The sequence below is a fragment of the Nicotiana tabacum genome, chromosome 17 (assembly GCF_000715075.1).
Source record: "Nicotiana tabacum cultivar K326 chromosome 17, ASM71507v2, whole genome shotgun sequence".
Lineage (NCBI taxonomy): Eukaryota > Viridiplantae > Streptophyta > Magnoliopsida > Solanales > Solanaceae > Nicotiana > Nicotiana tabacum.
The window spans coordinates 103,970,071-104,031,018 of NC_134096.1; the positions used below are offsets into that span (position 1 = coordinate 103,970,071).

General features: G+C 38.7%; 2 protein-coding genes and 1 long non-coding RNA gene across 3 annotated transcripts; all 3 read left to right on the forward strand.

The window, feature by feature from the left end:
- The first annotated feature begins 14,819 nt into the window (after positions 1-14,819).
- LOC142171596 (uncharacterized) lies at positions 14,820-15,701 on the forward strand. Its single transcript, XR_012701388.1, has 3 exons — positions 14,820-15,028; positions 15,255-15,291; positions 15,393-15,701. It is a non-coding gene; the product is annotated as an uncharacterized LOC142171596 (long non-coding RNA).
- Positions 15,702-40,168: 24,467 nt separating this feature from the next.
- On the forward strand, positions 40,169-42,632 carry LOC107768503 (light-induced protein, chloroplastic). The gene is made up of 3 exons (XM_016587630.2): positions 40,169-40,699; positions 41,879-42,074; positions 42,171-42,632. Exons 1-3 carry the CDS (start codon positions 40,242-40,244, stop codon positions 42,483-42,485), a joined length of 969 nt encoding a protein of 322 aa, XP_016443116.1. The 5' UTR covers positions 40,169-40,241; the 3' UTR covers positions 42,486-42,632.
- Positions 42,633-49,627: 6,995 nt separating this feature from the next.
- LOC142172016 (uncharacterized) lies at positions 49,628-50,272 on the forward strand. The gene has a single exon (XM_075235768.1). It carries the CDS (start codon positions 49,628-49,630, stop codon positions 50,270-50,272), a length of 645 nt encoding a protein of 214 aa, XP_075091869.1.
- The last annotated feature ends 10,676 nt before the right edge of the window (positions 50,273-60,948 follow it).

Here is a 60,948-nt window from a genome sequence, read left to right on the forward strand (position 1 = left end):
GGATATTATCTACCGGTGTGGAAAACGTGTTATGTATTGTGGTTTCCTCCTGGAAGGAAGCAAGAGAAAGGATTCTAACTGACCGGGTATGTAATTTGCTGGTGACCCAGAGTTGATAATGAGATTCTTGTGTTTGTCACATGATAGCGTAATAGATGGGGTGTGTTGTGCGGGATTAAGATTTACATGTACAAGGTGGCAGTTCAGTCTTGAAGGGAAGGTCACGAATTTTGGACAGAATGGTCAGTTTCAGATATTTAGGCGAATGTTATAACTGATCGGTAATCCCTGAGAAGGGTGCGCATTTCAGAAGGCGCATTGTGTTTTGACTTACGGATGTTCATCGGTATTGCGGTACTCACCTGGTTGATAGACTGCTAATATTTCAATTATTGCTATGTGGCATGGAAGAATTATGGAAGTATTCCTTGTGGGATGATCGTGCATGAAAGATGTGTTAATCATTCGAGTGCTGGAGTTGGGACCAGTTACAGTGATTGATGTGTTCTATTAATTTGGAGACTGGGAGTTCTCACAAGCATATTGTTTCAGGATTGCGGCCTGTTTGAGGTGAGCATTTTATTTAAACTCAGTGGAGGCACTAGCTGCGTTAATTATTTGTGATAGCTACACGCTACGAGTACGTATATATGTGAGGTTTGAGTCCATGTGTGGGCATCAGGGCAAGTATTCATACTCGAAAGAGTGCTTAGGCTATGATATGCCTAGAGTTAACTGTTAAGCATAAAGTTATAATGTTTCTCGCATTCTTACCTTTGTTGAGAACTATCTGGGCTATACTTGAGGTTACAAAGAGGCGAATTCCCTGAATAAACTGGGTAGTTATTATTTCTGCGTTAACTTGCCAATTTGAGTTGTGATAGTACACTTTGCACATGCCTACTCTATGTCATGTTATTTATACCAGTCCAGGAGCATGTGAATTTTATTTCATTTATCATATACATGTGTACTTATTTGATTACTCATGTATGATATGCTTGGACTGGAGGCCTGTTTGTGGCTTGAGTTATATTGGTGGGGCGTGTCTGTAGAATAGTTATGTTTGATAATATAAGGCTATTGGACCTAGAATGGATACTATCCGGTTTGATTACAGCGTGTTGGAAGAATAATTTAGAATTCGGCTTAAACAATTGGCTATGGTACTTGTTGAACGAGGGAAAGCTCTATGACCTATTGATCTGGTGAGTGGTTGTGAGTTCCTATATGTTTCTTTCATTATCGGTTATCACGACCCAAAATCCAACTAGCCGTGATGGCACCTAACCTCATCCGCTAGGTAAGCCAAATAACAACAATCTGATTCAATTAATATTTAACTGACTCTAATATACTTCCCAAGGACTGGTAGTACAAATCATGAGTTTCTAAGATTAGAATTTATAAAGATGGTGTGAAATAAAAATACGTCATCTATCTAAAGTATACATGAACAGATTAAAAATTCTAAAGCTACCATGAACAAGAGGCAGCAATGACTGAAAGGCACGTACATCATCATATCCAGCTCCCATCGTACGCAGATACATCAGCATCAGAAATCTGCATGCAAGGTGCAGAAGTGTAGTATGAGTACAACCGATCCCATGTACTCAATAAGTAACAAAACTAGCCTTTGGGCAAAAAGTAGTGACGAACTCAACAGGTACAGTCCAGTATAGAAATAACAGTACAGAAATATATGCATGCTTTCAAATTCAACAGTTAAACTCAGTACAAGTAAAATAGATCAATTCTAAATGATATGAGGAATATGACATCTCTATATCTACATGCAATGTAAATGCTGTATGTGATGCACCTGAGTCGAAACCTAGTGTACTCACACTCTCAAAATACTCAATCACTCAGTATCGTATATGGACAATCCAGCCCAGGAAAGATCCATCCCATATATATATATATACATTAACCGACAGTTAGTCACTCAGTACTGTATAAGGCCAATCCAGCCCAGGGGAAGATCCATCCCCAAATATAAATGATTCGGACAAGATCCGTATCCAGGGAAGATCCATTCCTCAATATAAATGATTCGGGCAAGATCCAAGCCCAAGGGAAGATCCATCCCCAAATATAAATGATTCGGACAAGATCCATGTCCAGGGAAGATCTATCCGTCAATATAAAATCAACCGCGCTCACTGTGGGGGGTGCAGACTCCAGAAGAACTCATTCAGCCCAAGCGCTGTAATAGCCAGATCCAGGCATAAATAAATAAAATATGATGCGGCGTGCAGCCTGATCCTATCAATATCACTCAAAATCTCCAGTCTCTCGGGCTCTAAATGACATGATAATCAACCCGACATGATGATATGATATATCAATGAATGACAATAGAGACTGAGATATGATATGCAAATGATAGATGTGACTGAGTACAAAAGTATAAATTTAAACAAGTAATTCAATAGTAATAAGACCTCTGTGGATCCCAAAAATATCGACACGTAGCCTAAACATGATCTTTAATATGAGTCTCAGCTCAATTTCCTCTAACACGTGGAGGATATATGTGTAATGACATGATTATTTGATTATGCAACTCTATAGAATCAATTAAGTCACAATTTCTATGGTGCATACCCACACGCCCATCACCTAGCATGTGCGTCACCTCCAAATAATTCATATAACACGAAATTCTGGGATTCATACCCTTAGAACCAAATTTAGAAGTATTACTTACCTCAAACCATGTAATTCTTTATTCCAATATGCCTTTGCCTCATGAATCGGCCTCCGAATGCCTCGAATCCAATCACAATTAATTCGATAAAGTCAACACAAATTATAGGAATTAATCTCATATGAAAATACTAATTTTTCAACAAAATCTGAAATTCAACTCGAAAATCGTCAGTAGGGCCCACGTCTCGGAACCCGACAAAAGTTACAAAATATGAACGCCCATTCAACTACGAGTCCAACCATTCCAAATTTACCAAATTCCGACAACAACTCGACCCTCAAATCTTCAATTTATCCTTAAGGGTTTTCACAATTTCTCCAACTTAAATCACCAATTAAATACTAAAAATAACAATAGATTCGGGAAATTTGACAAAACTTGAGTTAAGAACTCTTACTTCGATGTTTCCCTTGAAAATCTCCCGAAAATTGCCTCTCCCCGAGCTCCAAATCATCAAATATGGAAAATGAGTCTCATTTTCAAAACTTAAGTTCTGTTGCCCACTCATTTACTCTATGCGATCACGGACAAATTCACGTGATCGCGAAGCACAAATTTCCCGCTGCCAAACTTAATCTTATGCGATCGCAGATAACTACACGCGATCGCGAAGCATTTGCTCCACAGACCTACGCTATTGAGGCTATCTTCACGCGATCGCAAATAACAAACGCGTGACCAAACTCCTGCTCCAATTCCTCTTTGTGAACGCGGCAACGCCTGCGATGCACTGCCAGGCCAAAATTATGCGATCGCATACCACCACTCGCGAACACATAGGGCAAAATCACCAGTGCCCCAAACAAGACTACGCGATCACGGACCCTTACATGCGATCGCGTACAAGGAAACCAGATACAGACATCAGAAAACTTCAGCACATCCCTAAGTCCAAAAATTGATCTGTTAACCATTTGAAACTCACCTGAGGCCCCCGGGACCTCAACCAATTATACTAACAAGTCCTAAAATATCATACAAACTTAGTCGTGGTCTAAAATCAAATCAAACAACGCTAAAACCATGAATCGCACCCCAATTCAAGCTTAATAAAACTAAGAAATTCTAACTTCTATATTCGATGCTGAAACCTATCAAATCAAGTCCAATTGACCTCAAATTTTGCGTACAAGTCATAAATGACATAACAAAGCTACTGAAATTTCAGGAATCACAATCCGAACTCGATATCATAAAAGTCAACTTCCGGTCAAACTTCCAAACCTTTAATTTTTTACTTTCGCCATTTCAAGCCAAATTTAACTACAAACTTCAAAATAAATATCTAGACACACTCCTAAGTCCAAAATCACCATACGGAGCTATTGGAACCATCAAAACTCCATTCCGAAGTCGTTTGCATAAAAGTCAAACTCCGGTCAACCCTTTTCATTTAAGCTTCCAACATGAAATTTATTCTTCCGAACTAATCTCGAAACACCTGAAACATCAAAACTGACAATTCACACACATTATAATACATCATATGAAGCTATTCAAGACTTCAAATAGTTGAAAGGAGTGCAAATGTTCAAAACGACAAGTCGGGTCGTTACATTCTCCCCCACTTAAACATACGTTCGTCCTCAAATGTGCCAAGAGTTGTTCCTAAACCTTCAAATCACTATTCCACCTTACCACGCACATACCCGGGGTGATACCACATCACCCTATTCCATATAGGCCTGACAACACCATAATTGAAGATCATTACTTAAATCTTAGTCCGCAAACCTTAGAATTCAATTTAAAACATTCAGAATTTCTTTTCAAGATCCGAATCTCACATCTACACACTGTATAAGTCTGAGAAAGCTGTATCAAGACATAACCATAACCCCATATATAATCATATAACATACTACACAACTCGCATGCTCGCAACACCATTCCCGATCACAGTAACTACTCCAAACCAACCAAGTACTAGTATTAAACCCCACATTCCACAGAACCTCGTTCCAAAATCTTCGTACACTGCCGATAATGAAAGAAACATACAGGAACTCACAACCACTCACCAGATCAGCAGGTCATGGAGTTTCCTTCGTTCAACAAGTACCATAGCCAATTATTTAAGCCGAATTCTAAATTATTCTTCCAAACACGCCGTAATCAAACATGATAGTATCCATTCTAGGTCCAATAACCTTATATCACCAAATACAACTATTCTAGCTATTCCGGTGTACTCCTTCCTTTTTTAAAAATCGACACAAAACATTATTTAAAACCACCTCGTTAAATTCCGTGAGAAGAGTATCTGTGTGTATATATGCAGAATTTTCTCAAATTGCCCTGATCAGACAATATCATAGCATGAAGAGGAAAGAAATAATTAATCAGATAAACGATCAAGGAAATGCAAATTCCACACGCTGCACGTATAACTCATGTGCTAATAATAGAACCTGCACAAACAACTCACGTGCTAATAATATCAATATATGAATCCGAACGGATAACTCACGTGCCAATAATATAACCTGACTGGTATAGTCCCAGGCCTCCGGTCCAAACACATCACATGGGAGAATTTAAATACGTACACAGGTATATGATGAGAGAGATAAGATTCTCATGTTCCTGGACTGGTATAAATGACATATTAAAGTGTAGGCATGTACAAAATGTGCTATCGTAGCTCAAATCGGAAATCTTTCATCACTAAGACATTTATCAAGTTCACTCAGGGATTTTAACCCTTATGTAGCCTCAAACACGGCTTAAATAGCTCACGCAATGTTACAGATATGAGAAACATCATAGCTTAAAGCTTAACAGTGAATTCTAGGCTTATTATAGCCTAAATGCAATTCGAGCATGAATAAATAGCCCTCTAAAAAGTCCTCAATGACTTAACCATAACACGTATTATTATCTAGTTAACTTGGCCACATCTTCACAGTCTGTAGCCCAGAAACAATTTGCTTCTGAGAACTCCCAGTCCCCCAAATTCATAGAACACATAAACCACCGTAACTGATCACAACTCCAGCACTCGAATGACTATCACATCCTTCATGCACGATCATCCTATTAGGAATACTTCCATAATTCTTCCATACCACATAGCAATAATTTGAATATCAACAGTCTATCAGCCAGGTGAGTACTGCAATACCAATGAACATCTATAAGTCAAAACACAATGCGCCTTCTGAAATGTGCACCCTTCTCAGGAATTACTGAGCGGTTACAACATTCATCTAATTATCTGAAACTCTCCATGCTGTCCAAAAATCGTGACCTTCCCTTCAAGAATGAACTGCCACCTTGTACATGTAAATCTTAATCCCGCAAAACACACCACATCTATCATGCCATCATGTGAAAAGCACGAGAATCTCATTATCAACTCTGAGTCACCAGCAAATTACATACCCGGTTAGTTAGAAACCTTCAATTTACTCCCATCCAGGTGGAAATCATAATACACAACACGTTCCTTACGACGGTAGAAAATATCCGGTTCAAACCATGGTAGAAACCATCAAGAACACTTTGAAATCAATTTGCACATAACCAAGCTATCAGAACTTAATTCCTCTAACTCGACCAAGCCACGCATGTCACCAAACCCAAGAATATTGCCACCAAACCATCTGTAAAGTCTCACCACATCGTAATTACCCAAAAGAACCGAGCATACCATTACTATACTGGTCTAGCCTACTACCAAGTTGTCCTATTTTCTTCTAGTTTCTTCTGAATTACCCTCAAGTTGACACTTCTCCTTATCAGAACACTATGATCCTTACCCAAAGCTCACTACAAGACATCCTAACATAAAATCACACTGCCTTAAGGCCCATAGGCCGTTGTATTCTTCTTAAGCACCCCCATAAGTACCACAACCGAAATGCCCACTCTTAAAATACCTTATGTGAATTTAAAATTGTTCTTTTACCTTTCTTATACTGGAATGTAGAATCCATATTCATACAGAATTACCGCAAGTCCCGGCACCTTCAAATGTAAATATCAGATTTTATCCATACACAAGTTCGAAAAAATTCCCAACTACTATATATAATTCTCGAACCCATTAGAACCTTCTCGGGAGTCACCCACTTTGCTCAAATCTAAATTGCACCACCCAAACGAGCCGAAAGACACATGCCTCATTAGCACAACAACACCCAAAGAAGTAACTCTGCCTTAATACCACCAATCAAATTCATACTCCGTGTGCACTACATACTTCGCAAATAACAACTCAATCATCCCATGATTTTCATATACTCATAAAGCGCAATATAACCCATATTCCGAAATTTCCTTACTTGAGTCATCCTCGATCTCATCCTCCGCAGTCATAACTGATCCACATACATAAGTATGTCTCAGACCAAAACTAAAATTTAACATATAATCATGAAATCAAACCGTCAATAGCAGGCTCCCCCACTTGGCTCAAAGCCATATAACAAAATATTCAGTAATTCACAATACCCATACCTTATTACTGCCATAATACTACAGTGAGATTCAATTAAATTCTTCACAAGCTCGTGAAACACAACCCATATAGTACCTCAAATCATCTGTTTGGCTCGCCTTCATCCTCGTGACGGCCAAGTCAACTTTCCTGACTAATTCAAACTCAAATCACAATACTTATAACCCATTGGTAGAAAGGAAACCCTTCGTACAACGTTATAAGGACTACACCTCTGTAATTTACCTCGCAGGTGATAACTCATCTGCTTAGCCTCAAACGGGCATCTCTCTACACCATTTCGCAGGCACAATTAAACAACATGACAGATCCTTCAACACACCCACAACTCGAGATTATATGTCACATCATACTTATCATATAGCCATTCAACCGCTCATCGAGCCACAAATTTCACTCATAGGGACACTACCGACCATATGAGTCCAAATGTATAAGTTCACACAACTGAAGCTACCGAGCCTAAGTCGCGGTCTAAACCTGGCCTCAAGTCCTCCAGACTGGACCTTCACCAAAACACAGAATAGACATCTCGAACCTCGTTCATGGAATTACAAGCCGGCGATGCACAGTTGATACCGAGCGCTCATATGCGCACACGAATGCGTGGAAGGAATTCAAAGAGTTATGTTTCAAGCTAAATCAATTCAGCACGATAAGGAAAGAAAGATGGGAAATTATCCTAAATGTTATAGCCTCTCGAAGATAAGTATAGACGTCATCATACCGATCCGCAAGACTATACTAGACACTTGCTCATGACTTGTAGAACCTATGAACCTAGAGCTCTGATACCAACTTGTCACGACCCAAAATCCAACTAGCCGTGATGGCACCTAACCTTACCCGCTAGGTAAGCCAAATAACAACAATCTGATTTAATATTTAACAGACTCTAATGTACTTCCCAAAGACTAGTAGTACAAATCATGAGCTTCTAAGATTAGAATTTACAAAGTTGGTATGAAATAAAAATACGTCATCTGTCTGAAGTATACATGAACAGATTAAAAATTTTAAAGCTACTATGAACAAGGGGTAGCAATGACTGGAACGCAGATACATCTTCCGATCCACCTCCCGCCGTACGCAACTATATCAATATCAGAAATCAGCACGCAAGGTGCAGAAGTGAAGTATGAGTACAACCGACCCCATGTACTCAATAAGTAACAAGACTAACCTTTGGGCTAAAAGTAGTGCTGAGCTCAACAGGTACAGTCCAGTATAGAAATAACAGTACAGAAATGTAGGCATGCATTTAAATTCAATAGTTAAACTCAGTACAAGTAAAATAGATCAATTCTGAATGATATGAGGAATGTGACATCTCTATATCTACATGCCAATGTACATGTTGTATGTGATGCACCTCAGTGGAAACCTTGTGTACTCACAATCTCAAAATACTCAATCACTCAGTATTATATATGGCCAATCCAGCCCAGGGAAGATCCATCATATATATATATATATATATATATATATATATATATATACACACACACACACACACACACACACATCAACTGACAGTCAGTCACTCAGTACTATATAAGGCCAATCCAGCCCAGGGGAAGATCCATCCCCAAATATAAATGATTCAGACAAGATCCATGTCCATGGAAGATCCATCACTCAATATAAATAATTTTGGCAAGATCCATGCCCAGGGGAAGATCCATCCCGAAATAAAAATAAATCGGACAAGATCCATGTCCATGGAAGATCCATCCCTCAATATAAAATCAATTGCGCTCACTGTGGGGGGTGCAGACTCCGGAGGGGCTCCTTCCAACCCAAGCGCTATAATAGCCTGATCCGGTCATAAATAAATAAAATATGTTGCGGCGTGCAACCCGATCCCATAAATATCACTCAAAATCTCCAGTCTCTCGGGCTCTCAATGACATAAAAATTAACCCAACATGATGATATGATGTATCAATGAATGACAACAGAGACTAAGATATGATATGCAAATGATAGATGTGACTGAGTACAAAATTGTAAATTTAAACAAGTAATTCAATAGCAATAAGACCTCTGTGGATCCTAAAAATATCAGCACGTAGCCTAAACATGATCTTTAACATGAGTTTCAGCTCGATTTCCTCTAACACGTGGAGGATATGTGGGTAATGACATGATTATTAGATTATGCAACTCCACAGAATCAATTAAGTCACAATTTCTATGGTGCACGCCCACCACCTAGCATGTGCATCACCTCCAAACAATTTATATAACACGAAATTCAGGGATTCATACCCTCAAAACAAAGTTTAGAAGTGTTACTTACCTCAAACCGTTTAATTCTTTATTCCAATATGCCTTTGCCTCGAGAATCAGCCTCCAAACACCTCGAATCTAGTTATAATTAATTTGATACAATCAACACAAATTATAGGAATTAATCTCATATGAAAATACTAATTTTTCAACAAAATCAAAAATTCAACTCGAAAATTGTTAGTGGGGCCCACGTCTCGGAACCCAACAAAAGTTACAAAATATGAACGCCCATTCAACCACGAGTCCAACCATACCAAATTTACCAAATTCCGACATCAACTCGACACTCAAATGTTCGATTTACCCTTAAGTCTTTTCACAATTTCTCCAACTTAAATTACCAATTAAATGCTAAAAATAACAATAGATTCGGGAAATTTGATCAAAATTAAGTTAAAAACTCTTACCTCAATGTTTTCCTTGAAAATCTCCCGAAAATCGCCTCTTCCCGAGCTCCAAATCGTCAAAAATGGAAATTAGACGAAGTCTCATTTTTAGAACTTAAGTTATGCTCCCTAGTCATTTATTATACGCAATCGCGGACAAATTCACGTGATCGCGAAGCACAAATTTCCCACTGCCAAACATAACCTTACGTGATCGCAGATAACTGCATGCAATCGCGAAGCATTGGCTCTACATACCTACGCGATCACTGCTCCTTTCACGCGATCGCGAAGAACAAACGCGTGACCCAACTCCTGCTCTAATTCCTCTTCGTGAACGCAACAGCGCCCACGTGTTCGCGATGTACTGCCTAGCCAAACCTACGCGATCGCGTACCACCACTCGCGAATGCATAAGGAAAAATCACCACTGCCCCAAACAAGCCTACGCTATCGCGGACCCTTACATGCGATCGCGTACAAGGAAACCAGATACAGACATCAGAAAACTTCAGCACATCCCTAAGTCCAAATATTGATCTGTCAACCATCCGAAACTCACCCGAACCCCCCGACACCTCAACCAATTATACCAACAAGTCCTAAAATATCATACAAACTTAGTCGAGGTCTCAAATCACATCAAACAACGCTAAAACCATGAATCTCACCCCAATTCAAGCTTAATTAAACTAAGAAATTTCAACTTCTATATTCGATGCCGAAACCTATCAAATCAAGTTCGATTGACCTCAAATTTTGCGTACAAGTCATAAATGACATAACGAAGCTACTGAAATTTCCGAAATCACAATCCAGACTCGATATAATAAAAGTCAACTTATGGTCAAACTTCTAAACCTTCAATTTCTTACTTTCGCTATTTCAAGCCAAATTCAACTAAAATAAATATCCAAACACAATCCTAAGTCTAAAATTATAATACGGAGCTATTGGAACCATCAAAACTCCATTCCGGAGTCGTTTGCACAGAATTCAAACTCCGATCAACTTTTTTCATTTGAGCTTCCAACATGGAATTTATTCTTCCGAACTAATCCCGAAACACCTAAAAAAATCAAAATCGACGATTCACTCACGTCATAATATATCATATAAAGCTATTCAAGACTTCAGATAGTTGAAAGGAGCATAAATAATCAAAACGCCAAGTCGGGCCGTTACATCGGCAGTGTACGAATGTTTTGGAATGAGGTTCTGTTGAATTTGGGGGTTTATACTAGTACTTGGTTGGTTTTGAGTAGCTACTGTGATCGAGAATAGTGCTTCGAGTATGCGAGTTGTGTATTATGTTATGTGGTTATATCTGGGGTTATGGTTATGGCTTGATACAACTTGTTCAGACTTATACAGTGTGTAGATGTGAGATTCGGGTCTTGTAAGAAATTCTGGATGTTAGAAATTGGGTTCTAAGTTTTACGGACTAAGGTTAAAGTAATGATCTTCAATTATGTTGTGTTTCCAGGCCTATATGAAATAGGGTGGCGTGGGATCACCCCTGGGAATGCGCGTGGTAAGGTGGAATAGTGATTTGAAGGCTTAGAAACCACTCTTGGCACGTTCGAGGACGAACTTATGTTTAAGTGGGGGAGAATGTAACGACCCGACTTGTCATTTTGAACATTTACGCTCCTTTCAACTATTTGAAGTCTTGAATAGCTTCATATGATGTATTATGACGTGTGTGAATCGTCGGTTTTGATTTTCAGGTGTTTTGGGATTAGTTCGGAAGAATGAATTTCATGTTGGAAGCTTACATGAAAAGGGTTTACCAGAGTTTGACTTTCGTGCAAATGACTTCGGAATGGAGTTTTGATGGTTCCAATAGCTCTGTATGGTGATTTTGGACTTAGAAGTGTGTCTGGATATTTATTTTGAAGTCTGTAGTTGAATTTGGCTTGAAATGACAAAAATAAGAAATTGAAGGTTTGGAAGTTTGACCGGGAGTTGACTTTATTGATATCGTGGTCGGAATCCAGTTCTGGAAATTTGAGCAGCTCCATTATGTCATTTATGGCTCATGTGCAAAAAATTGAAGTCATGCCGGATTTGATTTGACATGTTTTGGCACAAGATATAGAATTTGAAAATTTAAAAATTTATAAGTTCGATTTGCGGTGCAATTGGTAATTTAGACGTTGCTTGACGTAGTTTGGGACCTCGAGTAAGTCCGTGTTATGTTACGAGACTTATTGGTATATTCGTACGATGTCCTGAGTGGTTCGGGTGAGTTTCGGACGGTGTTCGGATTGATTGAAGCCTTGTTGAGGCTGCTAGAATTTTGGGTTGCTGGTGCAACCGCTTCTGCGGAAGCTTGGTCACAGAAGCGACTCCGTAGAAGCGAGCAACCCATCGCAGAACCGGACTTGGCACTACTGGGCAGGAGCTGCAGATGCGGAGGAACTTGCGCAGAAGCGCGACCGCAGATGCGGTCTTGGGCATCGCAGAAGCAATTACTGCTGGCCAAGGCTGTCTCGCAGATGAGAGCTTATTCCGTAGAAGCGATGGTCGCAAATGCGACCTACTGTCCGCAAATGCGGAAACGTTGGGCAGAATGCCTTATATTCTAGGGTTCAACATTTTTGCCCATTTTTCAGATTTTGGAGCTCGATTTGGGCGACCTTGGAGAGGAATTTCATCACACAACATGGGGTAAGTATTCTTGACTCCCTTGAAATTATATTTCATGAATTAATCTTCGTTTTCGGCGTTAGATTATTAATTTTTCAAGAGAAAACGGAGGAATGTTCTATAATTTCATAAAATAAATTTTTGAGTTTTGAACATCGATTCATAGTCAGATTTGAGTAAAATTAGTATGGTTGAACTCGTAACTGAATAAGTTATTGGATTTTGTGAGTTTCGTCTTATTCCGAGACGTGGGCCCTACTGTCGATTTTTCGAGCAGAGTTGAAAATTTTTATAAATTGTTAAATTGTAAGTATTGGAGTATATTTTGATTAATTTGCACGTTGTTTGACTAGTTTAGGACCATTTAACTTGGAATTGAGGAGATAGGAAAGCGTTCAGAGGTTGATACGGGCGAAATAGAATTTCTGGAGCATTGTTTATCTTGCTCGGCATTTGATTCGGCTTGTTTGAGGTAAGTAACTCTTCCAAACTCGGAGCTGAGTGTATGAACCCTGATTATACGTGTTATGTGAATTGTTTGGGAGGTAACGCACATGTTAGGTGACAGGCGTGTAGGCGTGTACCGTAGAAATTGAGATTCAGTCGATTCTGTAGAGCTGTATAGTCAATTAACTCGTATTTTTCCATGTATTTTTCACGTGTTAGAGAAACTGAGCTGTGACTCTTGTTAGAAATCATTCTTAGGCAAATGCTGGTAATAAGTGGGACCCATTGAGGTCATTTCTTCTATCGAATTATATGTTTAAACTGAAATTTCATACTCAATCATATTCATTCATTGCATATCACATCTTAGTCTCTGTTATTATTTATTGCATCATATTATCACTGTTTGGGCTTATTATCATGATACTTGTGAGCCCGAGAGACTGCAGAGATTGATGATTGAGTGAGGCCGAGGGCCTGATTGTGAGAATATTGATGGGATCGGGTTGCACGCCACAACAGTTATGGATCGAGTTGCACGCCGCAACAAGTCTTATAGGCTTTATTATTATGGGATCGGGTTGCACGTCGCAGCAAGCCAGATTGGCTTATTATAGTACTTGGGCTGAAGGAGCCCCTCCGGAGTCTGCACCCCTACAGTGAGCGCGGTTGATTTTATATTGAGGGATGGATCTTCCCTGGATATGGATCATGTCCGAATCATTTATATTTGGGGATGGATCTTCCCTTGTGCATGGATCTTGCCTGAATTATTCATATTGAGGGATGGATCTTTCCTAAACATGGATCTTGTCTGAATCATTTATATTTGGGGATGGATCTTTTCCTAGGCTGGATTGGCCTTGTACAATACTGAGTGACTGAATGTCAGTTATTATGTATATATATATATGACTGAATGTCAGTTATTATGTATATATATTGGGATGGATCTTCCCTGGGCTGGATTGGCCATATACAGTACTGAGTGACTGGAGTGGAAATGCGAGATGGTGAGATTGAGTACTCTGAGAGTGTGAGTACATGAGTTACATGAGTTCATCATTGTGCTGCATTGCATTAGACATGCATATTTGATATGTAAGCATAGAGAATTATTTTTCCTCATGCCATCTGATAATGAGACTTCTTATTTGTCGTTAAAGTTTTTGAGAAAAATCACAGATTTCAGACTTACTCTTATTTTCGATGACTTTCTATAAAAGATTTGAGTTTTACTGTTATACATGAAAAGAAAATGTTTATTTTCCAGAACTGTGTACGAGCTGAGTATGTTATTATTGAGTTATTACTAGTGCTGCTTTAAATTATATTGTTATGAGATGTTATTGGTTATTGGTGTGGACTCTCACCTTGGTACAAACTCGTCACTACTTTCAACCTAAGGTTAGATTTGTTACTTATTGAGAGTACATGGGGTCGGTTGTACTCATACTACACTTCTGCATCTTACGTGCAGATTTTGGATGTTGATATTGTTGTACATGGCGGGAGCTAGCATTGTAGCTGTACCTGCGATCCAGCCACAACTGCCTCTTGTTCTAGGTAGCTTTAGAATTTTTAAATCTATTCATGTATATTTCAAACAGATGACGTATTTTTATTTCACACCACCTTTGTAAATTCTAATCTTTGAAGCTCATGATTTGTACTACCAGTCTTTGGGGGTGTATTAGAGTCAGTTAAATATTAATTGAATCGGATTGTTGTTATTTGGCTTACCTAGCGGGTGAGGTTAGGTGTCATCACGGCTAGTTGGATTTTGGGTCGTGACAAAAAAAAAAGAGAATTTAGGTGAGAAGTGCAGTATTATATAATTAAGAGATAAAAAAGAAGACATTTTAATGATCAAATAGAAAAATTTCTATTATATAGAAGCGTGAAGAATGGTCAATCAAGGGCAAAATTATCTTTCTATCTCAGTCATAATTTATTTACTTTCTTCTGCTCGATTTGCCAAAAAAATGCCCCAGTCGGTGACAGTAACCATGGCTTCCAGTTCCTGTCCTGCTCTTCACTCCTTAACATTTTCTTCCTTCTTCAGCCGTAAGAATCTTTATTTGCTTATTTACCTATCTGTTTCTTTTGCTCTTTTGTCTTGTCTTTCTTAATTATTTCTTTCATAAATTTTCTTTTCCCTCTTAGACCATACTGATGAACTTTGGAACTACATTCCAATTTCTCCTTTCTTCTTCCAGTTTTCGCTTGGTATGTGCTACATTTTCGAGTTCTGCTGATTTTTTTTCACACTCGCTTGCTTTGCTTGTTGCAGCTGTTTGTTGTTTGTTGCACCTCTTTGTTGGTAATGGGTATTTGGTGACTCTCTCTTATGTACTATTATTCTTTTGGAATATTTTTTCCACTGTGTACATCTGTTTTTGACATATATATTTGGTTTTTTCCTGCATAGGTTTAAACACGATTTGGGCATATTGAATTAACATCTGGAACGAAAATGACATAAAAACAGACAAGAGCATTGTTGCAGCCAAGGTGTTTGACAATATGCCGTGAAAAACTATAATCTGGTCTTACCAGAGAGTTAAATTCGACATTTTTTGCATTAAAGCCTAAAATGTTTGAAATTGGGATTTCAATAATTGAGTTGGAGATTTTGTTAACTGATGGTTCTAATGGCTAATTGGAAATTTTCTTGATATTTATATGGCCAATTAGTACCCCTCATTTTTTGAATTTATTTATAGAATATGTAACTTTGCTGCAGGGCCTCAATCTATTATATTATAACTGTAGATAGCAGAAAAAGGCAATCACCTTATGCTAGAGTTTTCCTTGGAAGATGAGCAAGGCTAATTGTAATGTCGCTGTGTCTGCTCAGATACAAAGAAGACGTTTATGAGCTCAAAGGAAAAGCTTTATTTAACATTCTTCACGAAATTGTGTGTGTTTGCTCAGGTTCGCTATTACTGCTTTGCTTATTGTGTTGCTTTAAGCAAACCCAAGGAATTGTTGGGTTACTTTGGTGAGTAATGAGATTGCTCTTTTTAAGGAATTTTTAGCTTTTGGGAATTTATTATTGATGAACTACAATTAAAGAAAAATCGGACAAGTGGGATAAGACCAAATGTGTAAGAAATGAAATGGATTTTGAGTTGCACCACACGTAATTCAAAATTGGGTGTAACATGTCTGGGTTGATATTTTGGGAAGTATAACTCTTTAAAATTATAGCAATGTGTAACTTAGTCGCAAGTATTTTATTTAAAAATTTTGGAGTTTAATTTGATAAGTTTATTGTCTTCACATTTTTTTAGGAAGAAGTTTATTTACTTATTTATCTTTTACTTGATTGAAAAATCTTTGAGATAGAATACTGAAAAAAAAAAGAGATGTCAAAAAGAAAAAGAAGAGAATTTAGGTGAGAAGTGCAGTATTAGATAATTAAGAGATGAAAAAGAAGGCATTTTAATGATCAAATAGAAAAGAAGAAGAAAATTTAGGTGAGAACTGAGAAGTACAATATTAGAAAATTAAGAGATGAAGACGGACAATATTTATTCTGTGTTCAAAATGAGTTTAAAATTGACTACATTGAAATGAAAACAAAAATGCTGAGATGATATGTTTAATGTTTCCTTTTTCTTTCTTTCTTTTGGGGGACAGTTATTGACCCAGATAATATGCAGATCAAGTATATTTATGTTCTTCTGTTTGAACAAAATAACTCAAATTTATTTCTTGCTGCTTGAGGTTTATATTTTTTTCTTAACGTTCGTGTTATTTGGTGTTCTTTGAAGCTTTGTACATGGAATTGAGCATGGATTTGATTTCATGTCATGTGGCTCTCTGATATGATGTGCTATACATTTTCAATAGAACACTGAGATGATTATTAGTTTGCTTCTAACAGCTTTCAAGTTTCTATTGCCTTCCTATTATGATGCATGCCTAGCTATTTTACCATTAAATATTTATAGTATTACAAAGCTCCCTAAGATTTCATTGCATTTAGTTTTTGGTACAGGACGTTAGCTATTTTAATTTGTCGGTTTTATCTAACATTCCAAAAATATATGTTGTATTTCTGATAAAGTGATATTGAAAGAGCATCAAGATAGGGAAAGTACGATTCTCTTTTAGGACACTATACAAATGTTAGAGACAATCTACAAACTCAGCACAGTTAATTGCTGTGTAGAGAGTTATAACCAAATATGAACTTCTATGTCCGATTAAGACTTTCAAACAAACATTATGGAATTTGGGAGGTGTCTATTTTGCATTTGTCATACCCGTAGTTTATTCATATTCCTCAATCAAAGTAACATGTATTCTATATGAGTAACTTGGATAAGAAATAATCTTCGTCCTGACATTTATATTTATTTTCTCTTAAATCTGATAAATTTTTTCATCTGTTACTCTTTCACTCTTTCCTTCATTTTCTTTTAGTTCAATGAAGGTGGATTTTTATTGAGTTCCTCGTACAAATAGGCAAATTTATGTGTTTAACTAACCTGATGAAACTGATTGTGGTCTTGACATTACTTATCCCCAAAAAAAAATTGGTCTTGACTTTTTTTTTAGGCAATATCAATCAGGCTTCATCAATTATGTGGCCATTGAAAGCTCTATTGTTAATATGAGATCGAAGTACTTGGCATGCATTGGCTGATTATGTGATAGAAATTTTTTCTTATTCTGCGGTACCTGGTTCTATTTGCTGAAACTTACGTCTTATTGTCTAGATCAAGCATTTGACTTACCAGAAGGTGTCAAATTCATTGCAATTATTTTATTTCTTTTTGTGAAATCTCGTAAAGTGAAGTGCTAGAAAAATGAATCTTTGAGTTTGTGCATTGATGGATGATGAAAAATTTTGGTTTTAAAACTGAAAGCCATTAATTAAAGGCAAAATACATACTTTACTGATCGACCTTATTCAAATCTCTCTTACACACTTGTTAAACACGGGAATAATATTACACACCAAACTTTTAAATGTGTGTCAATTACACACTTCTTTTGTCATGTGTCAAACGCGTGTATTACACGTAAAAGAGGTGCGTAAAAACTAAAAAAATCATCTGAAATTAATTTTTTTTTCCTTCTATTTTTCCCTTTTTTTTAACTATTTCCTGTCACACCCCTTTTCTACCCCAAAAAGCTAATGTGTGTTGATTGTGGGTTAAAGAGTTTTTCCAATTAAAGTGACAAACTTGAGTAGGGATTATTTTATTGTTCAGAGTCGCCACTTGGAATTGATTTTTTTTTTTTTGGTGTTCCAAGTCACCTTTTATTTGAATCCCTAGTCAAAGGAAGGTTTGACTTTATTATTATTGGTCTGCAAAAATAAAATTCAGGTAAGGAATTCTGTTGATCGGGGAGAAGGTGTAAGACATTCCACGAGTTTCGTGGTTCTAGCACGGTCGCTTTATTGACTTGAATTAATTTTGGACAAACTGTGATTTATATGATTTTTATGTTTTACCTATCCGCTTTTAATACTTGCTTTATTATTGAAAGACAAAATTACATTGTAAATAACATTATAATTTTATTATGACTTTGCATTTAAGGTCAAGTTACACAAGCGTGCACTCGAATTTGAAATTACGTATCATGATTATGCCACGGAAATCGTATCCATAGTCACGATAATGTATTATTGGCCACACCTAAAGCACACTACGTTATTCAAAGTTGTTTAATTATTTGCTAAGTTTAGGATTATTGTGAGGTTCAAAGTTTACGGGGTAGAATTACGGAAAAGGTAAGATTGATTATTAAAGATTACTAGAGGTATCAATTATGCCGGGTATAGGTATGATAATGTGACAAGAAAATAAATTCTACCTATTCATTCTACTTTATCTATACTTAAAAAAATTAATGGAATAAAGTGAAAGCTTGCTAAACTCCAACGTGATCTCTACCAAATCAAACAATGGCTCATTTGACTTTTTCAATTTATGATTAATACTCACACCAAATATAAAGCCATAGGAACCCCACTTGACAAAAGTAACTATTAAACAAGATATGCACTTAGTAAAAGATTGATTCAAAACACAATAGCATTTGTCGTTGATGAAGCAGAGAGCAATAAATCACTCAGACTTTCACGTTGATTCAACAGTTAAACACATCACATAATTACACTGATAATCCAAAACATAAAATTTTAATGAAAATACTGGAAACGGACCTTGAACATTCAACGGTTTTCAAATATATTGATAAGAAAAAAATCTCCTACTCGGACATAATCTCGTCCAAAGTGAAGAGATCCAGAAATAAAAACGAGACCTTCGTCGTCAACTCGTAACTAACCGTACGCCGGAACCTCGAACCAAGACCTCGTCGGGGACTTTTTCTGGACTGTTTTCACTCAGATTTTAGCGACCAAGAGTGGCTTTTTCCTGTTGGTTTTGTGATGTTTGCGAGCCGGTTTTTTGGAGGGAGAATCACTGCGTTTTTGCAGCAGTTTTGAAGCTGAAAATTGGCGTTAATGGAGGTAGGTTTTGCAGATGTTTTACTGTATTTTTGGGCAGCTTTTGCTATAATTCCGGGCTGCTTTTTGCTGGAATTCAGGGTGAGATTCGTTGCTATTTTTTGCTATATTTTGGGGGTAGTTTCAGTTGGTTTTTGTAGCTAAAAGGGTGCTGGATTTTGAGGGTAGTTTAAGGCTGATTTTGAGGTGAAAATGGGACTGTCTTATGGGTGGGAAAAGACGATGCTACAGCAGGGTATTAGAGCTAAAACACGTGAAAATAGAAGGAGCTTTTTCTTTCCTCTTATTTTTTCTATCTTTTCCAGATCTATCTTCCCCCTCTGCTTTTCATGTATTCTTTTCTTCCTCACATGTGTACATATAATAAGAAATATTGAGAGGAGTGTTGAAAATGAATGATGGAAAAAGGGGTGGATGTGACAAGTGGATAGTGTAGTAAGTGGTTGATGTGACAAGGAAATAGTATAGGAAAAGTAGAAAGCAATTTTATTAGAATTCTTCTACCCTTTATGTAATAGACTTTGTTAAAAATATTACATATTCTCTAATAAAACCTACTAATAAAATAATATTAAAGTTAAAATATCAAGATTAAACCTAGAAAATACTAAATACAAAAAAGTGATAAAAACTCAAATATGGTCAAAAATTAGGTGCTCACAGCATGCCCCTCTTTGCTTGGAAACATGAAAAGTTTTCAAGCAAAGAAACAGGTGAGCTATGTGACTGATTTTTACCATATCATTATTCAAAAGGGAAGAAATAAGAGAAAAGAGTAAAAGAGTACAACCGAGTCCTGGTTTTGGACAACCTACATATCCCGGGTTATAAGGGAATCATGTCGCGTGTAGTTCAAGAAAAGTGATGAAATGATGAGTTTGAGAGTCGAGTGAGGTTCCGTCGAGACTCCGGTCTATGGTCCTGTTATTACATCAAAATCAAAAGAAACTAAACAAGCCTATAAGCTATGAGTTACAAGATTCCTATTTATAAGTCTTCTAAAACTTGATCTTGAGTCTTGACTGGTTAATTCACGCAGACTCTGATCTGAACCTTGATGCTTGCTCGCTACAGGTGCCAGTTCAGTCTTCTACGTCCTCTTCTGATGAAAACGGGAAATGCAATGCTCGTGATTTCAGTCATGTCTTGAGCAGTTCACATCTTTTCATCCGCTTCTGCATTTTGGATTCACTTCTTTTTGTTTTCTTTCCTTTATTTTGGATTGAGACTTCTTTTTTTGGTCATCTCGAACCCTGTGCCTCGAGGTAAAACATAATCAGACACCAAAACAAACAAACGAACGAAATTTTTCTACCCCAGTTTGCATTGGAAAAATTTCGTGAGTTATTATAATAAAATTCTAAACTACTTCTTTATTGAAAGCAATAAAAGGTCGGGAATGGTGTACCACAAAAACAAAATAGTAGGGAATGGAGACCCTATGTCTAAAATGAAAGAAACTAGGGAGTTGAGACCCTATGTTGGAAAAGATACTAGGGAGTGGAGACCCTATATCTAAAATAAACATCAACTAGGGAGTGGAGACCCTATGCTGGAAAAACAACTAGGGAGTGGAGACCTCATATCTAAAATAAAATCAACTAGGGAATGGAGACCCTATGTTGGAAAAGAGACTAGGGATTGGTGTACCTTGATACTGGTCAGGAAATATAACCAGGGATAGGTAGCCTGTATTACGAAAAAAGAATGTAATCAGGGGTTGGTACCTTGTATAACTGAAAAGAATGTAATCATGGGATGGCGTCCTGATGTCACCCTGTATTATGAAAAAGAAATGTAACCAGGGGTTGGTGCCCTATATTACTGAAATTAAAATGAATCCCCTTGGCTAAAAGGTTCTACCTAGGTTAACTGGGAAAAGCGATCATGGGCAAAGAGTATTTCTACCCGTAATATGAGCTGGATCCCCTAGGTGAAACGGTTATACCCGAGTTAAACTACGTAAAACACCCTGAGTGAAGAGTACTTCTACCCGAAACTATGAGCTGGATCCCCCTAGGCGAAAAGGTTCTACCTGAGTTAAGCTACGTAAAAGAACCTGAGCGAAGAGTACTTCTACCCGGAACTATGAGCTGGATCCCCCTAGGCGAAATGATTCTACCTGAGTTAGGCTACAAAAAATACCCTGAGCGAAGAGTACTTGTACTCGGAAATATGAGCTGGATCCCCCTAGGCGAAACGGTTCTACTTGAGTTAAGCTACGTAAAACATGCTGAGCGAAGAGTACTTTTACCCGGAACTATGAGCTGGATCCCTCCAGGCGAAAAGGTTCTACCTGGGTTAAGCTACGAAAAATAACTTGAGCAAAGAGTACTTCTACCCGGAACTATGAGCTGAATTCCCCTAGGTGAAAACGTTCTACCTGAGTTAAGCTACGAAAAACAACCTTAGTGAAGAGTACTTCTACCCGGAACTATGAGCTGGATCCCCCTAGGCGGAATGATTCTACATGAGTTAAGCTACAAAAAATACCCTGAGCGAAGAGTACTTGTACTCGAAAATATGAGCTGGATCCCCCTAGGCGAAACGAATCTACCTGAGTTAAGCTACGTAAAACACCCTGAGCGAAGAGTACTTCTACCCGGAACTATGAGCTGGATCCCCCTAGGCGAAACGGATCTACCTGGGTTAAGCTACGTAAAACATCCTGAGCGAGGAGTACTTCTACCCGGAACTATAAGCTGGATCCCCCAAGGCGAAATGGTTCTACCTGAGTTAATCTACGAAACATATCCTGAGCGAAAAGTACTTCTATCCGGAACTGTGAGCTGGATCCCCCTAGGCGAAATGGTCCTACCTGAGATAAGCTACGTAAAATACCCTAAGCGAAGAGTACTTCTACCCGGAACTATAAGCTGGATCCCCCTAGGCGAAAATGTTCTACCTGGGTTGAGCTACGAAAAGCAACCTGAGCGAAGAGTACTTCTATCCGGAACTATGAGCTGGATCCCCCTAGGCGAAAAGGTTCTACCTGGGTTAAGCTATGAAAAGCAAGCTTGGGCGAATAGTACTTTTACCCGAAAATATGAGCTGGATCCTCCTAGGCGAAAAGGTTCTACCTGGGTTAAGCTATGTAAAACATCCTGAGCGAAGAGTACTTCTACCCGGAACTATGAGCTGGATTCCCCTAGGAGAAAAGGTTCTACCTGGGTTAAGCTACGTAAAACATCCTGAGCAAATAGTACTTCTACACGGACCTATGAGCTGGATCCCCCAAGGTGAAAAGGTTTTACTTGGGTTAAGCTACGTAAAATATTCTGAGCAAAGAGTACTTCTACCCGGAACTATGAGCTGGATCCCCCTAGGCAAAAATGTTCTACCTGGGTTAAGCTACGTAAAACATCCTGAGCGAAGAGTACTTCTACCCGGACCTATGAGCTGGATCCCCTTAGGTGAAAATGTTCTACCTGGGTTAAGCTACGTAAAACAACCTAAGCAAAGAGTACTTCTACCCAGACCTATGAGCTGGATCCCCCTAGGCGAAAATATTCTACCTGGGTTAAGCTACGTAAAACATTTTGAGGGAAGAGTACTTCTACCCGGAACTGTGAGCTGGATCCCACTAGGAGAAAAGGTTCTACCTGGGGTAAGCTACGAAAAGCAATCCTGGGCGAAGAGTAATTTTACCCGAAAATATAAGCTGGATCCCCCTAGGTGAAAAGATTCTACCTGGGTTAAGCTACGAAAAGCAACCTGAGCGAAGAGTACTTTTACCCTGAACTATGAGCTGGATCCCCCTAGGCCAAAAGGTTCTACCTGGGTTAAGCTACGAAAAATAAGCCTGGGCGAAGAGTACTTCTACCCGGAACTATGAGCTGGATCCCCTAGGCGAAAAGGTTCAACCTCGGTTAAGCTACGAAAAGCAACCTGAGCGAAGAGTACTTCTATCCGGTACTATGAGTTGGATCCCCCTAGGCGAAAAGGTTCTACCTAGGTTAAGCTACGAAAAACAAGCATGGGCGAAAAGTACTTCTACCCGGAACTATGAGCTGGATCCCCCTAGGCAAAACGGTTCTACCTGGGTTAAGCTATGAAAAACAAGCCTGGGCGAAGAGTACTTCTACCCGGAACTATGAGCTGGATCCCCCGAGGCGAAAAGGTTCTACCTCGGTTAAGCTACGAAAAGCAACCTCAGCGAAGAGTACTTCTACCTGGAACTATGAGCTGGATCCCCCTAGGCAAAAAGGTTCTACCTGGGTTAAGCTACGAAAAGCAAGCCTAGGCGAATAGTACTTCTACCCGGAACTATGAGCTGGATCCCCCTAGGCGAAAAGGTTCTACCTGGGTTAAGTTACGAAAAACAACCTGAGCAAAGAGTACTTCTACCAGGAACTATGAGCTGGATCCCTCTAGGCGAAAAAGTTCTACCTGGGTTAAGCGACGAAAAGCAAGCCTGGGCAAAGAGTACATCTACCCGGAAATATGAGATGGATCCCCCTAGGCGAAAAGGTTCTACATGGGTTAAGCTACGTAAAACATCCTGAGCGAAGAGTACTTCTACCCGGAACTATAAGCTGGATCCCCCTAGGTGAAAAGGTTCTACCTGGGTTAAGCTACGTAAAACATCCTGAGTGAAGAGTACTTCTACCCGGAACTATGACCTGGATACCCCTAGGTAAAAAGGTTCTACTGGGTTAAGCTAAGAAAATGATCTGAGCGAAGAGTACTTCTACCTGGAACTATGAGCTGGATCCCCCTAGGCGAAAAGGTTCTACCTGGGTTAGGCTACCGAAAACATCCTGAGCGTAGAGTACTTCTACCTGGAACTATGAGCTGGATCCCCCTAGGAGAAAAGGTTCTACGAGGGTTAAGCTACGAAAAGCAACCCTGGGCGAAGAGTACTTCTACCCGAAAATATAAGCTGAATCCCCCTAGGCGAAAAGGTTCTACGTGGGTTAAGCTACGAAAAGCAACCTGAGCGAAGAGTACTTCTACCCGGAACTATGAGTTAGATTCCCTTAGGCAAAAAGGTTCTACCCGGGTTAAGCTACGAAAAATAAGCCTGGGCGAAGAGTACTTCTACCCGAAATTATGAGCTGGATCCCCCGAGGCGAAAAGGTTCTACCTCGGTTAAGCTACGAAAAGCAACCTGAGCAAAGAGTACTTCTACATGGAACTATGAGCTGGATCCCCCTAGGCGAAAATGTTCTACCTAGGTTAAGTTACGAAAAGCAAGCCTGGGCGAAGAGTACTTCTACCCGAAAATATGAGCTGGATCCCCCTAGGCAAAAACGTTCTACCTGGGTTAAGCTACGAAAAACAAGCCTGGGCGAAGAATACTTCTACCTGGAACTATGAGCTGGATCCCCTTAGGCGACCTGGGTTATGCTACGAAAAGCAACCTGAGCGAAGAGTAATTCTACCCGAAACTATGAGCTGGATCCCCCTAGGCAAAAAGGTTCTACCTCGGTTAAGCTTCGAAAAACAAGCCTGGGCGAACAGTACTTCTACCCGGAACTATGAGCTGGATACCCCTAGGCGAAAAGGTTCTACCTGGGTTAAGCTACAAAAAATAACCTGGCGAAGAGTACTTCTACCCGGACCTATGAGCTAGATCCCCCTAGGCGAAAAGGTTCTACCCGGGTTAAGCTACGTAAAACATCCTGATCGAAGAGTACTTCTACCCGAACCTATGAGCTGGATCCCCCTAGGCGAAAAGGTTCTACCTGGGTTAAGCTACGTAAAACAAAGCCAGCCTGGGCGAAGAGTACTTCTACCCGGAACTATGAGCTGGATCCCCCTAGGCGAAATGTTTCTACCTGGGTTAAGCTAAGAAAAGCAACCTGGGCAAAGAGTACTTCTACCCGGAACTATGAGCTGGATCCCCTAGGCGAAAAGTTTCTACCTGGGTTAAGCTACGAAAAGCAACCTGAGCGAAGAGTACTTCTACCCGGATCCATGAGCTGGATCCCCCTAGGCGAAAAGGTTCTACCTGGGTTAAGCTACGAAAAACAGCCTGGGCAAAGAGTACTTCTACCCGGAACTATGAGCTGAATCCCCCTAGGCAAAAAGGTTCTACCTGGGTTAAGCTACTAAATTGATCTATATGAACAATAGTGATGCATGCTGAAAATAAAAGAAAATGGAGATTTTGCGGAAACTTACCTTTGGTGACATTCGTCCTTTAGGAACCGACATTCTGCACTGCTTTGTTCCTACTGCAAACAAAGATAAAATGTGAGTTTTAAAAAGTGGTGGTCGATTTGTGGCCTTGATGTCTTTGGAAGCTTGGCTTTGTGCCCATCTTTCTTTTGATGATGATTTCAACCTACCACTAGATGTTTCCTGAATACCACTTGCATTTCTGGCCCAGGAGTGATGTTTCCAACTTTTACATGACGGTTGGTCGCGTGAGACATAACCTTTTCAACTTTAATTTGACTTTGTGGCATTTCACTTTCGACTTCTTTCCTCAGCACTTTTAATTTTAGAGCATTGGGGAAACTTTGGCTTTTCAATCTTTGCCAAAACGGTTAGCCACCTGGGACTAAACCTTTTCAACTTCATTTTGCCCTTGTAGGCACTTTCAATTTGATTTCATCCTTACAAGAGTTTTTGATTTCGAAGCATCGACCGCCATGGCCAGTCGGGGTCAACTTGATGCCCCAGCCGAGTCTGGGTGCCTCTTGAATATTAGCTTGTATCAAACGAAAGCCCTGTAAATCAGTCTTGCTATCCCTTCTTTGCCTTAGTTTTGGAACAGAGTTAGACCGAAAGGGATTCAAAGAAAAACAAACAATGAAATGGACAATGAATTTAGACAAGAGGTATCCCTTTCGGGGGAAGGAAAGAAGGACTTATCTGGAGTAAATGCGGACTTCAATGAACATGACATGCCTTTTGGACTGGATGCCTGATCTATGTAAACCGATCGACTCTTAGAAATTCATCACAACTTTTGCCTCGAAATCGAGAATCAATGCCCTGGACTGTCAATACCAATGCCTGTGAAGATACTCTTTTCGATCAGTAGTGCCCTTTGCAGGTTTTCACCAGCTAATCTCTCTCATTTCTCTTCTCACCATCGTCTTATAGTGCCCTTTGCGGGTTTTCACTAACAAGACTCTCATTTTTATTTTCTCTGCTCGTCATCGCCCTATGGTGCCCGTGAGGTTTTCACCAATAAGACTCTCTCATTTTATTTCTCTCATTTTGGTGGCATCTGATCCAAGTGACTGTATCCTCCAATTCTTGAACATTCTCGTTGATTGATCGGAAGGATTTGAAAAGGATTTGGGTAAAAAAGATTTGGATTGAATTACAACTTTGGAACCTCTCAGGCGAAACCATCGCCGAACCATTGTAATATTTTCCCCAGTTTTAACTTTTGGGGGAATGTGGATTTTTATTTTGGTGTGACTGAACCCCAGAGAGAGGCTGCCTACGTATCCTTCCGGAATCAAGTCAAACGTAGTTCAAGTCACTTTGTTTTGATTTTCTTTTGTTTTTTTTTTCATTTTTTTCTCTTTTTTTTTCATTTTTTTTCCCATAAAACTTCGAGGATTCGAAGAGGGTAATCACAGAAAAGTAACCGGCTTAAAAGGGTTTGCAAAGGGTTGATAGTGTTTGGGTAGCGAGAATGAAAGCCTTCGTCATCCCAATCAGAGAACATTAAAGATGCGTAAAAGGGTCAAACATAATACCTTTTCACCGTGTCTGTATAGACAGTTGTCTCGGAGATATTTCCTTTGATATTTCCCAAATACAACGCCCCCTTTTGGCAGTAATCTTGTTACAATGTATGGACCTTTTCAATGTGGAGTCAATTTTCCTTTGGTTTCTTCATGATGCGAGAGGATACATCTTAGGACGAGTTGCCCCATTTCGAACTTTCTGGGCCGCACTTTCTTGTTGTATGCACAGGCCATTCTTTGTTGGTACAACTGCCCGTGGAAAACTGCGGCCATACATTTTTCATCAATCATAGTCAATTGTTCCAAATCGATTTTTGACCCAATCTTTATCCTCAATCTCGTCTACGACAATGATCCAAAGAGAGGGAATTTCAACTTCTTCCGATTTCATTTGGATCTTGGCTTAGGCCTAATGTTCCAGTTCTTTGCTTATTTTCTCACAAGCCTTATCTTCAACACATTTTTTTTCTTGATTCATTATTTCGAGGTCTGACGGCATTTTAGGATCTGGGCATGAAGTCCGCAAGCATATCATATTATTAAAATCTTTATTAACAGAACTGAAAAGAGAATAAAAAAAATGACAAGATTAAGAAAAGAGACATTCTTGGACAATGAAATATTGATTTCATTTGATTTTGATTTTTTGATTTTTTTGATTTTTTTGATTTTTTAAAGATAAAAGGGTTTACATCAAAAAGTAAGACAATAAAAGTAAAACATCTGGATTACACCCTGAAATAATTCGGATACAGAAAAGATAGCAAGACTGGCTACCGAGACTCCCGTCTAATAGAGAACTTTCAGGTTTGGCGCCCGTTTTTAGGTTTCTCTTCTGTCGCGGCAATGGCTACTATGGCTTTCAATGCTGGATCATTAATTCTTTAACTGCCCTTTTGAGGATCCAACAATCCTCTGTATCATGTCCCATTGCTCCAGAGTGGTATTCACATCTAACATTAGCCCGGTGCGAGGGGGACTCAGGGTTTGGCCGGTTCGGGGCCACTGGTTATAGCAGACCTAGCCTGACTAGTTTTTGGAACAAACTCGAGTATGATTCGCCAATAGGGGTGAACTGATTCTTTCTGAAAGGCTCCCTTGGGCAAGGATTGTGTTGGGGATTATTTGGTTGGGGATTATATGGAGCTTGGTAAGAACGTGCATTTCTGGAAAGTGGATCTCGGTTTTATGTATAATGCAGTGGTTGTGAGTAAGGTTGCGCGTTCATCACCGCATAGGGAGGCGATGCAACGACATGTGATGTGGCCTTAAAGGCAATATAACTCAAGATTCAACCCGTTTTTTAAACCATTTTCAATCAACTCCCCAATTTTGATAGCCTCGGCGAACGGACAACATGTTCTGGAAATAGTCCGCCTCTTGGGCCTGTTGGAAGACAATAACCATTTCTACTTCGTCGAATTGAGGTTTTACCATGACGACTTGTTCGCACCATTTGACAGCATATTCACGGAAATTTTTCGTCATTTTCTTTGTCAAACTGGACACAGAGTTCTTTTTTTTGGATTTTTTACTCTTGCTTTCTTTTCTTTCTTTTTTTTTCGTTTTTTTGTTTTCTTTGTTATTTTTATCACTCTTTTCTTTCTTTTTTTTTTTCACTCAGTTTATTTGATGGCAATGATCGAATCCGATGAGGATTGCCTACGTATCATGACGCCGCATGAATCAGATCTTGCGTAGTTCGGGAGATCAGAAATAAAAGATAAACTAACTCTTTTTTTTTACAATTAATCTGACAAAATCTCTTAGCAAAGAAAATATTTTTAATTTTTTTTTTTGATTTTTTTAAAAAATATTTTTTGGAATTGGTGAATGAAAAAATTCTAAGGAAGAAAGAAAATATTTTTGAATTTTAAATTTTTTTTTGTAAATTTTGAAAGAAAGAAAATATTTTTTTTGCATTTTAATTTTTTTTTTTTTGAATTTTGGGAGAAAGACTTTTTTTTTTGAATTTTGGGAGAAAGTCTTTTTGGATTTTTGGTCTCAAAAATAAAAAAACTTCTAAAGAAGGAATTAAACGAAAATATCTTTTTGAATTTTTTGAAAATTGGAAGTTGGAACCGATGAGGTTTGCCTACGTATCTCACATCCGGTGAGAATTAGACCCGCGTAGTTCCGTAAAATCAGGAATAAAGTAAATAAACTATTATTTTTTACTCATATACAAATAATCCCATAAAAGCTCATAACACGGAAAATATTTTGGATTTTGTTTTTTGGAATCTTCGAAAGAATGACTTTTTAAAGAAGAACCAAAATATTTTGGATTTTCATTTTTTTTTTTTGTAAATTTTTTTAAAAAAGACATGAAATATATATATTTTTTTTGTATTTTTTTTTGTAAATTTAAAAAAAAGATAGAATTTTGGGAAAAAGACTTTTTAGGAAATATTTTTGGATTTTTGGATTTGACATCTAAAAAAAAGACTTCTAAAGAAGGAATTAAATGAAAATATATTTTATTTTTGGATTTTTAAAAATTGGGGCCGGAACCGATGAGGTTTGCCTACGTATCTCACATCGGGTAAGAATCAGACCCGCATAGTTTGGTTAAAACTGACTATGTTCTTTTTTTTGAATTTTATGAAAATTAATCTTTAAAAACCATATGCACTAGACCACATCATTTTTTCTCTGTTCGTTCAACTAATCTATGCTGAAGTCGGTCGACATGCAAGCCTCCCAAATAATGCAACAAGTAGCATATAACATGACATAATGGTCTCAACAAGGTACCTGTCCTAAAATAGAACTCGACCCCTGTGTCGAACGCTGCTAAGTCAAATGCACATGGTGCAAATAAAGCGTAGCCTACTAGAGATATTCATTGATTGTGGCTTGTTCTTCTAAGTTTTCAAATCCTAAAGGAGATGGTATCTAGACCTGGCTTACCTGGGCAAACAACCCGAGCCGAGGAGCGTCAAGCATTACCAGTAGTAGAACAGCACTGGCTAGCTAACGGCTCTCCCGCCTAAGCATGTGTGACTAAATCCTTCACCAGAAGCTGGTAGGCTAACTGGCTTTATCTCAAGACAGAAATTTTGTGATGCTGGTAGGCAAACACAACATAACTAACTATAAGAAGACTCAGAGGGGTGCGGGATGATACAATTTATATGTACAGTTCAACAATATCAAAACAGAAAAAAGTGGACAGGTAACACATTAGGCCGAAATAAATCACAATATATATAAAAATTAATAAAATCAAACAAAGTCAATGTACAACCTCGAATTCTTGAGAGTTCCCCAGCAGAGTCGCCAGAGCTGTCACACCACTTTTCTACCCCAAAAAGATAATGTATGTTGATTGTGGGTTAAAGAGTTTTTCCAATTAAAGTGATAAACTTGAGTAGGGATTATTTTATTATTCAGAGTCGCCACTTGGAATTGATTTTCGGGTGTTCCAAGTCACCTTTTATTTGAATCCCTAGTCAAAGGAAGGTTTGACTCTATTATTATTGGTCTGCGAAAACAAAGTCCGGATAAGGAATTCTGTTGATCGGGGAGAAGGTGTAACATTCCCCGAATCCCGTGGTTCTAGCACGGTCGCTTTATTGACTTAAAACTTGGCTTGAATTAATTTTGGACAAACTGTGATTTATATGATTTTCATGTTTTACCTATCCGCTTTTAATACTTGCTTTATTATTGAAAGACAAAATTACATTGTAAATAACATTATAATTTTATTATGACTTTGCATTTAAGGTCAAGTTACACAAGCGTGCACTCGAATTTGGAATTACGTACCATGATTATGTCACGAAAATCGTATCCATAGTCACGATAATGTATTATTGGCCACACCTAAAGCACACTACATTATTCATAGTTGTTTAATTATTTGCTAAGTTTGGGATTATTGTGAGGCTCAAAGATTACGGAGTAGAATTACGGAAAAGGTAAGATTGATTATTAAAGATTACTAGAGGTATCAATTATGCCGGGTATAGGTATGATAATGTGACAAGAAAATAAATTCTACTTATTTATTCTACTTTATCTATACTTAAAAAAATTAATGGAATAAAGTGAAAGCTTGCTAAACTCCAACGTGATCTCTACCAAATCAAACAATAGCCCATTTGACTTTTTCAATTTATGATTAATACTCACACCCAACATAAAGCCATAGGAACCCCACTTGACAAAAGTAACTATTAAACAAGATATGCACTTAGTAAAAGATTGATTCAAAATACAATAGCACTTGTCGTTGATGAAGCAGAGAGCAATAAACCACTCAGACTTTCACGTTGATTCAACAGTTAAACACACCACATAATTACACTGATAATCCAAAACATAAAATTTTAATGAAAATACTGATAAGAGCATGAAAACAGACCTTGAACATTCAACAGTTTTTAAATATATTAAGAAAAAAATCTCCTACTCGTACATAATCTCGTCCAAAGTGAAGAGATCCAGAAACAAAAATGAGACCTTCGTCGTCAACTCGTAACTAACCGTACGCCGGAACCTCGAACCAAGATCTCGTCAAGGACTTTTTTCGGACTGTTTTCACTCATATTTTAGCGACCAAGAGTGGCTTTTTCTGCTGGTTTTGTGATGTTTGCGAGCCGGTTTTTTGGAGGGAGAATCACTGCGTTTTTGCGGCAGTTTTGAAGCTGAAAATTGGCGTTAATGGAGGTAGGTTTTGCAGCTGTTTTAATGCATTTTTGGGCAGCTTTTGCTGTAATTTCGGGCTGCTTTTTGCTGGAATTCAGGGTGAGATTCGTTGCTATTTTTTGCTATATTTTGGGGATAGTTTCAGTTGGTTTTTATAGCTAAAAGGGTGCTGGATTTTGAGAGTAGTTTAAGGTTGATTTTGAGGTGAAAATGGGATTGTTTTATAGGTGGGAAAAGACGATGCTACAGCAGAGTATTAGAGCTAAAAGACGTGAAAATAGAAGGAGCTTTTTCTTTCCTCTTGTTTTTTCTATCTTTTCCACATCTATCTTCCCTTCATCTCTGAGATACATTGCATTTGACATGCACACTTGACATACAGGCATAGAGATGCATTTTGTTTCTCATGTCGTACGACATTGTGTCATTTATGATTTCACCTGCATAGTGACATTGCGTCATTCATGATTTCACCTGCATAGTGACATGTATGTATAGATATGTACTTTCCTCATGCTATCTGAAAAATGAAACATCTTAAGTGTTGTTGAAAAGTTTTGGAAAAAATCATAGTTTTACAAACCTACTCATATTTTGGTAATTTCGGAATAGGATTTTGATGTTTTACTGTATACTTGAAAAGAAGCATTTATTTCTGGGATTTCATACGAGCTGAGCATGTATTTATTGAGTTATTTCTTGCACCATCTTTACTATATCGTGATGAACTGTTGGTGGTTATTGGAGTTGGACACTGACCCTTGTCCCAACTCGTCACTACTTTCAACCTAAGGTTGGGTTTGTTATTTATTGAGTACATGGGGTTGGTTGTACTCATACTACACTTCTGCACCTTGCGTGCAGATGTTGGATGCTAATGTTGCGGAGACCGACGGGAGCTGGATATGAAGATATACGTGCGTTCCGGTTGTAGCTGCCTCTTGTTCATGGTAGCCTTAGATTTATAAAGATCTATTTATAACTTTATATACATTTCGAACAGATGATATATTTATTTCATACTAGCTTTGTAAATTCTAATCTTAGAAGCTCATGATTTGTACTATCAGTCCTTGGGGAGTGTATTAGAGTCAGTTAAATATTAATTGAATTGTATAGGTTTTAATTGGCTTACCTGACGGGTTTGGATTAGGTGCCATCATGACTATGTGAATTTTAGGTCGTGACAGGTATGTTGTCGTTAGACAAGGCTATGACTTATGGATCTGTTTATGTGAAGAAAGAGTCTCACATCCGATAATACTTTTTGTGCTAAATCATAATTTGACTACACTAACACAAATTGAGATTCAAACTCATCTACTTGTATAACATACTCAATATTATTATTATTTGTTTTATGTATTCCTATCTTTTTGTGATTTTTGCTGAATTTGTAGTTGGATACATTTCAACCTAAAATTTCTACATCTCTAAGGTGAATATTTGTTGTTGTTAGTAAGTAACAATTTACTGAAACCACCCATTTTGCCTTTTTATATAGTAATTGACGGTGGTGGGCAGGAGCGGCGCGTTGAATCATGGATTTAGCTGCGCATGCACATCATCATTTTGTGAAGACTTTATTAATGACAAAGTGCTGTGTACATTTTCTTTGTTTTTTCCTGCGTCTAATTGTAAATCCAGCACGTGGGTAAATATTCTAGCTGATAATGGATAAAATCATTTGTAATACCGAACTTAAAAATGCAAGATTTTGTGTCTATTGATTCAAATGTATTTCCTGCAATCGTAGTACTGATATGCTTTATCATATCCAATACACCAAAAAATTAAACACCGGAAAATGTAAATGTTGGGCCCGTGCAAGAACGGGCCACAGCCATCTAGTATTAATATACAAGTTTTATCATTTCTAAGCATAGGCCTCCAATGACACCAGTTACAAGAATATAATAAAAAATAAGGGATTCAACAAAGTATATCCAACTATAAGGGATATTGGTAACATATAAAATAACTTCAAGGATTCCTTTATAAATTTCTCAATAAGTAAAAGATAAAACAGAATGGTGTGAGGAGGAAAAAGGAGGAGTTTTTTTTATTTTTTATTCTTAAGCTTTAAGATATTAAAAATGTTTGAAATGAAACTTGGGTTGCTTGTTTGGAAATATAGGAAAATGAATTTGGACAACCCTTTCAATCATGCTTATAATTTTTTTATAAACGCCATAAGTGGATTAAGAGGAATTAACTCCATGTCTAGCAAATCAAGCAAATGCATCACGTGATTGTTAATTCACTGGCCGTTTGCACTTTATGGATGTTTAAATCTTAATCATTCAGATGTCGGACATTAAATGCGTTTGTTTTTAAAATCTGAATCTTAATTATTCAAATCTTAATCGTTAAGTTTTTTTTTTTTTGCTTCACAGTCACTTAATGAGTCTGAATATGTTTGTATCATTAAGATGTATAACAGAGACTTAATTTCATTAAGATGCTATCATCCATCTACTGTCATCGCCTACCATTATCAACTACCACCATGCCACCTACCACCACCATCATCCTCAATCATAGCCGCCACCATTGTCGACTACCACCACGCCCACCACCATCATTCTCAACGACAACCAACACTTATCCATCTCAACTACCACAACTAACCACCTCATCACCATCAACAATCATAGCTGGCACTGCCCATCAATATAAACTACCACCACTCACCACCATCTTCCTCAATCACAACTACCACCACCATCACCCGCCATTATTAACTATCACCACCACCACCACCATCCTCAATCATAATAGCTACCAGTGTCAATCACCACTAGGTACTACCCTAAACTACCACCATCAACCAAATCTACCACCAACCACCGCTTTTAATCGACATTCACAACACTACCGTTAGCCATCACCACCAGCAACTATCATATTTTAAAAAGCTATATATTTTAGTGATAGAATATTAGATTAATTAGTATTTTATTTAAATTTTATTTTTATTAATTTTCAAATAAACATAAATTTCATACATTCAGATGTTAAAAATCAAACAGTCTTAATCATTTAGTATTCAGATCTTAATACACATCTTAACATTCAGATTCAGATTTCTTAATCTTAATACACATTTTGATATTCAGACGTGTATTCAGATTCAGAACATCTTAATCTTAAAAAAAAATAAATGAGGATGTCGGTTTGAACTATTACCATTGGCATCTTTGACAATGAATGGTTGCCATTCATTTATCTTAGGTTTGAATCATACATATATATAGTTGATAGTTTTGAAAATTATATAGTAATTTTTACGCTAACATGCTAAATTAACCTAGCTACAGCCTACAAGAATAGACAACTTTTCGTGTAAGGAAAAAATTACTCTTATAACCGGTTATTTTACATTAATAATAGTTTTTACACTCTCATGACGTAATTTAAACGCTATATTAATATATCGTTTGCATTCATATTATGAGAAAAAATTATACTCTTAAATCCTAAATCCAGTCATACTTTTACTAAGATTTTCGGCCATCGCATGAGCTAAAATATCCTGTCCAATTCATCTTCTCCGCCACTTAAAATGTCCAACTTTATGGGATAAATAAAACCAAAATAAAATAAAATAAGAAAAAGCCAAATTGAGAGACATGAAAGTAAAATAAATTATTGAAGCCAAGAAAATAAAGGAGAGGAAAATACAAGAAGAGAAACTTCTAGTGCTTTTTTTTTTTCGTTGGATATCAATGTTTGGTTTGCTGCAATTTGACAAATCTTCCATCTCTCTCTTACTCACATCGCTTCCTTGTTTTTTTTCATGCTCACATTTCCGCCAAACACACAGAAAGCCGTTTTCATCGGACTCTAGAAGAGCACAGTTACGTGTCTAACTATCATTCCATCACCTTGATTTCTCGAAATCCCAAAATACCCCGCTTGATAATGTCACAATATTAAAATAAGGAAAAATCACAATCATATCAAAACTAAATAAATGCATGAATACATACGGACACACCTAGGACCATTTAGACATAAATTTCCAATTTTCTTTTTGAAAAAAATTATTTGGGTGAAGTTTGACGTGAAGTTGAAAATGTGTTTGGACATAAATTTTGGGGAAGTTTTGACATGTTAAATTTTTTTTTTCTTTTTCTTTTTTTTTTTTTTTAAAAAAGCTAAAAAGTCCCAAATTGTCATGGTTTGGCACAAAAAGAAGTTTTAAGCTATATTTGGGTTTTGAAATTTTGGTTTTCAAATTCTCCCAAAAACTAGATTAATTCTACGTATAAACTTCCAAAACTTATGACCAAACGCGTACCTAAAGTTGGCACAATTTTTTATTTAGCCACTTAAACTAGACCTCTTCCCATCTCAACACATGTAGTAGGTATATAATGTAGACAATTTTTATTCAAGTGGCATATAACGTTAGTTATATCCTATTTAAGCGCGTGAAAAGAAAATTTTTAGCTGATATATTTGCAGTAACGGTAACATCTGTGAAGTAACGGTAATTCTTTATTTCTCTCTATTTAAAACCTAATTACTTCCATATCGTACTTAAAAATCCAATTTTGCTGCTACTTCATCACTTCTCCTTCTCTTCTTGGTATCAATTCTTTTCTTCTCTTCTTTCGCTCGTTTATATTCTCGCCGAGTTTATTTAAGTGAAGGTTGAAACTTAGTTAACTTCCATTAATATCGAACTTATCGGAATCAACGAACTCGTCAATGTCACCTTGCGCTGCCGTTGGAATTTATAAGTGTGGTATTTCTCCAATATTTGAAAGCCATGTTTATTCCAATATCCTCAAAACCTCTATCAATAATTGCTTTTCCTAATGTTATTCCTCTATTTCTATCGATTTTTCCTCTGCTTACTCTTCATCTTGCTCCTCCTTTCGGTCCTTAAATATCTCAATTTATCACCAACCTCTGAATCATCTTCTTCAGAAATAACACTTGCTTGCGAGTCACCACTATCAACATCTAATTGTACTCCATTTTCATCAACATTATGATCTGGTTCAGTACCATTATAAGTTGTTTCAACACCATTCAAATTTGATTGAGCGTCATTGAGATCTGAGATGTTTTCTAACTCTTCTTCAAGTGGCTCAATAAGTTCTTCGGTATTTATATTACTCCCAAGTATAACGTTAGCTATATCCTATTTAAGCGCATGAAAAGAAAATTTTTAGCTGATATATTTCCAGTAATGGTAACATCTGTGAAGTAACGGTAATTCTTTATTTCTCTCTATTTAAAACCTAATTACTTCCATATCGTACTTAAAAATATAATCCAATTTTGCTGCTACTTCATCACTTCTCCTTCTCTTCTTGGTATTAATTCTTTTCTTCTCTTCTTTCGCTCGTTTATATTCTCGCTGAGTTTATTTAAGTGAAGGTTGAAACTTAGTTAACTTTCATTAATGTCGAACTTATCGGAATCAACGAACTCGTCAATGTCACCTTGCGCTGCCGTTGGAATTTATAAGTGTGGTGTTTCTCCAATATCTGAAAGCCATGTTTCTTCCAATATCCTCAAAACCTCTATCAATAATTGTTTCTCCTAATGTTATTCCTCTATTTCTATCGATTTTTCCTCTGCTTACTCTTCATCTTGCTCCTCCTTTTGGTCCTTAAATATCTCAATTTATCACCAACCTCTGAATCATCTTCTTCAAAAATAACACTTGCTTGCGAGTCACCACTATCAATATCTGATTGCACTCTATTTTCATCAACATTATGATCTGGTTCAGTACCATTATAAGTTGTTTCAACACCATTCAAATTTGATTGAGCGTCATTGAGATCTGAGATGTTTTCTAACTCTTCTTCAAGTGGCTTAATAAGTTCTTCGATATTTATATTACTCCTAAGTATAGCGTTAGTTATATCATATTTAAGCGCGTGAAAAGAAAATTTTTAGCTGATATATTTCCAGTAACGGTAACATCTGTGAAGTAACGGTAATTCTTTATTTCTCTCTATTTAAAACCTAATTACTTCCATATCGTACATAAAAATCCAATTTTGCTGCTACTTCATCACTTCTCCTTCTCTTCTTGGTATCAATTCTTTTCTTCTCTTCTTTCGCTCGTTTATATTTTCGCCGAGTTTATTTAAGTGAAGGTTGAAACTTAGTTAACTTCCATTAATGTCGAACTTATCGGAATTAACGAACTCGTCAATGTCACCTTGCGCTGCTGTTGGAATTTATAAGTGTGGTGTTTCTCCAATATCTGGAAGCCATGTTTCTTCCAATATCCTCAAAACCTCTATCAATAATTGCTTCTCCTAATATTATTCCTCTATTTCTATCGATTTTTCCTCTGCTTACTCTTCATCTTGCTCCTCCTTTCGGTCCTTAAATATCTCAATTTATCACCAACCTCTGAATCATCTTCTTCAGAAATAACACTTGCTTGCGAGTCACCACTATAAACATCTGATTGCACTCCATTTTCATCAACATTATGATCTGGTTCAGTACTATTATAAGTTGTTTCAACACCATTCAAATTTGATGAGCGTCATTGAGATCTGAGATGTTTTCTAACTCTTCTTCAAGTGGCTCAATAGGTTCTTCAATATTTATATTACTCCCAAGTATAACCCTAGCTTTAGATTGGTCATTAACCTCTCCCCCCCCCCCCACACACACACACACCTAAATTTGGGACACTTAAAAGACCAACTGAGTTTTCGAGTACTTCAGGCTAACTCACCACATGACTCAAATAAATATCCAAAGTATCACAATGATGTAAATCTTTTACAAATTCAAATAATTAAAAATCAGATACGACTTGAATAAATTCACTATTTTTTTTCTTTCGACAAAAAAGTCCTTCGATAGTTATATACCCAAGGTCTTTAGCATAAGCGGATAACTCTGACAAGATTGAAATTGTCTTTATCGATAGCAACAGAAAAAGAATCTAATTTCCCTTTGAATATTGGGATAGGTTCTTCGATAAATGTATCCCGTGGTGAAAACGAGTTAATTATCCATAATATGTCCTTAGATAAAACATCAAAGGACTAGCACAAAGGAAAACCTAGAAAAAATACTAGCTTTATTAGAAACTTAAAAATAAAATCATAATTGCAGCAATAAACAATAAATAAAGAAGAGATTGGACCTTAAGCATTAAAAATGCCATACGACATCAGCAGAGGATAGTAGACACGAGCACCAATGGCGGAAAATAGAAGAATATTTTAGGGCAACGCTGGTTTTTTCGACATTGCATCGACAGAAAAGAAACGGAGCTAATTTAGTTTATTTGTGTGTTTGATTGGAAATAAGACTATATAGATGAAGTAGACAATTGTATGACGGGGCACGATTTTAGTGGCTATTTGTTCCACGTAGGCAGAGATTTCAGGCACGGGCTTGGTGAATCCATAAACCTAAACAAAAGTGTCTAATTGGTACATTATATGCTTACTGCAAGTGTTCAAATAGGACGAAATCCAGTTTAAGTATCTAAATGAAATTGTGCCACTTTAGGTGTCACCGTATTTATTCCGCCTATTTTTTTTCTACAAAGAAATTAATATGATTTAATCATGATACAATAAAATATAAAATATTATCAGAATGAAATACTTTAAAATAGTATTCAGAGTATGAGTTCACCATCAACAAAAGAAATAATGTAAAATCTTAATCTTATGAGATGTGAAAATATAACATACAAAATGCTTTATCTACCGCAATTTATGTGATATAGGTTGGATGTTGAGAGTCACACGAGTTTTTCTTTGGTCATAGTATTTTTAGATATTTTTTTTAAAAATTAATTGTTAATTAATAAGTATGATTTATAATATTTCTTATGTAGTTTTAAAATACGTAAATTTCATTTCAAAAACTAAAAATTTCTAAGTTTGAATTCACAATCAAAATTAAGAAGACTCTCAAAATTTAAATTTAATGTAAATTTGGACGGAGGGAGTAATTATTTTAAAGGTTTATATTACTTATAAAAGTGTTCTTTTAATTATTTAATAGTAACTCATAATATTAGATTCAGTAAATTTGGTTTGCATGTTAAGTACCAAGTAAGTCCGCCCTTTGTAAAATTTCAAAAAGTGAAAATTAGATATACATACATAAATATGCAAAAAGAATTACTAGTAGTAGTCTTTCAAACCCTTATATGAATATTTCACATAAGTTCATGTTCCTTTTTGTAGGATGACGTAGAGCTTTTAAGCTAACTCTCATATTAACACAATCTAAAATTTACATAATTTCTTAAGTAATATTTACGAAACAGATATCAAAGTAAAAAACAAAAAGATCTCAATTAATTTTGCACCGGCGGAAAAATATTTAAGGGCAGATATGTCTTTTCGCAACAGCATAACCAAAGGCCCCAGACTCATATAAACCGCATCATACAGTAGCAAATGTAACACTTTCCATCTACCTTCCCCTGTTTTCATCACTCATTTGTTCTCTCAAAATAATGGCTTCCATCTCTTCTCTAAATCAAATTCCTTGCAAAACTCTGCAAATTACATCCCAATATTCAAAACCCACCTCAAAAATCTCCACTTTGCCCCTCACCTCCACAAACTTCCCATCAATTTCAGTCAAAGAATTCACAAACCCAAAACCAAAATTCACAGCACAAGCCAAGAACTACGACAAGGAAGACGAGTGGGGTCCAGAGGTGGAGCAAATAAAGCCAAGTGGAGGAGGAGTATCGGTAGCAGAGGAAGAACCACCAAAGGAGGAGCCGAGTGAAATTGAGTTGCTCAAGAAACAATTGGTGGATTCTTTTTATGGAACCAATAGGGGTTTGAGTGCTAGCAGTGAAACTCGGGCTGAGATCGTTGAACTCATCACTAAGCTTGAATCCAAGAACCCAACTCCTGCTCCTACCGAGGCGTTGCCTCTTCTCAATGGCAAATGGATTCTTGCGTAAGTTCCTGTTTTCACCTGCACCATGAAAAATATACTATTACTATTATTTTTCATTTATTTGTGTGGTCCATATTGCTATGTGTGAAATGAAAAAATATTTTTTTTCTCAAACTACAATATTGTCAGAAAGAAAGGAATTAATATTCCGAATTTATACCAAAAAATTAATTTCTTTTTTCTCTTTGGTAAGCTGGATTCTGTTATTCTTTGGTAAAACGGAGAATAATTTTGTTTATCAACTTCTGTTGATTTTATGAACAATTCTCAATTAATTGAAGGGGTAGTTTAAGGCTGATGAATCTTTTGGATGAGTTACTTGAGCAGTATGGATTGACTCACATGACTAACTGCTTCACTAGCTTCCAATATTTTTTAGTTATTACATGTTGTGTATGTTGATTATTGTGCTCTAAGCAATCGGATTCTCTTGTTAAATAAAAACTATCATAGTTTATTTATTCAATAATCGAGTTTGAGCTAACACTCCTGTCTATCTGGAATACAAAAGGAAAGATAATAAAAGTTTTTGGTACCTTGAAAACTAGAAGTATCAGGAAGGGGAGCCTTGAACAAAGGTCAAGTTGTCTCCGTTTGACCTACATGTCATGTTCGAGCCATTGATGCTTGCATCAGGATAGACTGCCTACATCACCCCCTCTTGCGGTACGGCCCTTCCCCGGACCTGCGTGAACGCGGGATACTTTGTGCACCGGAAAACTACAAGTATCCCTAACACATATCAGGATTTTAGTGATATCCCTTCACTGCCGTGTTCGATAAAGGTTACATAAAGTTTTAAATTTATGGGTGCTAAATATCACAGCTAAATATACACATTAAAGATATTACTGCATCCATATATGTTGCCATGACCATACATCAAGCATACATCCACCCCTAATTTTTGAGTGTTTTTGAGATGCAGCAAAGTTGAAGGAGATTATAATAGTTTGATGTGAAGAGACTAATTTTTTTTTAACATCACTTTCTAAGGGTGCTATCTTTTCACCACCATCACTGGTGGCTTGTTGATTTGTAGCTAATCATTATCTTTTGATGAAAACAAGGACATTCTTTAGTGCACTAAGATTGTTAAACGTTCGTGCTTCATTGTAAATGTAATATACTCGCGCTTGTTGGCATGAACACTTGGAATTGTTTACTGGAACACTGCAGGTACACATCTTTTTCTGGCCTGTTCCCCTTGTTGTCAAGGGGCACACTGCCTCTGGTTCGCGTCGAGGAGATTTCCCAGACCATCGATTCTGAGGCTTTCACTGTTCAGAACTCTGTTGTCTTTGCTGGACCTTTAGCTACAACTTCCATTACTACCAATGCCAAATTCGAAGTCAGAAGTCCTAAGCGTGTCCAGGTCATTATTTTCTTCTGCATTTTTATAGTCTAGTCCATCATTCCTCTTATTTAATCATCATTTCAGTCTCATGTTTTACTGTGTTTTGTGGTTCAGATTAAATTTGATGAAGGCATAATTGGAACACCCCAGTTGACGGATTCTATTGAGCTGCCTGAGAACATCGAATTCTTGGGACAAAAAATTGATCTAAGCCCTTTCAAAGGTTTGGTTAATTCAGTCCAGGACACAGCTTCTTCAGTAGCCAAGTCCATTTCCAGTCAACCACCAATTAAGTTTCCTATTTCCAACAGCAATGCACAATCTTGGCTGCTGACAACATACCTTGATCATGAGCTTAGGATTTCCAGAGGAGATGGAGGCAGTGTATTTGTGTTGATCAAGGAAGGCAGTCCCCTCTTGAAGCCTTAAAAAGACATTTTCTTGAGTTGTGTATGATGCTAGCTAGTATAGAAGAGCAAAAAATAGAAAGGAAAAAAATATATATTGTACACTAAAAAAATATTGTTACATTGAATCAAAATCTATAGATCTGCTTGACCTCATGATTTGTAACCATTGAGGAATCTTGGTGTGTCAAATATTGAAAATATATGGCTTGAAAGAAGTTAGCATATGAACTACTTCGCTGGAATTCAATCAACTTTGGAAGCCTTTGTATGCCGATTTACTTTGATAAGCTAGGATCCATAAAAATAGTGAACCAAGAATAAGTTGGTTTGGGGCCTTCAAGGCTAAGGCTTAGTCCAGTGGCAGGAGCGTAACATGTTACGTGGCAGTTAGACACGCGAGTTTAAATTCTGTCACAAACAAACGTTGATATTTTAATAGAGTTAGACACGCGAGTTTAAATTCCGTCACAAACAAACGTTGATATTTTAATAGAATTAGACATGCGAGTTTAAATTCTGTCACAAACAAACGTTGATATTTTAATAGAGTTAGACACACGAGTTTAAATTCCGTCACAAACAAGCATTGATATTTTAATAGAGTTAGACACACGAGTTTAAATTCCGTCACAAACGAGTTTAAATTAGACATGCGAGTTTAAATTCTGTCACAAACAAACGTTGATATTTTAATAGAAAGAATAGAAAGACGGACTAACTATTTATCAAAGGTTGGAAGACACACTTATATTATCATGTTGGAAGACTTGAAGTTGAAGCGAGTAGAATTTGTTCGGGAGAGGATGTTTCCAATCTTTTCAATGCATGGTTAATTTTTTTCTATTAAGTATTAACCTTAGAAGAACCTTAGAAGTGGAGTAATAAGTTCGATAAGAAGGTAAGAAAAAGAGATTTCAATCATCTGTACACACCTTTGTGGTCAAAATTACAATTCATTATTGCCCAAAATCTACCAAGGTAATAACCCCTCACCTCATTCAATAAAACAAAAGTAAATTACATTAAAAATAGAATAAAATCACAAAGTAGCGGAATATGCTTTTCACCTTTCCATCAACCACCTCCACCTTAAAAAACTAAAAAAAAGGAAACATTATTTTCTCTGTGTGTTGTTTAAGTATTCTTTAAAAAAAATGGTTACCTGGCACTCCGAAACCAAATGTCCGGTGGCGACTCTTTTAAAGGGGGTTAAAAGGTTAAAAAAAAAGGGTGTGACAGCTTTGGCGACTCTGCTAGGGAGTTGCAGGTTCGAGGTGGTACTTGATCTTGTTGGATTTTTAGAATATTCGCTTGAGGTTTTTATGTTTTTTATTTGCTTTATTTGATTTTTATTTTTGCTTATGTCGTCTTATTATTTGCTAGTTGTTTATGTGTTTATAATTTTTCTTTATGTGTTACTGCTTTATAACTGTCATCATATGCATTACCCGGTCAATTCTTTCTGCAACAAGTCTCGTAGTATGCGTCGCGTACACGAACTCTTCGATGAGTCACCCTTATTTTAGGAAGGGAGCCGTCGGACGTATGGAGTGAGTGGAAAGCTTGAGCAGCCACTATCGACCATACGCTCCCCCGAATTGCCTTGTTAGTGAACCCCAAACGTAGGTCAGCCTTTAGGTCATTTTGTATTTGCATCATATCATTGTGACCTAGCAGGGCCCGGTCCTAGGTACAGTGTCCTTTGTAGGAAGCCTGTCCAAGTAGTGTCAAATGGGCCTACCGGCCCACAAGGACATTCAACCATCCTATGTGCTAAATGTTGCATCTTTGAGGGTAAAAAGATCATTTGGCTGACTGATGTTTAGGAAGGAAGGTGAAAAATGAAGTAAGAGAGAAAAATTAGTTGCATTTTTTTCAAAGTTTTCTCCCATATCCAATCCTCCCAAACTACGCATACATGATTCTCGTCTTTCGGAACGGGATACGTAGGCAGCCCACATAGGGTTCGGTCTTCCTAGTGAGTTAAATTTTTGGCTTCGGAGGTCGTAGCCAAATCTTACATGTCTAGCCACTTTTGGCCACATAAGCCGTTTTGCAAAATGGGGTCATTTTCGTAAAAATGGTTCAGTGACCCATGTCTTAGAGTCCTATGTCCACAACACGATGTTCTCCCAGTTTAAGGTCCATTCATGTTGAATTTGCATGCTTAGCCAATTTTTGGCCATATAGGTCATTTTTGCAAAGTGTGTCCATTTTTGCAAAGTAATTTTGGAGACCCTGATTCCTAAGAGGTTGGGGGATACATAGGCCCACGTGAGGTGTTTTCTGTGTCTTAGAGGTCAGCCTAATTGAGTTTGAACTAATAGCCACCCTTGGCCACGTAGGCCATTTTGCAAAATAGCCCAATTATGTCTTACATGTGTCCAATAGGAGGTGTTGTGGCGTCGCATAGCGTCTTGAGTCACTAACTCTATTTAGTCTTATTTTTCTCATTCATGTATGGATTCATTTACCGGAGCTTGAGCATGACAGACGCCCCAGGGACCATCTTAGTGAGGATCGTTGCTTTCAGGAGATGTTTGAGGAGCCTTTTTATATTTTGAGTATGTTTTGTCTCTTATTTTATAAATCTTGTCCAGCAGTACTGATTCGTTTAGGTGGTGTCACAATTTGTCGTAATCTAGTTAAGCTTGTCGAATCATTTGTTATCGTAATTCCTATGATATATTTGAAAACCAAAAAAAGCTATAAATAAAAATTCCAAAAAGATATTTATTTTTAGTTTATTTTGTCCATTATTTTTTCAGAACTACGCTTGGTCCGATTCATGTGGAACATGATACATTGGTAACCTACATCGGGTTCGATAGAATCATTTTTAATTTTGTTTTTCAAAAAAAAATATGAAGTTATGGGATGTGAGAAATGAGAGGAAAGAAAAGAGTGACAATCAGAAGGAAAAAGAGAGGAACGAAAATAGAGGAAAGAGAATGAGCAAACCGAGGAGTGGTAAAGAGAAAAATGAAGAGGAAAAGGGGCAAGAAGAGTGAACTTGGGATGATGCCAATATGACATTCATACCCTCGAAGTCATTTTAGAACCGATAATTGTGACTAGGTACATTGCACATAATGTGAGATTATCTTATGTTAAATGCCCTAACGCTAATGTGATGACTTCATTTTATTTCTCTTTGTTTTCTTCATTATAACAGAAGGGTGGTTGGTTTATGGTTCTTAAACTGTTACTCTTCCCTACAACATAAATTTGAAAGGCAATGGAAGACGACAACCGAATTGAGTTAGTTGATACTGGTGCCCAAAACCAATTGGTTGAACAATATACTGGGTTGGTTGAAGAGGTAATGATGGCGTACATGTATCAGGCTTGGATGACTGGTAGGGCACCACCCCCGCCACCACCTAGCTTCCTAGATGCCACCCCCACCCAAGCCCCGGTCATAGTGTCAGATGATCCCCCATATTCTCTAGATTTTTTCGCTTATCATAGCTTTCCTAACCTCCCTAGTAGCTCCATTGTTTCCTCCAACTACATTTCCCAAAAATAGCCCTCATGTCATATCCACTATCCCCGCTATTACAACTTCTCAACAACTTTTCTTTCATAGATCCAACAGTGAACACCAGTTCAAACCTTTTGATACCCAATACTACCCCCCAAAGTTGGCCCACCAGGTCCCAGACTCATATAATCATAGCTCTCAGAATGAGCCTCACGTCGAAAATGAAAAGTTCACAAGGAAAGAAAAGCGAGATGAGATATCCAGAAAGCTGAAAGGTATAGAACAACCCTTAGGATGTGAATTATACCTATGTGAAGGGAGGTCATAAAAGAGATGGAAGATATAAGGCAAGATTTTAAGGTAAGTAAGGTAAAGGTGAACAACGTACGAGATACTCAAATGCAGAAGGTTGTGAATAATCCATACTTCATATAGAAGGCCAGAAGCGCTGAGACTCAGTATCCAGTAATGATAATGGCATCGTCAGTGGCATATTTTCCGTCCTATGGCTTCTATGTATCGAGAGGTCTAGTTAAAATAGTAAATAAGAGTTAGAGACGATAGGATGTCTCACTTGATGTTCCAGAATAACACGAGAAAATCTATAGTGCAATTAAGTTGAAGGAAGGTTGCGAGTAGTATAAATGGATATGTGTAAATTGCAAACTAAATTATGGTAGAGCGACAAGGTTTTAGGAAGACAGGAGTAAGAATAAGAAAGGACGAGTGAGAAGGTAACAAGAATGGATAAGTCCTCGGGATTAAGCCCACGAAAACGAGAGAGCTAATGGTTTCTCAAAGTTATATAAAGCTCAGTATAGCCTGAATGAACTCAAAAGAGTCTAAGACTAGTAGCATTTAGAAGAGATGTAATGCTACCCTGATAGTAGAATGAGGGTGTAATTGTGATAAGTAAAAGATAACGTTTGGGCCTTCGATTGAGTAATGATTTCATAAATTATACGGGATTAAAATACCCACGTGAGGAAAATCACATTGGGATGCTATAAAATATGATTTTGAATGTATAGTATCGCCCTTAGGTGGATCAGTCTAATCACTTCAAATGTTCCTTGAGGTGAATCAACAATGAATGGACAAAAGTCACAAAGTATGAAATGAGATTAGGTCGTTATTCTTAAGATGAATAGTAATGAGGAAGCATTAAAGGACTTATATTTATACATATGGGATAAGCAACGAAAGTAACCTGGAGTTTGGTAGCAGACCTCAGTAAGGATAAATCAAAGTAAGAGTTATGGTATAGTATGGCTTACTTAGATGTAGTAAGACTAATGATACCCAGAGGAACAACTTGTCATAATTTTATATATTTTCACAAAGTAAGGCCTAGAGATTAGCTAAAAGCTGGAGGAAAGAAGAGAGAAAAGTCGCATAGGCGCACATACAAGGTCAGAGTCGTACAAGCTACATGATAGAAGGTAGCAATATTTACGAGATTGAAAAAAATTCCGACCACAAGTCATGGTATGAGAAAGAGGCCAAAAGGGAGGAATGTCCGGGCCTTTGGATTTATTCACAGAACAGTTGCCTAGATGGCAAGAAGAGTATTAAAGTATTCGCAAGGACTATAGGTTATGATAATGATAAGTGTATCAGTCAACATTAGAGGACGAATGTTCCAAAGGGGGGAATGATGTTACACCCCATATTTTCGTACGTGAAATTACGCAATAAGTAAATTGATATAAGTTCGGAAATGAGATGTTACATCCCGCATTTTCATACGTTAAAGTTTTGTCGTAAGTTAATCGACGTAAGCTCAGAAATGAGATTATTTTGAGATTATAAGCATTTATGCTATTTCAAAACAAGTGATAAGTAAATTCGTGACGGTGAGAGGGTAAGCCAATCGAAGAAAACGAGTTTCGTCGAAGTTTGACAATTTGGGATAAAATATTGTCTGAGCTATAATACTCGGTATTTATGGACTAGTGACATACAAGGTATCACATGACTATGATAGTAAAGTGTATGGGGTGTGTTAAAAATGAGTAGTATTTTAAGTAATTTGAGATAATTCTTAATTATATGGATAATTAAATAATTAGTGATCTTAGTGGGAGATTAATTATTTAATTAGTGTATTTGGATAAGTTTTGATTAGACTCCAACGTGGCAACCCAAAGGACTCTTGATAATGAGTCTTAACCCACAAAGCAAGATGGCACAATTAGAGGACTTTGTGGCCAAAGTCATCAAAAGAGTGGGGCCCACACTCATTATGATAAAAGACATCTCATTCACCTAAATGAGGTGCTTATCTCTACAAAGTAAAGAGTGAGATGCTTATATCTAGTCTTCAAGTAACGGATGGAGCTCACAAAAATCTCTTTAAGAGAGATGCATCTATAAGTAACAAATCTCCTTCAACAATTTCATACGAAGTTATACTGCGTAATAGCAATGGAATTTGCAATTCTAAGAGAGCACGGTACAATCTTTATCAAGAATATCATACGGATTTTTCCCTACATCGATCCGCCGTTACGTATTGTCGCAATCAACGGGTGTTAAAGGGATTGTCAAGAGAATCGGTTCAGGTATGTTAAGGCTATCCCTTCTTTCTTTTTGGCATGATCAATACGATACAAACGAAACGAGCAAATGCACAATTTCCATAAATGACTCTATTCATAGAAATACTAGGGATGTCTATATTCTTGATTCCACATGTGAATTATTATTATATTTTCTGTTCATGGGTCTTAGAAAAATACGTATTTGATAAAGTTTATTCGAAAGGCATATTGATTTTATGATATTTCGAGAAATCTTATTAACGTATTTCTTATGCATTTTATGTATTTATACATGTACATTGACCCATGACCAGATGGTGTTATATACGCGTATATTATATGTATATGGGATATGGGAAAAGGTTATGGCGTTATATACGTACCACCACCTGATCAGCTGGTATACATTGATGATTTTGCCCACAGTGGCCGAGATGATATGATGGGATGCCCTCAGAGGCTTGATGATGTTATGAACGCATATATCTAAGCATGGTATGGCATTTATACGCATACGCATGACGTTGTAAATATTAATGATTCACAGAGTTATTCGGACTTACATGTCGAGTCTTTTACTCCATGTCCCTCTTATGTCTATTATTTACTAATTTTTATTTCTTACATACTCGGTACATTATTTGTACTGACATCCCTTTTGTCTGGGGACGCTGTGTTTCATGTCCGCAGGTCCCGATAGACAGGTCGAGAGCCTTCCAAGTAAGCTATTAGCTCAGCGGAAGGTGTTGGTACACTCCATTTGCTCCGAAGTTGCTTGTTTGGTCAGTATGATTTAGACGTGTATTGTTTGGTATGGTAGGGCTCTGTCCCGACCTTTATGACAATTATGTATTCTTAGAGGCTTGTATACAAATGTCATGTACGTAAAAGATTGTACGGTCTTGTCGGCCTATGTTCAGTGTACGAGTGGTTATTTTGGTCTTATAGGCCCGTATGTCTTATGTATAAGTTGGTATTTCATGTTGTATTCTACTTATCTCACGGCAGCCTCTCCGGCCCAGTTATCTATGATAGTATGATACTAAAAGATATGTTATGTTGGTACTCGGTTGAGTAAGGCACCGGGTACCCGTCGCGGCCCATCATCTTGGGTCGTGACAGAATCAAGGACAAATGAATGCCGGTAGAGGTCATGCGAGAGTTTTTGCATTTACTAGACAAGATGCTCAGGCCTCGAATGCTGTGGTTACAGGTATTCTTTCTGTTTGTTCATTTGATGCACTTGCGTTGATTTATCCGGGAGCTACTTACTCATATATGTCATCGTACTTTGCTTTGAGGTTTGGTAGCCAGCCTGAGCTATTGAATGATCCTTTTCTAGTTTCTACTCTTGTTAGAGAGTCTCTATTAGCTGAATACGTGTATCGTGCTTGTCAGGTTTGGGTTGAGGGTAGAGATACTCTAGCTGACCTTATTGTACTCGATATGATTGACTTTGACATGTTGATGGTAATGGATTGGTTATCCTTTTGCTATGCTATCGTCGATTGCCATGCAAAGATAGTTAAGTTTCAGATACCAAACGAGCCCAGCTTTGTCCTAAAAGGGGGTCAGGTTCCAGAAAATTGCAAAGTTGTATCTTTTATGAAGGTTCCACGGCTTCTAAAGAAAGGTTGCTTGGGTCTCTTAGCTATTGTAAATGACACAAGAAAGGAAACAATTAGTATAGAAAATGTACCAGTAGTGAGAGAATTTTTTGATGTATTTCCTGAGGATTTACCAGGATTACCTCTAGTACAAGGAAGATTTTGGTATTGATTTGCCACCTAACACACAACCTATATCGATACCGCCCATATCGGATGGCACCAGCAGAGTTGGAGGAGCTAAAGCAACAACTACCAGATTTGTTAGATAAGTGTTTTATCAGACCGAGTATATCTCTATGGGGTGCACCAGTACTGTTCGTAAAGAAGAAAGACTGTGCATTGACTACAGGTAGTTGAACAAGATAACGATACGCAATAAATATCATTTGCCTCATATAGATGTCATGTTTGATCAGTTACAAGGAGCTGCCTACTTCTCAAAGATTGACCTACGGTCTATCTATCATCAACTTAGTATCAAAGATGAAGATATTTCTAAGACTGCTTTCAGAACTCGATACGGGCACTATGATTTTCTTGTGATGCCTTTTGGACTGACTAATGCTCCAACTGCATTCATGGATTTAATGAATATGGTGTTCAAGCCGTTTCTGGATAGATTTGTAATAGTATTTATTGATGATATCCTGATATATTCTCGTAGCCAAGGTGAACATGAGAATCATCTAAGGACTGTGTTGCAAACATTGCGACAATATTGGCTTAATGCTAAGTTCTCAAAGTGTGAATTTTGGGTGGACTCGGTATCATTTCTGGGGCATATTGTATCCAAATATGAAATTATGGTACATCCTAAGAAGACAGAAAATGTGCAAAAATGGCCCAGACCTACTTCTCCTACAGATATTCGTAGCTTCTTAGGCTTGGCATGCTATTACATGTGTTTTGTGCAGGATTTCTCCATAACAGCAGCGCCACTGACCAAGTTAACACAGAAATATACAAAGTTTAAGTGGACGAGAAATGTGATCAGAGCTTTTAGAAACTCAAACTATGTTTGACAACAACACCAATATTAGCTTTACCATCAGGTTCTGGAGGATTTACGGTGATTTGTGATGCATCAAAGGTGGGATTAAGATGCGTTCTCATGCAAAATGGTCGAGTTATCGCTTATGCTTTGAGACAATTGAAAAAGCATGAGCAAAACTATCCTACACATGATTTGGAGATGGCTCCAATGGTATTTGCTTTAAAAATTTGGAGGTGTTACCTATACGGTGAAACTTGTGAGATCTATACTGACCATAAGAGTTTGAAGTACATTTTTCAGCAGAGAGATTTGAATCTTTGGCAGCGCCGGTGGATGTAACTACTCAAAGACTATGACTGTTCTATTTTGTATCATCCTAGAAAAGCCAATATGGTGGCTGATGCATTGAGCAGAAAATCTGTGGGAAGTTTGGCACATATAGCCCTTACAAAAAGACTTTTGGCCAATGATATTCAGATACTAGAAGGTACATGTATTAAATTTAATGTGGGAAAGTAGATATATTGTTAACTTGTGTTCAAGTCAAGTGTTCATTAGTCAAGTGCATTAAGGCCACCCAATATGAGGATGAGCGATTATGCAAATACATAGATGAGGTATTAGCTGGTAAAAGCAAGGATATGATTGTTGAAAGTGACAGTGTTCTTCGAATAGGTGACAGACTATGTGTAGCAGTCGTAAATGGTTTGAGACATGCTATTCTTGAATAAACCCACAACTCTAGATACACTATATATCCTGGATCCACAAAAATATACCATGACCTGAAGCAATTTTATTGGTGGGAAGGTATGAAGAAAGATGTTGCTAACTTTGTTTCTAACTGTTTGACTTATCAGCAGGTCAAGGCTGAGCATCAGCGACCCGCAGGACTACTACAACAAATTGAAATTTCAGAGTGGAAATGGGAAAGAATTACTATGAATTTTGTCACCGGGCTACCACGAACCCTTAGAGGTTATGAATCTGTATGGGTTATTGTAGATCGACTAACAAAATCAGCACACTTTTTGCTAGTGAAGACTACGTATTGTGGAGTAAGGTATCCAACGATATTGTTTAATGAAATTGTCCGACTTCACGGAGTTCCAGTATCCATCATCTCTGATAGAGGATCACACTTTACTTCACGCTTTTGGAAATCTTTTCAAGAAGCATTGGGTACATGAGTAGATCTTAGTACTGCATTTCACCCATATACAGACGGGCAGTCTGAACGTCCTATACAGATCTTGGAGGATATGTTGAGAGCTTACATTCTTGAGTTTGGAGGTAGTTGGGACGTTTATCTTCCTTTAGCTGAATTTACTTACAACAATAGCTTCCAGTCCAGTATTCAAATGGCACCGTACGAAGCATTGCATGGTAGAAAATGTCGTACTCTTATCGGATGGTTTGAAGCCGCTAACATGCAAGGGATGGAAAATCAGATTAACATATCTTACAATGTCTTGTGTATGTTTCTTGATATTCATCTGCCCGCGGGGTTTAAAATGCAAAAGTTTAACTTGTATGATGGGTGTGGAGATCCAGTAGCCTATCTGAGGGGTTATTGCAGTGAAATGAGAAGTGTTGGCGGGAAAGATGAGTTGTTGATGGTGTATTTCAGTGTAACGACCCGGCCGTTCGTTTTGAGAGTTATAGACTCGTTCCCCTATTAACTGCTTCTCCCATGCCTATTTCTGCTATTGTGACTTGCCGGGAGGTTTAGTTTTGGTTTGTGGAGTGTTTTGGGACACTTAATCCCTAAATAGAGGTTTAAGCCTTAGGATTTGGACCGTAGTTGGAACTATGTGAAGATGACTCTAGAATGGAGTTCTGTCGGTTTTGTTAGCTCTGTTAGGTGATTTTGGACTTAGGGGCATGTCCGGATTGTGTTTTGGAGGTCTGTAGCTCATTTAGGGTTGAAATGGCGAAAGTCAAAGTTTTGGAGATTTTAACCGGTAGTGGACTTTTTGATATCGGGGTCGGATTCCAATTCCGGAAGTTGGAGTAGGTCCGTAGGGTTGAATATGACATGTGTGAAAAATTTTGGATCAATCAGACGTGGTTTGATTGGTTTCGGCATCGGTTGTCGAATTTGAAAGTTTCAAGTTCTTTAAGTTGAATCGGAGGATGATTCAGGATTTTAGCGTTGTTTGATGTAAATAAAAGACTCGACTATGTTCGTGTGGAATTTTAGGATTGATTGGTATGTTTGGTTGAGGTCCGGGGGGCTCGGGTGTGTTTCAAATACTTAACGGATGGAAAATTTGACTTATCCAATTTCCGATGTTGATGGTTTCTGGTGTTTCGTACCTGTGGTGGGGAGACCGCAGTGCGGACTCGCACATGCGAAGAGAAAGGCGTAGGTGCGCTTTTGGTCATGTGAGCCTGTGAGCGCAGATGCGAGATGAGGGACGCATCTGCGCATCCGCAGATGCGGTGTGGTGGTCGCAGAAGCGGATTTGGGGAGGAAGCTGAGGTGGCCAAGGTTCCGCAGAAGCAGACGAGTGAGCACAGAAGCGCTTGTGCATGTGTGGAAAGTAGTGCACATGTGCGAAGCCTGGAATTTTAATGAAACTCCGCAGGTACGGAGCCTTAGCCGAAAAAGCGGGACCGCAAATGCGGTGGAAGGCTCGCAGAAGCGAGATCACTGGCAGAAAAAGGGCTAAGTGCGAGGTTTTGATTATATTTTTCATTTTGGACTTGAGAGACCCCCCTGCAATTTTATGGAACGATATTCCGGGAGATCCCCCTGCACATTTACGTTTGGGACTACGAGACGGTATCTCGGGAGATCCCATGTTGTTATCACTGTGTACTGAGTTGTTTCCTTCCTATGATTTCTTTCTTGTTAAACTTCAGTCTTTATTACTGCGATATTTCATTCTGCCTTGCTATATTATTTATATACCAGTAGGGCCCTGACCTCACCTCGTCACTACTCGACCGAGGTTAGGCTTGGCACTTACTAGGTACCATTGTGGTGTACTCACGCCATTTCCTGCACATAATTTTTGTGTGCAAATCCAGATTCTTCCTACCAGTCTCGTCCTTAGTTGCAGTCGTTGCTGTTTATTAGAGACTTCAAGGTACATCTGCCCGCGCCCGCAGATCCTCGGAGTCCCCCTCTATCCCCATATGTTGATTCTTCTCTTATTTCTATAGACACCGATGTATAGAACAGTTAGAACTTCATAGAAGCTTGTGACTTGCGGTGTTCCGGGTCTTGGGAGTGTTATGTATATTTTGAGAGTTGATTATTTTATATGTCGAGCGGCATCTCAATTGCTTATTAAAAATATCTGTTACCGTTAGTTGTTAATTTTCATGTTTTTTATTTCATTTCCGCAAGTGTTAGGCTTACCTAGTCATAGAGACTAGGTGCCATCACGACGATTCACGGAGGGAGGATTTGGGTCGTGACAAGTTGGTATCAAAGCTCTAGGTTCATAGGTGTCGTGAGTCACAAGCTGGTTTATTAGAGTCTCGTGAATCGGTACAGAGACGTCTGTACTTATCTTTGGGAGGCTATGGAACTGTCGAGAAAAATCATACTTCTTTTGATCCCTTGTCGTGCGAGTTATTGGCATCAAATTCTAAAATTCTCTATTCTATTCTTTCTCACAGATGGTGAGGACCCGTACCGGGAGATCTGATGACTAGGCACCTGTGCCCCCTGCTAGAGCTGCCAGAGGCTGAGGTAGAGGACGACCACGCGGTGCAGCCAGAGCACCCACGTGAGCTACGATAGAGGAGCCCCCAGCAGCTCCAGCTGGAGGGCAGGCACCGGAGGTTCCTATTGCTTCACCAACCCTCTAAGAAACTCTAGCCCAGTTCATGAGCATGTTCAACAACTTATCTCAGGCTGGATTGATTCCATTAGCTCCTGCCACATCTCAGGCCGGGGAAGGGACACAGACTCCCGCAGCCCGCACTCCTGAGCAGAGGGTGCAGGTTGATCAGGCCCCAGAGTTCATTCCTATGTCACCGGTAGCTCTGGTTCAGCATGAGACTAGTACAACCGCTTTTGCGACAGAGCAGCTCAGACTTGAGAGGTACAAGTAGTACCATCCACCTACCTCCAGCGGATTGGCTACAGGTGATGCCCAGGGTTTTCTGGAGGAGTGTCATCGTATTCTCCGTACTATGGGCGTAGCAGAGACGAGTGGGGTTTCTTTTACCACCTTTCAGCTTAGAGGAGAAGCCTATCAGTGGTGGCATACTTATGAGTTGAGCAGTCCGGATGAGGCAACTTCACTTACATGGACTCAGTTCTTAGACATGTTTTTGAGAGAGTATGTCCCTCAGAGCCTCAGGGGATCATGGCGTGCGGAGTTTGAGCAGCTGCGCCAGGGTGCTACGACTGTGTCAGAGTATGCAGCCCATTTCAGTGATTTGGCCCAACATACACTGGCCTTGGTTACCACAGTTCGAGAGAGGGTTCATCGGTTTATTGAGGGACTCCACCCCAGTATCAGGATTAGTATGGCCAGGGAGCTGGAGATGGATATTCCTTACCAGTAGGTTGTGAGTATTGCTAGGAGATTAGAGGGCATTCTTGCTCGAGACCGAGAGGACAGAGAGGCCAAGAGGTCTCGAGAGACTGGTTTTTATTTTGGAGCTCGTGCCCCAACAACTCGTCATGGTAGGGGTTATGTGAGTCGCCCCAAACATTCAGCTCTTCCAGCCGCTAGTGGTGTTACAGCCCCTGCTAGGCCCCGGGAGCCTTATTATGCATTGCCAGTATCTAGTGTGCCTCCTACTCGGGGTACTTTTAGCGGCCAGTCCAGCACACCTGGCCCGAGTCAGTCACAGCAGCAACACCCTACGAGGGGTTGTTTTGATTGTGGCGACACCCGCCATATGGTGATGGATTGGCCCAGACTTAGGAGGGTTGCACCTCCACAGACTCCTCAGCCGCCACATCCTCCACCGGGTCCTCAGGCCATGATTCCAGCACAACCTACCGCCCCACCTACTCAACCAGCTCGAGGTGGAGGTCGGGGAGGTCGAGGTCGCCCTAGAGGGAGAGACCATGCCAGGTATTATGCTCTTCCAATTCGTACAGAGGCAGTTGCTTCTGACTTTGTCATTACAGGTATTGTTCCAGTCTGTCATAGAGATGCGTCGGTTTTATTTGACCTAGGATCTACGTATTCTTATGTGTCCTCTTATTTTGCCCCACATTTGGGCGTATCTCGAGATTCTTTGAATTCCCCTGTTTATATGTCTACTCCTGTGGGAGATTCTCTTATTATGGACCGCGTGTATCGGTTGTGTTTGATTGCTCTTAGTAGTTTTGAGACCAGAGCTGATTTATTATTGCTCGGTATGGTAGACTTTGATGTTATTTTGGGCATGGACTGGTTGACGCCCCATTATGCTATTCTTGATTATCACGCAAAAACCGTGACGATGGCTATGCCAGGATTACCGCGATTAAAGTAGAGAGGTATCTTAGAGTATACTCCCAGCAGAGTTATTTTATTTCTTAAAGCTCAACGAATGGTTGAGAAGGGGTGTGACACGTATCTAGCTTATGTGAGAGATGTCAGTATTGATACCCCTACAGTTGAGTCAGTCCCAGTAGTGAGGGACTTTCCAGATGTGTTTCCAGCTGATCTTCCGGGCATGCCGCCCGACAGAGATATTGATTTTGGAATTGATTTGTTGTCGGGCACTCAGCTCATCTCTATCCCTCCATATCGTATGGCTCCTCCTGAGTTGAAGGAGTTGAAGGAGCAGTTATAGGAGTTGCATGATAGGGCTTCATTCGGCCTAGTGTGTCACCGTGGGGTGCTCCTGTCTTATTTGTGAAGAAGAAGGATGGTTCTATGCGTATGTGCATTGATTATCGCTAGTTGAACAAAATTACAGTGAAGAACAGGTATCCATTGCCTCGTATTGATGACTTATTTGATCAGTTACAAGGTTCCAGACTGTTCTCCAAGGTTGACTTACATTCAGGCTATCATCAGTTAAGGATTCGGGAGCCAGATATCCCGAAGACTGTCTTCAGGACTCGGTATGGTCACTTCGAGTTCCTTGTGATGTCTTTTGGGCTGACCAATGCCCCAACAGCATTTATGCACTTGATGCACAGCGTGTTCCGACCCTATCTTTATTCATTCATCATTGTGTTTATTGACGACATTATGGTGTACTCCCTGACTCGGGAGGATCATGAGCAGCACCTTAGGACTGTGCTTCATACTTTGAAAGAAAAGAAGTTGTATGCAAAATTTTCTAAGTGTGAGTTTTGGCTAGACTCAGTGGAATTATTGGGCCATGTAGTATCGAGTAATAGGATCAAGGTGGATCCAAAAAAGGTGGAAGCAGTGCAGAGTTTGGCGGGTTACTACCGTTATTTTGTAGAGGGATTCTCATTTATTGCAGCACCTATGACCAGGCTGACCCAGAAGGGTGCTCCATTCAGGTGGACAGAGGAGTGTGAGGAGAGCTTCCAGAAGCTCAAGACAGCTTTGACTACAACCCCAGTATTGGTATTGCCTACATGTTCGAGGTCTTATACTGTATATTATGATGTGTCGCGGATTGGTCTTGACGCGGCGTTGATGCAGGACGGTAAGGTGATTGTCTACACATCCAGACAACTGAAGGTGCATAAAAAGAACTATCTTGTCCACGACCTTGAGTTAGCAGCTATTGTTCATTCCCTGAAGATTTGGCGGCACTATTTGTATGGTGTTCCTTATGAGATTTACACCGATCACTAGAGTTTGCATCATCTGTTTCTACAGAAGGATCTTAACTTGCGTCAGCGGAGATGGTTGGAGTTGCTTAAGGACTATGATATTACCATTTTGTACCACCCGGGGAAAGCCAATGTGGTGGACGATACTTTGAGTCGCTGAGCGGAGAGTTTGGGGAGTTTAGCATATCTTCCAGTAGTAGAGAGACCCTTAGCATTTGATGTTTAGGCCTTAGCAATCCAGTTTGTGAGATTGGATATTTCTGAGTCGAGTCGAGTGTTGGCTTGTGTGGTCTCTCGGTCTTCTCTTTATGATCGTATCATGGAGCGTCAGTATGATGACCCCCACCTACTTGTCCTTAAGGACACGGTTCAACACGGTGATGCTAAGGAGGTCACTGTTGGGGATGATGGTGTATTGAGGATGCAGGGCAGGCTATGTGTGCCTAATGTAGATGGTTTGCATGATTTGATTCTTCAGGAGGCTCATAGCTCGCGGCACTCTATTCATCCGGGTGCCGCGAAGATGTATCAGGATGAGGCAACATTACTGGTAGAGGAGGATGAAGAAGGATATAGTGAAGTATGTGGCTCGATGCCTAAATTGCCAGCAGGTGAAGTATGAGCATCAACGGCCGGGTGGGTTGCTTCAGAAGTTAGAGATTCAGAAGTTAGTCTCCCACGGACTCAGCAGAGGTTTGATGCAGTTTGGGTGATTGTGGATAGGCTGACCAAGTCAGCGCATTTCATTCCTGTGATGACTACTTATTCTTCCTAGCAGCTGGCTCGAATTTACATCTGCGAGATCGTCAGGTTTCATGGCGTACCAGTATCTATCATCTCTGACCGGGGTATGCAGTTTACATCACTGTTCTGGAGGGCTGTATAGCAGGAGCTGGGTACTCGGGTTGAGTTGAGCACAATATTTCACCCTCAGATGGACGGACAGTCCGAGCGCACTATTCAGATACTGGAGGATATGCTCTGTACTTGTGTGATAGATTTTGGGGGTGCTTGGGATCAGTTCTTGCCACTTGCAGAGTTTGCCTACAACAACAGTTATCAGTCGAGCATTCAGATGGCACCGTATGAGGCTCTGTATGGTAGGCGGTGTCGGTCTCCAGTGGGTTGGTTTGAGCGAGGCTAGATTATTGGGTACAAACTTGGTTCAGGATTCCCTGGATAATGTGAAGGTGATTCAGAATCAACTTTGCACAGCCCGGTCCAGACAGAAGAGTTATGCGGATCGGAAGGTTCGCGATGTTGCATTCATGGTTGGAGAGCGAATCTTGCTCCGAGTTTCGCCTATGAAGGGCGTTATGAGATTCGGAAAGAAGGGCAAGCTGGGCCCATGATTTATCAGCCCATTTGAGGCGTTGCAACACATTGGGGAGGTTTCTTATGAGCTTGTGTTGCCTCCCAGTCTGGTAGGGGTCCATCCAGTATTTTATATTTCTATGCTCCGGAAGTATCACGGCGATCCAGCTCATGTGTTGGATTTCAGCTCAGTCCAGTTGGACAAGGATCTATCTTATGTTGAGGAGCTAGTGGCTATTTTGGACAGGCGGGTTAGAAAGCTAAGGTCAAAGAACATTGCTTCTAGGAAGGTTCAGTGGAGGGGTCAGCCGATCGAGAAGGCGACTTGGGAGACCGAGCATGTTATGCACAACCGTTACCCTCGTCTTTTCACCACTCCAGGTATGTCTTTATGCTCGTTCGAGGACAAATGATTATTTTAAGAGAGGAAAGATGTAACGACCCGACCGGTCATTTTTAGAGTTATATCCCTGATCCCCTATTAACTATTTTCTCTGTATCCTTTTCTGCTATTGTGACTTGCCGGGAGGTTTCGTTTTGATTTTTGGAGTGTTTTGGGATACTTAGTCCCTAAATGGAGGTTTAAGCCTTAGGATTTGGATCGTAGTCAGAACTATGTGAAGGCGACTCCCGTCGGTTTTGTTAGCTCCGTTAGGTGATTTTGGTCTGAGGGGCGTGTCCGGATTATGTTTTGGAGGTCTGTAGCTCATTTAGGCTTGAAATGACAAAAGTTGAAGTTTTGGAGATTTTGACCAGTAGTAGACTTTTTGATATTGGGGTCGGATTCCAATTCAGAAAGTTGGAGTAGGTCCGTAAGGTTGAATATGACCTGTGTGCAAAATTTGGGGTCAATCGGATGTGGTTTGGTTGGTTTCGGCATCGATTGTCGAATTTGGAAGTTTCAAGTTCTTTAAGTTGAATCGGAGGATGATTCAGGTTTTTAGCATTGTTTGATGTGAATTAAAGGCTTGACTAAGTTCGCACGGTATTTTAGGATTGGTTGGTATGTTTGGTTGAGGTCCCAGGGGCCTCGGGTGTGTTTCGAATGCTTAACGGATGGAAAATTTGACTTATCCAATTTCTGATGTTGCTGGTTTCTGGTGTTTCGCACCTGTGGTGGGGAGACCACAGGTGCGGACTCGTACATGCGAAGAGAAAGGCGTAGGTGCACTTTTGGTCATGAGAGCCTGTAAGCGCAGATGCGAGATGAGGGACGCATCTGCGCATCTGCAGATACGGTGTGGTGGTTGCAGAAGCGGATTTGGGGAGGAAGCTGAGGTGGCCAAGGTTCCGCAGAAGCGGACGAGTGAGCACAGTAGCGCGTGCACAGGTACGGAAGTTAGTGCGCAGGTTCGAGGCCTGGGAGTTTAATGAAACTCCACAGGTGCAGATGTAGTTGAAGGCTCGGAGAAGCGAGATCACTGGCAGAAAAAGGGGTAAGTGCGAGGGTTTGATTTCATTCTTCATTTTCGGACTTGAGAGCTCGGATTTTGGCGATTTTTCGAGGGATTTTCAGAGGAAGCTTTGGGGTAATGATTCCTAACTCTTTTTTGATTGTATTTCATTAATCTATAGTTCTTTTCTTCATTAAATTAAGGATATTGGGTGAGAAAGTTGGGAAAATGGGGAAAAAGTTCTTCAACCGAATTTTTGAGTTTTGATTGGGATTTAGACATCGGATTTGGATAATTTTGGTACAAGTGAACTCGTGAGTGAATGGGTGTTCATATTTGGTGACTTTTACCCGATTCCGAGACGTGGGCTCTGGAGATGTTTTGGGGTGATTTTCCTATTTCTTGCTTTACCTTTGATTTCA

What these genes read in the sequence shown, in the direction of transcription:
- LOC107768503 (XM_016587630.2), top strand. Translation starts at nt 40,242, where the DNA reads ATGGCTTCCATCTCTTCTCTAAATCAAATTCCTTGCAAAACTCTGCAA. An exon ending in AATGGCAAATGGATTCTTGC is followed by an intron (nt 40,700 to 41,878) that starts GTAAGTTCCTGT and finishes GGAACACTGCAG; the next exon opens with GTACACATCTTTTTCTGGCC. An exon ending in GAAGTCCTAAGCGTGTCCAG is followed by an intron (nt 42,075 to 42,170) that starts GTCATTATTTTC and finishes TTTGTGGTTCAG; the next exon opens with ATTAAATTTGATGAAGGCAT.
- LOC142172016 (XM_075235768.1), top strand. Translation starts at nt 49,628, where the DNA reads ATGAATGCCGGTAGAGGTCATGCGAGAGTTTTTGCATTTACTAGACAA.